The 59604-nt window shown below is 61.4% G+C and overlaps 1 protein-coding gene across 1 annotated transcript; it reads right to left on the bottom strand.

Moving 5' to 3' along the window:
- Window positions 1-7296: 7296 nt before the first annotated feature.
- On the bottom strand, window positions 7297-21922 carry LOC128625839 (uncharacterized). The gene is made up of 3 exons (XM_053655190.1): window positions 21790-21922; window positions 13926-14456; window positions 7297-7695 (listed from the first exon to the last, which is right to left on the bottom strand). Exons 1-3 carry the CDS (start codon window positions 21898-21900, stop codon window positions 7297-7299), a joined length of 1041 nt encoding a protein of 346 aa, XP_053511165.1. The 5' UTR covers window positions 21901-21922.
- Window positions 21923-59604: the final 37682 nt, after the last annotated feature.

Raw genomic sequence — 59604 nt, forward strand, 5'->3', positions numbered from 1 at the left:
CTGAAGGAGACAGGACCCACAGTTACGGCCCCTCCTGGGGTGTCCGTGGGACCAGGAGGCCTGAGCTCAGCCCACCACGGAGCCGATGGTGGGTGGGCACTGAGCAGCTGTGGGGAGAGAGAAGGACACTTGTCCGCAATCCATCCTGACACGGTGTCTGCCTGGAGGCAAGGTAGCCGAGCGGGACAGCTCAGCGCTGGAAAGCTCCCCCCATCCCCGGTGGCTGTCCGTCCCCACGGGACAGAAGTGGCTGTTTGACAGGAGGGCTCCTGCGTCTGCTTCTCTGGGGCGGGGTTGGGGGGCAATGGAGGGGCTGAGCATCCCCGAAGGGGGCCGGCCCTGGACCAGCCTGGCCCCGGAGCAGGGAGCCAGAGACAGGCCCCAGTCCCTTAGCAACTCCTAGCTGCTGGGAAGGAAATGGAGTTCGATTCTCCGCATTTCGCCCCCCCGACCCAGTGCACCCCAGGTGGGATCGCACCCCCAGTATGAATGTTTAACACGCACACCGCACATGCGTGCAGGGGGCCTTCTAAGGGTTTTGCAGCTGCAAATTCTGAAAACAGACGAACAGGTTTCACAACACAAGGTCTGCTCCCACTCACAGCTGGAAGCACCGCAGCAAGGGTCTCCGGGGCGCCGTCTCCGAGCGGGTGTGAACGGGCAGCGAGTGGACTTGGGGGACCCTGGGCACCCACACCCAGGAGGCAGGGAGGGGAGCGCGGGACAGGTTGCTGGGGCCCGCTGAGGCGGCGTCTCAGCGCCCACCACCCACGCGGCCCGCAGTCAGCACCCCGCACTTCCGTACGCACCGGACAAAGAAACGAAGACACCTTTAACATGCGGTGAGGTCACAAGGTACACAAGTCACTCGGAGCAACTGCGACCCTCCCCAAAGGAAGACGGGCGACCGAGTGCTCAATGGAGACATGGACACCCCCTCAAACCGGGAAGGCCGTCCCTTTGTCACGTTCTGGAAGGTTCCTAGGGCTGACCAGGTGTTGAGGTGGTCAGCAACCTGAGGGTGGTGCTGAGCGGGCACAGCTATTCCAGAGGATGCTTCGCTCCAACGCGCAGAGTCCCTTTACGGGTCGCCGAGGACCGGACGTGCTGTTTCTGAGCCGAGCCCTGCCGTCTGTCTCCCGGCCGAGGTCTGTCCTGTGCGAATCACCCTCACTCAGTCCGCTCGGCCTCCTCGTGAAGCCTGTTTCATAAAAAGTTTCTGCAGGTGGTGCCTGCTGGGACGTCCACCCAGGCGGGCGCCGCGGAGCTTACGCACAAATCTGGGGGGAAGTCACCAAAGGAAGCTCCCCACTCGTCCAGCAGCTCCAGCAGCTCTCTCGCCGCCTCCTGCAGAGAACGTTCTGCACGTCTCCATGAGGTCTGTCTGCAGTTTGGAACCCTCCGTCTCTCTCAGTGGCGCTGTGTCGATTTCTGTGTGAAAGTCCCAGGTAAATCCTGTCTGTGTGTTTCTCATGTACAGTTGATTTCTACACACTGATTCCCTACAGGCAAGTTGGCCAAATTCACATATTAATTATAATAGTCCATCTTTAAACTCCTGTAGAGTTATAAGTATGTGAATATTTTTACATTATTATAAGACCAGATTGGTCTTATAACGTTTTTCTCAATGGTTTTTTGGCGTGAAGCTCAGAAAGCCCTTCTTCCCTGCCTCCGAATTGTAAGAAAGGTCTGCTTTTCTCACGGTGCATTTGATGCCTTTCCTGTCCAATGTGGAGCACGCCGGGTCGGCCCCTTTTATCAAACGCTTTTTGACCATTTTCCTGTGTTTTGTTTTTAATCGGCCTGCATTCGAGCATCGTTCTGATAACGTGGACCTTATCGAAGGATCGTGTCTCTTGTGCTCACTCACACTCACTTTCCACGGGCAGTTGCACGGTGTGTGCGTTCACTCGGCTCCGTGGCTCCCTCCTGTGAGCACACGGACCTTCCGTGACGGCGAAGGCGGGAAGAACGGGCGCCGCGTGGGGTCTACACCAGCCCGGGGAAAGGGCTCTGTGAGTCCTCCTGCCGTCTCCTCACTCTGAGTGTCACGGAAAATGTGCACAACCATTAAACACAAAGTCCGTCTCTCTACCCCCTGACTGGCCCCCGCTTCGCACAGAGTCACCAACTCCAGTCTTAAACGTGCACAGCCGTGACACGCTGCTCTCGGTGCACGTGACGCTGGCGTGTGCGCCATCTGCACACGTCGGAGGAGGTGAGGCCAAGGCTGTCCGGACCCTCTGCTCAGCGATTTGCGCAAATGGAACACGAAACCCCTGGTGCTCGTCAACAGTTCATGGTTCCAGAAACACAGAAGTTCGCATCCAACGCGTCTCAGGGACAGCGAGGAGCTCGAAGGGACTCAAGTCCCCTGGAGCTCGAGGGTGCAGCCCGTCGTCCCAGGTCCGAGGCGCGAAGCAGGGGGACCCAGCGGCCTCCCCGCCCAGTCTCGCCTGTACACAGAGGCTCTGCGTCCTCCCAGGCTCTGGGGCTGCTTCGGACAGAGAAACCGAGGTGTGGACTGCACCAGACTCCCACCTCCCGGGACGGCCCAGTGGCATCTGACTACGATGCCGGTGGCTTTGACCCCTCCGTGGGGTCAGCTGTGAGGGGTCCACACCCATCCAGACTTCCCTCCTAATGACACACATTTCCTCAGCGTCCCCAGAGTGGTAGACCGGCAGGCTCCGTCAGCTCCTAATTATGCCTGGCTGTTTCTCTTGCTGTGTGGTCTCACAGTTTTTTAATTTCAGAGTCTGTTTTTTACCACGTAAAGTTTCTATTACGATATCTACTTTTAAAGCATCTGTGAGGTTGAACACACATTGCCGATCGGTACTGAGTTTGCGATGATGGCCGAGGCAGAGTCCTCAGGGGCCTCTCGCCACGTTACTCAGCGTTAAAGACCCACCTTTGCCAGGAGAGGCCCGAAAGGATGGCAACCGGTGACGTGCGTGCCCTGAACACGGAGAGCGGTGCCTGGACTTCTGGGCCCTCCCAGGGCGTGTAAATAACGTCATCTGCAAACAATGGTAATTTAATTTCCACTTTCCTAATACTCTGCTAAAACAAGTTATTTTTAAAAATCTTGTCATTCAAGCCAACGTTCGAGCGCCCCGCGGTCTGCAGAGGAGGGTGCGGACATGTGCCCGGGGTTCGCTGGTTGGGACAAACACCGCCAACGCAGTCGCTCAAACAGCACATGTGACCTCGAGTCCTTGGGGTCAGGAGTCTGACGAGGGTCTCGCAGGGCCAAGACCAGCGTGGGGGGCAGGGCCGCCCCCTTCCGGAGGCTCCGGGGCCGTGTCTGTTTGGGTGCCTTTCACAGACGCCAGCGGTGCCCACACTCTTTGGCTGGCAGGTCCCTCCCCCGTCCCCGAGGCGGCCCCTGACCTGTCCCCTGACCGACAGGGGACTCCCCTTCCTTCCTGCCCCTTCTGTGGAGGGTGCGGTGGTCACCAGGGCCCACCGGGCAGTCCAGGGTAGCCTTCCCACTTAAGGGCCCACTGATCAGCCATCAGGTGAATTCACCTTTGCCATAAGACCTGACGCATTTACGGGGATCCAGGTCAGGGTGTCCTCCAGGGGTGTCCTCCGGCCGCCACCCCACAAGCCAGCACACGAGGAAATGCAGTTTCTTCGTGGTGGCGGGTTCTGCAGCAACAGTTGACTGGGACACTGACAGGAAGCTGGGGGCAGCAGGAACAGGGAAGGGCTGCCGGGGGAGGGGCGCTGGGACGTCCGAGTGACCCGGTAAAGGGGGCAGTGAGGGGGAAAGGCATTTTCATCGGAGAGGAAGAAGTGAAGCGACCTCTGCAGCCGACGACACGATCTTCCACGCAAAAACTGACCCAACGAAACAACTGTTAGAAGGACAGACGAACTCGGCGAGTCGCGGGACACGAGATCAGCACACAGGAATCCGCTGTGTTTGCACAGGCTGACGACGGACCATCTGAAGAGGAAATGGAGAGGGCAACCCCATCTTCAACAGCGGCAGAAGGAACACAACACTTTGGAACAAAAGTAACACCCGTCGTGAAGGAGCTGCACCCTGGACGTCACCACGACCAGAGAAATCAAAGGAGACTCAGAGAAACGGACCCAACACGGTCCGAGCACCCACGTTTCACGGCGGCCGACACAACCCACGGATGCAGCGCAGTCGCCATCCACGGCCCAAAGGCGTGTTCACAGAGGCAGAAAGGCTCATCCTGAAACTCACGGGAACCACAGAGGAGTGGGAACAGCCCCTGCGACCCCGAGAAAGAGGAGCAAAGCGGGAGCGTCGCACTGGCTGATTTCCGATGCACCACGAAGCCACAGGCGTTGGGGGAGGCGCAGCGTCTTCAGCGAACGGTGTCGGATTTCCACGCGCAGAGAGCGAAACAGGGCCCTTGTCTCACCCCGGCCACGCACACACCTCAAGGTGGCCAGAGACAGAGACGCCAGATGTGAAAGTGAACACCCAGCAAGGCGTCGGGGGAGAGCTTTGTGGCGTCCGTCTTGGCAACGACGTCTTGGCCGGGACAGCCACAAGCACAGGCCCCAAGCACAGGAGCAGAAGAGCGGGACCACGTCCGACCGAAAGGCCCCTACCCACGAAGGGGCCGGCCGGCCGCCGAGGGGTCGGGAGGACGCACCAGCAGACTAGAGCCGGAGTTCGTGCAACTCACTGGCAGAAAAAGACACGAGAAAAGAAAACCAACAACAACAGGTTTACAAATGGGCCAAGGACTCGAATAGACACTTCTCCCAAGAAGACGCGAAAATGGTTGAAGACGCATGAAACGGCCTCACTGGTCGTCAGGGACACCCTGTGGAACCCGCAGTGCCTGTTAGGGAGCCGTCGCTCCTCCCCCCACACGCAGGTGCTGGGAGGATGCGGGGAGAGGGGAGCCCCGGGCCCCACTGGTAGGAGAGGAGGTCGGTGCAGCCCCTGTGGGAACAGCACGGCGGGTCCGAGCTGCCCTGTGACCCAGCAGCCCCGCGCCTGGGCCTGGATCCAAAGGAAGTAAAACCAGCCTCCCGAAGGGATCGGCTCCCCCGCGCTCAGGGCGGCGTCGGTCACCATAGCCAACGCCCACTGAGCAGCCATCAGGTGGAGGAGGTGTGGCCGGTCCCCCCAATGGGAGGGACGCTGTCAGCCGGAGAAAGAAGAAAAACCTGTCGTGTGTGAGCACACACGTGGACCTCGTGGTCACCGAAGAACGCGTGCTCCACGGACCCACTTCCCCGCGGCATCTAGACAGCCGTCCTCGCAGACAGACAGCAAGGGTGGCGGCCAGGGCCTGCGGTGGGGACGCGGGAGTGTGGGGCCCAGTCGGTCCGGTTACGCCAGAGGAAGGAGGTCCAGGGCCGTGCGGCGTGACCCTGCACCTGCAGCTGATCAGACTGTGCCACACACCTAAACCTTTGTTCGGAGGACAGAGTCATCATGTAAGTCCTTACCTCACACGAGAGAGGGACGAGCCGGGGCCAGCCCCTCCTGCGGGAAGGGCCCAGGCTGCCTGGAACCGGTGTTCAGGAGCGAGCCGAGGCACGTCGGGGACAGGACCCCCCCTCCCCGTGTGGGCGGGTGACCCGGCCAGGCTGGGCAGGGAGGGGTGTCTGAGCCAGTCCCGTTCTCCCGGGGCTGTGGGCAGAGAGCCGGCCGACAGGGACAGAGGCTCGTCCGTGGGGCCGTGGAAGTTCCTACTGCAGCGCGGACTTGGTCTGGGGGAGGCTGGGAGAGCGGGGCAGAGGCGGCGCCGGCGGATGGAGCCGCGGGGGCGGGGGGCGGCTCCTGGGGGCGGGCAGGGTGCCACGGGCCTGCGGTGGGGAGCGGGCACGCTGGCCGCTGGCCGGGCAGGGGAGAGGAGGCCATGGGGGCAGACAGGAGGGCATGTGGCACAGGCGGGGGGCTCTGTCTGCGGAGGAGGGAGGGCTCTTGGGGAAGAAGCTGAAACCACGAGCTCGGCTTTTCGAGGCCAGGTGGGCCACGGCGCGGAGAGGCGGCCGCGGGTGGGTCTTCGAGGGACATGGACGGGGAGGCGCAGCAGGAGGGAGCGAGCGTGTCAGGGGGTGGGCAGTGGGGGTGAGGAGGACCAGGTGAACGCGAGAGAAACCCGGAACAAAACGAGCCTGATGTGGTGTTGGATACCGTATGTGGAGCGCGTGTGAGTGTGTGTGTGCGTGTGGGAAGGAATAGGGCGCACGGCGGACCCCGAGGCCCACACCTGGGAGGCGTGACCGTGGGGACTCGGCCGGGACACGCAGCTGGAGGGGCTGCGGCGTTCACATGCTGCAGTCCAACCGGGGGCCGGGGCCTGGCGCTCCTGGGAGACGTTTGGACCGGACACAGGACACATGAGTCCCACGCGTGTCAGTGGTGACGGCGCCCTGGGGAGGACGGGTGTGGATGTCCGGGGGGAGGGGCACGAGGAGCTTTACCTCAGCCGCCCCGGGAGGAGGTGAGCCTGGGGAGGGATGCGGAGGGGACCCGCCTCGGGCGGGGCCCGGCGTTGATGACGAGGACTGAGGTGTCTTTGGACTCAGCTATTCGGACACGTGAATGGGCGTGGGGCCGTGGGACCAGAATGAGCTCACGGAGGAAGCAAGCAGGGACGACTCTTCTTAGAAGAGGGACCAGACGGCTGGGCGAGGCTTCGGGGGGGATGTGGGGGCGAGTTTTTCTGGGGAACCTCCACTCCAAAGCCAGGAGAAGGGAGTGGCCGAGCTCGAGGGGTGAGGGGGGCCATCGGGAGGAGCGGAAGCCCCACCACCGCGAGCGAGCCGGCTACCCCGCGGCTCAGAGCGTGGCCGAGTCTGTGCCGGGCTCAGAAACCCGGCCCGCCTGTGGCTTCTCGGGAGGCCTGGTCTCCTCCCGGGGGAGAGCTTTCCGGAAGGGCGTCACCAAGCAAGGTCATTTTGACCATCCTCTCTAGAGTGTGGGTTTGCTTGCTCATGTTTAAAAAGCATTTTCAGCCCTGGCTGGTGTGGCTCAGTGGATTGAGTGCCAGTCTGTGAACCAAAGGGTTGCAGGTTCAGTTCCTAGTCAGGGCACATGCCTGGTTTACGGGCCAGGCCCCTGGTGTGTGTGAGACGCAACCACACAGTGATGTTTCTTTTCCTGTTTCCCCCTCCCTTCCCTTCTCTCTAAAAATAAATAAAATCTTTCCTTAAAAAAATTTTTCAAGTTTCAGACCATGTACCATTTTTCCCTGGTGGAGATTGTTTAACTCCTGTTCCCCCTTCAACCAGACTCTCCGGCAATGAACAGGCGCGGCCTCCACGCCTGTGATGTTTGAATTACCGCTTTCGGTTTCCCTGGTTCCGGACAAACAGTTGACCTTTGCCACACTTACGCACAAGCGCCGTGTCAGCAAAGCAGCAGGTCTCCACGGCGATTAATCTCACGTCCGAGCACTTCCCTGGTGGCACCCGCATCATGCTTACGCGCACACCGAGCCCGAGCCCGGAGAGGTTGGGGGAACGGGTGGGACCTGCCCGGGGGAACCCCAGGGCGCAGCCGCCTCGGTGCCGTGTGAGGTCGAGGACAACCCAGGCCGACGCACCTGGACAGACCAGACGGGCGCTGAGCCCGGGGGAACGGTCCGCGCCGGAGCTGGACTGGAGCCTGGGCCTCTCCGGCCGAGGACAAGGGTCTGAGGACCATGTCCCCACGAGCAGCCTCTGCGGCTCCTGAACCTGGAGGTGGACGGTGGGAGCCGGTCCCTGACCACCATGTCCGCTGCTGGACTCCGGGGTCTGCGTGTGCCCTGCATGTGGCGTGTTCTCAGGCTCACGGAAAACCATCGGGTGAGCAAGGACAGAGTCGGGGGGAAAGGACCGATGCCTGTTTTCCTTACAGTGGATGGACTGTATTTCTAGAACCATCTGCTTAGAGCAAGCAGTCCTTCCAGTGGCCCCTAATCAATGTGCCAAGAACAGCTGGATGATCACCAGGTCCGGAAACTGGGACACGAGCAGACGCACACCCCCCAGGACACCCCGACACCCCGGCTGCTCCCTAGTCTCCTATCAAGGTCACCAATTCATTCAAAGAATCCCAAAGGGCATTCGACCTCAATTTGTATAATTTCCTCACTGAAATTCAAGAGATACGTCCTAGCTGTTCCCTATTATCCCTCTGTTGCTCGGAAAAGTTAAAGTTTAAATGGCAATTCTCTTTAGAATTTAATATCTGTTCCCAGACATTCTGGGTTTAATTGCTAACTGGCTCTTTAGGAAATTGAATCCCTCCATCACACTGGCTTCACGCACCAGCGGCCTGGGAGAGCGGGCGGAGGCCCCGCGCCGAGAGGAGGGCCGCGGCTCCAGCTGCGCGCGCTTTATTGGAAAAGCTCCTAGGTTTTCTTTTTAATTTTTGCTCCTGTTTTATGTTTATGTCCTAGAGCCCCGAATTGGGCCAATATACGGAGAGGCGGGGATGTTGGTGGCCACACTTCCGTTCAGCTCCTTTACAGGAGGCGTTAGCGTGAAGCTGTGGGGGGTGGAAGAGCCCCCGGGCGGGGCCCACGGATTCGGCTGCCCGCCCGCTCCTCCCCAGAGTGGGACGCCCGGCGCGGAGCAGTCACCTGCCCCTGGGGACTCCGTGCCTGCAGGGGAAGGGTGGCACCTGAGGACCCTGAGCACTCACAGTGCGGACCTTCTGCTGGCGTGCCCCTGGGCCAGAAGAACCTCCGGGGACAGGGGTCAGCTGGCTCATGAAAACATGACGTTCCAAACAGAAACTTCCGGGGGCCACCCAGTGTCGGGAGGTCCATATACTCCGTGGTGCGGCACATTGAAAGAACGGCGTCTCTCCCTGTCCTGGCTGTGACACGGTCTCCTGCCTTCGGGAGGCGGAGTTAGCACCATCCCCGAATCAGGCGGCCCTGTGGCCACAGTGGCCACAGAGCAGGGGAGCCCGGCCCTGCGGCGAGAACAAGGCGAGTGAGCCCTCTGGAGGTGGGCGGCACCACCCTCCCCGGCCCACCGGTAGTCGGCCCAGCCAAGGGCAGTGAGGGCCCGGCAGAGATGAGCCGGTGGGGCCCAGCCCCGCAGAGCTGAGGAGGGCGGCAGGAGGCATGGCGGGCAGTCGTCGCAGTGAACAGCCCCCGGGTCCGGGGACGTGCCTTCCACACTCTGCGCCGCACGGGTCCTCCGTGAGCCGGCTCTGGCTTCCGGTTCCTTTCCAGGCCGCGCCCCTGCCCCTGCCCCACTGTGAGGGGTGGACCCTGCATGTGGACAGGACGGCCTCTGCCCAGTCTCTGCTGTGCAAAGAGCCCCCATTTTAAGAGCCCCCTGAGGTGTCCCCTCTCCTTTGAGTGCGTCCAGGAAAGACAGGCAATCCCTCCACTAAGCAAGCGTCCAAACCTCTCTGCACAAAAGTCTCTTCCTGGACCGTGAGCGTCTTGAGGGCAGCAGCTGCCTGCTCTCGCTATGGATCGCACGAGCGTGTCGGGCACGATGGTGCTTCCCGTGTGGGGGACGTCAGGACTCCTGGCCCTCGGCTCCTGTGGCAGCGGACCGGGCCCCCTGGCCCCAAGTGTCCCACTCCAAGTCCCCAGCGGCCCATGTGGAGGGAAGGTCGCCGGCCTGGGCTCTGCTCGGTCCCCTTCGCTCTAGCGCTTCTCTGGGCCTCAGGTTCCCCGTCTTCCCCGTGAGCCCCACACACCTGCCTTCCACGTTCCCGGTCCTCCTTTTTCCTTCAGCTGGGCTGGCCACCACCTGTGCCAGGTACCTGGCCACACCCCTCCTCAGCCCACCGTGCAGCTTCCCCCTGTGTTGGGGGTTGTTTGCTGCTGCCCGCCCCGCTCAGCCACGCTGCACACACCCAGCCGGAGGGATCTGACGCCCACGGGCCACCCCTGCCTGATGGGGTCCCAGGGCCACAGGCCCACCCTCCCCCAGTGCTGACCAGCTCTGTTGTCCCCTGGACCTGCCCCCCCTCGCCTTCCACTCCAATCTTCTCCCGGACCCCCATCCCCTGCAATGGCTCCCCCCACAGACTCCAGGCTGAGGACCCCCAGGAGGAGCGGGCATCGCTACAGAGGAAAGGGGCAGGGGGTCCCCTCCCAAGCTCGGCCACTTCCGGGCGGCCCTTGGCCTCGTCGTATGGGTTCCTGACCAGCCCAAGGCACTGACTGTGAGTATCAGGCTCTCGAGGTGGCACCACTATACCGACGGCTGGCCCTGGGGACCCCAGGATGGGTCTGTCTTGCCCCTTGATGCTCTCACCCAGGCACACAGGGTGGCCCTCCCTTGGGGTTGCAGGGGCAAGGTGACCGTCGCCCATCTCGCTGGCTTCTGAGCACAGCCCCAGAGAGACACTGTCAGATCCCACTGAGCCCCCGGGGGCCTGCATGTGGCCACACAGCGACCTCACTGCCACTCCCAGCTCCGGGCCCAGCGTCACTGACTGACGGTCTGTACGACGGGCAGGAATGTTTCTACCAGGACAGCCTCTCGATGGCGTCTCGCCTTCCCTCCCCCACGACCGATACTTGAGATCTGCTCACCTTGCCTGGGGCCTGCGAACAAAGCGGCAGAGGTGGGAGAGGCGGTGGGCACTGCCTCCCTGCCCCCAATGACCCGAGAATTCTAGAGAATTGAGAAGGGCCTTCTGGCCAAGATGGAGGTGTAGGTAGAAACCCTTCGCTTCCTCGCACAACCAAAAGGAGGGTAACCACCGACCTAAAGTCAATAAACAACCAGAGGTGCCAGAAAAGTCAAACTGCGTGGAGCTCCGACAACCAAGGAATTAAAGAAACAGTCGACCAGAACAACCGGACCATTGAGAACCCGCAGCGAGACAGCAGACCACACGCGCGGGGCTGGCTGAACGGGAAACTGAGACTCGGCTCCCTGTGCACTACGGTGGGGCTGCCACAGTGGGAGAGACTCCCAGTCTCACGCAAGAGTGTGTTGGAGAGTGGGCTGGAGCCGGGCAGGTGAGCCGCATGGCGCCCTCTCTGAACCCTCCCCCAGACAGCACCACAGGCAGCAAGGAGGGTGGTCCCGCCCCTGGCGGACACCTAAGGCCCTGCCCCCTTACAACCTAACAGGTGCCCCAAGACTAAGAAATACGGCCCAAATGAAAGAACAGAGCAAAACTCCAGACAGAGAGCTAAGCGATGAGGAGACAGCCAACCTGCCAGATGGAGAGTTTAAAGCTCTGATCATCAAAATGCTCACAGGACTGACTGAGGTTGGTTGAAAAGTGAAAAAGCAAATGAATGACGCGCAAAATGAAATAAAGCAAAGTGTTCAGGGAACCAACAGTGACAGGAAGGAAACCAGAACTCAAAGCAAAGATTTGGAACAAAAGGAAGAAATAAACACCCAACCAGAACAGAACGAAGAAATGAGAATTCAAGAGAATGAAGAGGGGCTGAGGAATCTCTGGGACAACCTAAAAGGTTCCAACATCCAAATCCTAGGGGTACCAGAAGGAGAAGAACAACAGCGAGAAATTGAAAACCTATTTGAACAAATAATGAAGGAGATCTTCCCCAATCTGGCAAAGGAAATAGACTCCCAGGAAGTCCAGGAAGCTCAGGGAGTCCCAAAGAAGTTGGACCTAAGAAGGAACACACCAAGGCACATTATCATTACACTAACCAAGATTAAAGATAAAGAGAGAATCTTAAAAGCAGCAAGACAAAATGAGAGAGTCACCTACAAAGGAGTTCCCATCAGACTGTCAGCTGATGTCTCAAAAGAGACCTTACAGGCAAGAAGGGGCTGGAAAGAAGTATTCCAAGTCAGGAAAGGCAAATACCTACATCCAATATTGCTCTATCCAGGAAAGCTTTCATTTAGAATGGGAGGGCAGATAAAGTTCTTCCCAGATAAGGTCAAATTCAAGGGGTTCATCATCACCAAGCCCTTATTCTATGAAATGTTCAAGGGGCTTATCTAAGAAAAAGAAGATAAAAATATGAATGGTAAAATGACAACAAACTCATAACTATCAACAACTGAACCTAAAAGAAAAGACAAACAATGAAAACAAAAACTAAGCAAACAACTAGAACAGGAACAGAATGAGAGAAATGGAGGTCACGTGGAGGGTTATCAGCAGGCAGGGGGAAGGTAGGAATAGAGGGGAAAAGGTACAGGGAAGAAGTATAATTGGTAGGTATAAAATAGAAATCGGGAGAAATCGAAAATGGTATAGGAAACAGAGAACTCAAAACCTTATATGTACAACCCGTGGACAGGAACTAAGGGGGCGAATGCTGGAGGGTGGGGGTGTGCAGTGCAAAGGGGGATAAAGGGGGAAATTTGGGAAAACCGTAATAGCATAATCAATAAGATATACTTAAAAACAGAAAATTGAAAAGGGAGAAATTACCTATTCAAAACCTAACTCGGTCTGACAGATTTGGTTAGAGGGGGCGGGGCTGGGTGGGGTAGGCGGGGGGGGGGGGCTTGGGGGCCTGCTCCCCAGGGTTCTGTTCCACGGGCGGGGGGGCGGGGGGGGCACGGACACGACACACGACCTCACAGACCGGGCTGTGTCCCGAGCCCAGCCCAGGGGGTCCCAAGGACCTCCACGTGTGGACTCTCTTTCAGGAAGGCTCTGGTCACCAAAAGCTTTTCTAAAGTTGGTGCTCCGATGTCCGTAGTGAAAAACAGACCACTCTGGGGCGAGCAGCTCGGTGGCACTGAAATGCATTCATGATGTTGTGCCACCATCAGCATGTTCTTGTCACCCCAAACTGACGCCCCTCCCCCAGCCCCCCGCCGCCACCCTCTGCTCTCGGCCTCTGTGAGGACTCTGAGCCTGACGACGCCGAGTCCCCCACGTAAGTGGAATCACACCCCGTTTGTCCTTCTGGGACCCGCTCGCATGTTCATGGGTCACACGTCCCCGAGGGTCCCCCATGTCGTAGTCTGTGTCAGAAAGCCCTTCCTTTCCAGGGCTGCGCCGCACCCCCCACGTGGGGGGCCGAGCTCCGTTACCCCCCCTCAGTCGATGGGCACCCAGGTCACCCCTGCGGTTCAGCTGCAGTGAGTGACGCTGCTGTGAAGTTGGGGTGCAGAGATCCCTCGCCACAAGACTTTGGGGTCTACACCCAGGAGCGGAACTGCTGGGTCGTATGGGCGTTCTCTGTTTATGTTTTTGAGAAATTGTCATACTGTGTTCACAGCTCAAATGTCCTTTTTCAAGGAGAGAGGCACAGCGACGCTCTGCCGTTTGGGGAATTTCAACCAGGCCATGGCCAGCGCGTGCCTGTGCGCTCCTCCACCGAGCGTGCGGGAAACCACGGGGCGTTTTCCTCCCTGCCCCCTTCCTCCCGGGGGAGGGAGAACCTGAGAAAGGAGGCAGGTTTGAGAGTGGGCGACCGTGGAAACTGCGGCTCTGGTCTCATGAGGCTTTACAACCAAACCCCTCGTAGCCATTCTCAAACCCATGGACACAACCATGTAGCCATCAGTAGCCATTCCCCTGGAATGAGATTCGCAGGGATGAAGGGGCTGCAGCAGCGAAAAGCTCTGCCCCCCCCCCGCCCCCCGCCCCCGAAAGGCGGCCGTGCCACCAGAGTCTGCGGCGCGTCGGCTGCACAGGTTCCAGCCCTCACCTCCTGGACTTCCCCCTGAATCGCACACGCGATGCCCGGCCACATACCTGCCCCCCCCCCCCGAGCTCTGAGACTTGTTTACGCGGCTCAGAAAGAGCTGCCGCGCCCGTGCAGCAGCTGCGGAGCGCGCCGCGATTTATGCGTCGCTGTAAAGGGAGGTTATTCTTTAAATATTGCGTTTCTGACTTAAATGAGGGCTCAGGCTGTTTCTGCCGGAAGCCTCTGGGAAGGAGCTGAATGGCTCAAAGCAGGTGCCGGGAAGGCTTCTCGAGGCAGGATTGCCATGAAATGCAGTGTGAAACATGTTTTATTGAAATCTAATTTAATACAGAACAGCACGCGCACCGTGGTGCCGAGCTCTGAACTTCTGCAGCCGGAGTCCACGGTGCGGGCAGCGCTGAGCAGGAGCTCGGGACACGTCGGCAGCCAGTGCGGGGCCGCTGGTCGGGCAGGAGGGGCCTCTGCCCTGCTTGGTGTCTGAAAAAACTGAAGTGTCAACCCCGAGGCGGGCTTGCTGGTTCCCAAGGCATTTGGGGAGACCTCGGTGTGTCCCCACTGGATGGCACTGCCCTGGGACTCCAGGGCCAGCACCCCAGGCAGAGGGCCCCGCCCTCTGCTGACTCCACCTTCCCCGGTGTAGGTTCCACCCCAGCTCCAGGGCTTCGGCCTTGTGACCTCAAGACCGTCACTTAACTGTCCAGCCTCCCTGTTGTCACCACACAATGAGGTGGCCCCGGGGTGTTCAATGGCTGGGTGCAGACGCAGGGTGGTGCTCACCTGGAGGCCTGCCCTGCGCGCATGTCCGGACCAGACCATCTGGTCGTCACTGCCCTTGGTCCTGCACCTCCGACGGCCCCCACCCTGGTGAGGGTGGATCTGCCCACGAAAACAGAGAGAACAGTGGACGGGGTGTTGGTTGTGCCACCAGAGGGCCGGGGTGGCCTGGCTGGGAGCAGGGCCGAGGGGTGCTGGCCTCCTTGGGGTGACCCCGAACAGGCCCAGAGAGGGGAGGCAGGGACGTGTCTCCGGCCCTCGGACCTGTAGCCCGATTCCTCCCAACCCCGACCCCAGGCCCTTCCCCGGGCCCTGATGCTCACAGCAGGCGGGTCGCCTGGTTCCTGCAGGGCTGGACGAGGAGCCGGCGTGGCCGGGGGTTTTAATGAGGACCCGCTCTGAGCCCAGACCTGCAGGGAGTCTGGCCTCTTCCTCACCGTCTTCAGCAGAGTCCCCGTCCCCAGTTTGCCCCCCGCCACAGGCTCCGCCTTGTCCGGACAGCACTGCCCCTATGCAGCTGCCGCTCATGCCCACCCCTCCCGGCCCCAGAAAGCCATTCTTCAGCTCTTTTCTCCTGGGGTGGGCCTGGGAGGCCTGCGACCCCCCAGAGAGAAGCAAAGCAACAGCAGAGCTCACTCTGAGCCCCAGTCAACGCGGGCTGTGCAGCCTTCTGCCCGGTGTAGTGGAACAGAGAGGGTTCGGCCTGGACCGTGCCGGGGGCTCCGGGGGCCGCCTGCCTGGTGCCACTTGGGGCAGACGTGGCCTCGGGGTGTGGCTGACCCATGGGGAGAGGCCCTGCTCACCCACCTGCAGGGCTCAGTGCTGGGTGGGGCCTGTCTGGGATCCAGGGCTAAGGTGGGATGGGCCTTGGGGGAGGAGTCACGGCTAAGACACTCAGACAAATGGTGGGGGTGCAGGCCTCAGCATCAGAGCTGGGGCGGGGTGCTGGGGCCCTGCTCTGCGTACAGGGCTGCCGTGGGCAGGACAGACAGCCGGTGTCTGGCCAGACCCAGCCGTGGAGAGTCTGGGCACTCAGAGTCGCTCCTCAGGTCCCACTTAGCGTCACCAGGGGCTGTGCTGCTGGCCTGTGGCTGGAACCTCAGTGGGGCTACTGGCCAGAACAGCTGCCTGGCTCCGGCATGTGGCCTGGGCCCCCTCAGAGCACGGTGACAATGTGGGGGAGGGGGCGGGAGAGCAGGAAGGGGAGAGCATCGTGATTGGTGGTAATAATGGTTATTGTTTGGGCGTTACATGTCTTAACCTCTGTGCTCTTTTCAGTTGGTTCTGAACTTGGGTGGGGACCAGGGGCTCTTAGTATTAAACCCCTCAAAGACCCTGACACTCAGAGGAGGAGCCTGGAGGAAGAAGAGGTCAGTGGGGGCAGATGCACAAGGGCTTTGAGGGGAGGGCGTGTGGCTCCGGCCCTGGGCTTAGAAGACGCGCAGCCCATTCCGACCTTGGCGGTCTGCGAGGTGGCTGCGGGGCGAGGCTTGGTCTGCTGCTGCCTGGGCAAGGGGCTCCAAGCTCAGGCCATGTTTTCACGCCGATGGCCTTGGCTCCACCCACAGGCGAGGACAGTCCAGAGAGACAGGGTGCACGTACTGCACCCCCAAAGATACGCTGGCCTCTGCAGGGGAGCCCCGGCCGTGGCTCAGCGAGCCCCAAAAAGCCCACCCCCCGCCGCCCTGCAGCCCGGCTCTGCCTTGGGGCCTCTATTCACAGAGTGGGGCCCAGGCTGGGGCTCAGTCTGAGGGGAAGGAGGCTTCCTCATCCTCGGTCTCTGGTCTGCAGGTGGAGAGAACCGTTTGTGGCTTTTACTACATGTTTCCCCGGCAGGTCTGTGGGCAGCTGAGGTCCTCGTGTGGCTCAGGGGAGCAGGCGCGTGCCAGCTGGACTCGGTGGGACCACGAGGGGGACAAGGCCGCCTGCCCCGGGCCCCACGGCCTGTCCCTGGGTCCCCACACCTCGCGGCCGTAGGCTCGCTCTGGACTTGCCGGCGGCACCTGCTGCGTCAGCCCGGCGTCTGCAGCTGCCCCCTCCGTGCTTTTCCTTTCTCTCAGTCGCCTCGGTCACCCACGGTCCGAAATATTAGATGGAAAAACTAGAAATCCACAGCGTATCAGTCTTCAGTTGCGCAGTGTTCCGAGCAGCGTGATAGAACCTCGATGTTCCCCGTCCCTCCCGGGATGGGACTCGGCCTTTGCCCAGTGTGGACGCTGTCCCTTTGGTCACTCCGTCGCTGTCTCGGCCGTCAGATCAGCCGTCGTGGCAGGGCGGTGCCTGCGTTCACGTCACCCTTATTCTACTTCACATTGGCCCCAGAGCTCAGGAGGGGGTGCTGGCGACTCGGATTCACCGGAGAGAAGCCGTGAATTCTTTTGGTAAAGCCGGACGGTGGACGCTCTGACTTAGGGACAACAAATGTCGCACACCGAGGGTTCCCCCAGGAACGAGTGTTCTTCAAAGTGTCAAATCCTGGAGAAGAAAATGAAGTTCACGCTGGCGCTGCTCCAACGGCACCTGCCTCACACCCCGTGGGTGCCCGGCCGGTCGACACACAAGGCTGCGGGCGGGACGGCGAGACATTTGGGGAGAGGAGAGACCACGGCCACACAACTTCTGCGAGAGCCCGTCACTGTGCTGCTTCTATTTTAGTTATTGTCACTCTCTCACGGGGCCCAGTTTGTACATCCAACTTCATTACAGGTGTGTGCGGACCGGAAACCGGGTGCTGTAGGCCTCGGTACTCTCCGTGGTTTGGGCGTCCACTGCGGGTCCTGGAAGGTCTGTCCCGCGGATAAGGAGGGGCGACTCTGGAAAGTGGGTTCATCCGTGGAAGGGAAGAGGCGCCCCACAAGCACATCTCTGCTCTGGTGGGGACCAGAGGCTCGTCACAGGGAGGGGGCGGACCCCCCTCTGCGGAGGGTCCCTGCAGCGCAGCCGGACCCAGGCCAGCCGAGGAAGTCACTCCACGGCCGTGGAGGGCGGCAGATGGTTGTCTGCGGGAAGGAGTGAAAGCCAGCCGCGAGCTGGGAGGGCGTGGCCAGCAGGCCGGGCGGGACACCCAGGGGGACATGGGCAGGGGCAGGAAGTCCCCGGGCAGGCGGGGCTACATCGGACTGAGACGGGAGCCACCTGCCACCTGGGGCTGGAGCTCAGGGGAGAGGCCAGGTGTGGCACCGACTTGTGCATTGTATGAGGAGATGATGCCGGTGTCTCCACCCCGCTCCCAGGGCAGTGTGGGGTGACGGGGCGAAGGTCAAAGGCAGAGCCCTAGTCCCCCCAGATTTAGGGGCAGGCCGGGGAGGAGGGGCCCGTGAAGACAGACTCAGGGGTGCCCTCGGGCGGGGGGAGGAAGGGCGGACTGTTCCCCGCCCCAGTGTCTCCCACGCCGCTCCGGAGGTGGGGCCGCCCTTCTAGAAACTGCACCTTCCAGCCCCTCCTGGCTGACCCCGGGGCCACCGGGAGGAGCCCCTCTCCTCCGAGACGCCTTTTCCAGCATTTTCTCTGCTGGTCCATGACCAGCCCGTGACGGCCCCTCCTGGCCCAGGAGCCCTGCTTTGCCTGTGACCAGCCACAGCTTTTGGTAAAAAAATTCCTATTTCTTTTTGTCAGAAGAAGGCTGACATTCCTTGAGCTCTTGGTAACATCTGAGGGAAGGCTCCCAGCTGCACTCAGCTATAATTAGGTTCTGGGCAGTTCTAGAAAAGAAATAAGCACATTTTCCCAACCCCCTTACAAAATTTCCTGGGAAAATGTGAGCGAGTTTCTTTGGTAGCCAGAGCACCCACCCTAAGTGAGAATCAGCCTTGGGGGTGGGGGGCCTCCCCAGGTCACTTCTGCCTGCAGGTCCCAGCCTGGTGGGCCCGGGAGCGTTCTGGGGCCCGGGCCCTGACCGAGGGCAGGACCGCAGCCAGCCAGGCTCCTGCCCACTGCAGCTGGGTGGCGGGCAGCCCCGAGGGTGGGGCGGGGCTCACCCCACTCTGCCCCTCCTTTCTTGCCTACGTAGTCCAGTTTCTGGGGCTGCTCAGACCCAGCGTATCTGGCCACAGGAGGGGCCCCCATCCTGGCAGTCTCTGGATGGTCAGCTGCCCCCACTTCCGGTACAACCAGCTTCCTAGCCCACCATGCCGGGGGGGGGGGGGGGGGGGGGGGGGGGGGGCTCTCATTCTCCAGGTTGAGGTGGCAGCGGCCATACGCAGCCCCAGGCTCACTGCTGAGACGAACCGTCATGGGAACTCACCCTGCACTCGGACAGCGGGCGTGTCTGAGTGTCCCACCACCTGGGCGGGCCTGGGCCAGACACAGGCTCAGAGGCCCTGCCGTTGGCTTTCCCCACCCAGCCCGGACTCCGCCCCTGGGGCTCCCCGGCTGCTCCGCCTCCTGCGGCCCCAGCCAGCGCTGTCCTGGTGCAGGGCGTGGGGGGTCGCGAGTGCCTCAAGGGGAGACGGGACTGGCTCCAGCTTGCCGGGTCGGGTGCCATGTCCGTGCGCCGGAGCCCTACGAGGCAGGGAGCCTGCCTGCCTTTCTCCAGAAGCTCGAGCGCTCTGTGCGGCAGACGGATTCCCGGCGTGGCGCTGTCCTCAGGCTGACGAAGACCAAAGGTGGCCGTCCTGGGAGCCCGTGGCCCGGTGGCCCTGCTCCCCGCACGGCCTCGGGTGCACGCAACACAGCTTCCTGGGGCGGCAGGACGGGCGCCCGCAGAGCGCCCCCTCCTGGGAAGTGCGCGCGTCCCTCCCCCAGGTGTCTGCCGTGCTTCTGCTGTTTGTCCGGAGGCCACCGTGGTGGTCCCACGTTGCTGAGTTTCCAGCACAGGCTGCGTGTAGTTCGCCGTTTGTACGGTCAGTCACCTTGCACACTTGCACACGGACATTCAAACACAGACACACTCACATACTCACACATGGACACACACACACACTGGCACACACAAACACACTCTCAGCCCTGAACGGGAGCCCAGGCCTTCATCACTCACCAAGGGGTTTTCCGGGGTCGGGAGACTGAGTCCCCTTAGATGGAACGGAAGTAAAGCTGTTCACAGACCCAGTCATCCACGCATCCACCTGTCCATCGCCTGTCCGTCTGTCCTCAAGGGTGAATGAGACGCCCGCTGTGCCCCACCCGCCCCACGAAGCAGCACTGAGCGCTGCGGACGGAGCTGCTGTCCTGCTCACGTCGATTCCCCACAACGGCAGTTGGTGCCACCCGGGGAAGCGCAGTGCCAGGCGGGGGTGGGGCCGGGGTGCCGCTGCACACAGGGTCCCTGGGGCTGCAGCTGAGACAGTGGCTCCCTGTGGCCCCCGAGTGGGAGAAGGTGGAGCCCAGACCGTGAAGGGACAGTGTGCACCATGCGGAGGCCTGGGCCTGGCGGACGGCCGGGGCAGAGGCCCTCGGGCAGGGACCAGCTTGCTGGGCGGATGGCGCCGGCGGGCGGGCTGTCTGGTCAGTGGGACTGGGCGGGCAGTGCAGCTGCGGCAGACGGCGGTGCCGAGAGGAGGAGGCTTCTGGTCACGGCCAGACCCAGAGCCCGGCGTCCTGGGAGGAGAGCCGAGAAGTCGCTCTGCGTGAAGGACAGTGCCCAGGGCGGTGCGGGGAGCGCGGCCGGCCGGACGACGTCGCACAGAGACCTGCTGGCCGCCATGCGGGCACAGACTGTGGCCGGTCTGGGGCCCCGCCCAGCCAGGCTTTCCACTGCTGCCTCCGTCAGACCCCGCCGGCCTTTCCCGCTGTGAGGGCGTCGGAAATGCCAGAGCCGTGGGCCAGAGAAGCGCGGGCGGCCCGGTCCGGTCTGACGGTGTGGGCGTGAGAGTGGGCTCAGGGCCCCGGGAGGTCCACCGCGTGTGAACGTTCTGCACAGAACCCCCTCCTTCGCCGCGTCTTGCAGCAGCCACAGACACAAATGTGTGTGACCCGCGTGCTACGTAGTGTCGCAGAGACTGTCTGCAGTGGTGACGCGTCAGCTCAAGGCGCGGCCGTCCCAGCGGAGGGGCCCTGCAGCCCGGCAGCCGAGCTTCCCCAGGGGTCCTGGGTCCTCACGGGCCAGAACCGGGGAACACCGTGGGAAGACCCTCTTCTGGTCTCTCTCCCGGGGCCCAGGCCCGCTGCTGCCGCCTGGCCGCTTCCGAGGGGCGTCCCGTCCGCTTCCCGACTGTCACCTCATGCCAGCCCCCTGCCGTCCTGGACCACACTGGTCCGAGCTCACTCAACTCTCGTACTCGGCTCCTTCCAAGTCACAGGGAAAGTGACTTTTCCTCCCCGGAACATCTTGGCACATGTAAAATAGCAGAGCGGTTTTTAAACCCGCTCTGCAGAGTCTGAGTCACACTCCATGTTTGCCTCGCAACGCTCAAGGGAAGCTTCACGTGGAGAGACTGAGGTCATCTGCCACCAGCAGGGACACAGATGGGACAGGAGAGGCCGACCTCAGCTCCTGGGAGGCAGGTGTCCCTGAAGGCCAGCCGGGACCCTGCCGCAGAGCCCGTGGCCAGGAGCCAAGGGGAGCGGGACCCTGAGGCTTGGTCTCTGGCTGTGCCAGCACCGGGGACTCGGCTGAGAGAAGCCACCCACAGCCAAAGCAGCGAGCACCCCAGCTCCACGCGGTTGAGCAGATGTGACACTATTTTTATAGAGCACTTATTCTACTTGAACATTAAAAAAAGATCTCCCTTTTGTATTGCGTATTTTTAAAACTTCCGATTTTCCTGCTGCCTCAACATCCCACCGTCTGTGAGCACCCCGCCCAGGGGACTGGGTGCGCCTGCGCGGTGAGGCCGTCCGCCCACAAGTCCCCTTCTCACCCCACCTGACTGTGACCAGAGAAGTCCCTCACGTCTGCTGTGCCCCCCAACCCCAGCGGAGGCCCCTGCCTGGTCCTTGCTCTCTCTGCCCCCAGCTGCCAGGGTGAGCCCACTCCTCGGGCACCTCCCCCACGTGACTCCACCCCTGGGACCTGTGAGCTGAAGAAGCCCCTCGATTCCTTCCGCTTCTCTGGGTGCGAGTGTCTGCAGCTGTGTCGGACTTTTCCTCGGACACCTGCCCCCCAGCCCACAGGGGGACATGCTCCCGAATCACGTGCCGTGGTGGAGAGACTTGACACCTGCCTGTATTTTTTTTTTTAATCTCCTGCCACACGGCTCACCCACGGGGTGCACTCGGAAAAGCTACGCCGTGGCTGCGGCAGGCCGGCCCCTCCAGCCCCTTGGCACCCGACCAGCGTCTTCTCTGAGTTCTCCGACCTGCAGGGCCCAGACGGGGCTCCCGGGGGCCCCTCGTGGGGTGCTGATGCCCCCGGGCCCCCCAGCAGGTGTGTCGGGCAGACACAAGCGCCGGTTCTGTCTCCCGACACCTGTGGCCGGGCGTCTCGTGTCCCGTCACCAGCATCCTGGACGCCACTGGAGGTACGGGTGCCACCTCAGCCCCTTGTTGCCTGTACCTCTTCTGTCGAGGGCTCCCTTCTGCTTTGCAGTGCAGAACGGCTTCCTGCTGGATGCAGACCCTTGTGTGCAGGGGGCCTGCAGATCGGCAGCCCCCCACCTTCCTGCATCCGTGCAGACGGATGTGAACGCTTCGGCTCTGGGCGGATGGCTGGCAGTCACCGGCGCCCAGTGCTTTCCCCTCGCTGGAGTTATTCCGGATACGGCATTTCCGGTTGCACATGCTTACAGTAAAATAACATCCCCGAATCTCTGCGTGTGGAGAATGGTGTAAGGACCACCCACACTTGGACAGCTGGAGTCCCTCCCCAGATTCCCCCCAGGAGCATGCAGGGTCATTCATGACCTGGGACCGGGAGGGTCAGGTGCTGGGAGCAGAGAGGACAGGGACAGGCCCCGGACATCCAGGAGGGCGGGACACAATGAGGACGCCACGTCCCCGAGGAAGGGAAGGAAGCCTCCCCCCGAGGCAGGCCTCACTCTCTGGAGCTGGAGACCCACCAGCGTCCCCCAGCCCTGGCGGGCACCCCGGGGTCCTCCCTGTGCCGCCCGCCACTGGCCCCAGGGTGCCATCACTCAGAGCCCCCTCGCCAATCTCTGATTTGTGGACTCCTGAACCCCAGACCAACAGAGCAGAGCCACCGGGCAGTCCCCGGACAGAACCAGTCTCTGCTTTTGCGTCCGGAGGTTCACAGGCCTGCACAGCGCGTCCGCTGGGCGGCTGAGAATCTCCTGGAGACGCGGCCGCTGTCTCGAGCGGTCCGGCTTCCCGGCCCTCCCCAGCTCCCCAACCAGCGGGCAGCTCCGCTCGGAACCTGCTTCTCTCTGCTGTCCCTTAATCAAGCCGCAGCTGCACCCCGAGTGAGACAGTGGAGAGGTGGGTGCAGGCTTGAATCACTTTTTTTGTGGAGCCTTAATTAGATTTGTCACTCGGAGCTCCTTCCTCCCGAATGTTTGCTTAGAGTTAATGAGACCTGTTACGGAGACGCAGAGAATTGCGATTCTCCCATTAACTCAACAATGGTCCGTACTGCAGAACTGAGCATGAATCAGTGACAAAAGACGCTCCTGACACAGCAGGGTGGCCCATCTCTCCTGATCGCTGGGCTCTCTCCGCCTGGTCCCCCGGGAAGACCCCTCCCCCGTTACAGTGTCTTCATGGGAGTTCCATGGTTTGTGGCCCCGCCTGTGCAAGGGCTGTGGCCGCACAGCGGGCAGCTGGGGGGGGGTCCACGCTGGGGGGGGTGGTCCTCAGCTCACAGGCCATGTCTTTGGATGTCTCCAGTGCTCAGGGGACTCGAAGTTGGCAGCAGCACCCAGCGTCACCCAGACCCGTCCTCTCTGGCTCTGGGTCTCTGGGTGCGTCACTCAGGGCCGAGAGCCCACCCCTCCCCCACCGGGCCCGCTCCTGCCCGCTGCTCCGCCCTGGACCCACAGGTCCCCGGGCTGCCCTCCGCTTCCGGCTCCAATTGACTTCAACACGCCCCTGGTGGGGGGGGGGCGCCGCAGAGGGCCTGTCACAGCTGGGCACCCCAGAAGTCGAGCCCAGAGAGGACTCACAGGCAGCTGGTCTGGGTGGGGTGGGGGGCAGGGGGTGGGGCATGGCAGGCAGTGGGGAGGGACTGCCACCCGAGGGCGACTGGCCAGATCCCGTGGGGAGCCTGGGAACCGAGCGCACTGGCCGAGGGGTGAGAGGCCCCGCACTGGCAGGCAGGTCTGACCAGCCTGGTGAGACCCAGAGCGGGGCCGAGACCTGGCGCAGGAGCAGCGTCCCGACCCGCCGGTGCGCAGTGGCGCCTTGCCCACGCCCTGCAGACCTGGGGAGGCTCTGTCCACAGGGGCTTGTCTCTCTGGCAGTGCCAGCTTTTCCCGTCTGTGGAATGGGCACAAGGACACCGCCTGAGGCGGGGGTGGTGAGAGAACATCGTCTGCGACACAGGGATGGCTCCTTGGGGCCTTCGAGCGGTGGCCACACTCGCCCTCTGCCGGACGGTGGAGTCCCCAGGGTCAGGGGTCTGGGCACGGCCACTCTTCCGAGTTAGGAGCAAAGCCCGAGACTCGTCAGGGGACTCGGAGGGCCAGCAGAGGGGTGGGGGTCCGCGGCCAGGGTCAAGGGTGGCCCAGGTCATGAGGGTCTCAGCTCTCGCTTCCCTGCCTTCTGGGCCAGATGGGTCCTTCCCTCCTCAACACTGGTGCCAGCAGGCCCGAGGGGACACAGGTGACAGACACGGCTCTGTCCTCTCTTGGTTCCCAGGGCGTCTGTGTCCTCCTTCCTGGAAATTAAATGCCCAGAAGACTCGCTGGAGAAGCCACGGCAGCCGGATGAGGCAATTACATCTTCCAGGCCGTGGAAGTCACTGAATTGCCTGTAAATGTTCAAGACAGGCTGCTAGGAAAGTCGGTACCAGCGCTGTGATCAAAATGATTACACGGCGCAGCGAGAGACGCAGGGGGAGCAGACACTGAGGACGTTAAACAAAGATGCAAACACCTCGCCCGTGGGCGCCCACGGCGGCCCCAAGTCTCTGTCTCAGCAGCTGGGGCCTGGGAAGAGCTGCTGGGATTCCGGTGAGAAGAAGGGCTTGTCGCCAGAAGGCCCTTCGCCCCAGGGAAGCTGACATTTGCTCTGCTCGGATCCGGGGCGGGGCGCTGCGCGAGGGCTCATGGGTCTGCCGGTGGTGCCGGCCCAGCCGCCCTGGAACAGGCGCAGCGCAGGCCGGCAGGTCACCACCTGCAGCCGTGGGCACCAGCCCGGGGCGTGGCTGGTCCTCGCCCCACTGGCTAATGAATAGGTGGGGGACCCCCAGCCCTCATTAGGAGCTCGGATGGTGTCCCTGTGCCCCGAGATCTCGGCCAGGCCGCCGCCCTGCTGGGCCTGGAGTCTGTGTCCTCCAGCCAAGGGGCCGTCCTCTCCATTAGCTCTGTCCTGCCCCTCCCCACGTCCCAGAACCCGGCACCCGAGGGCGCCTCCTGGGCTGGACCACCCAGCGTGAGTTTCCTCTGAGCTCCACCGTTGCTTCCAGAACACCCCATGCCCTCCCTTGGTGGAATGGAAGTGACGTCAGCCTTGCGCGCTCCGGAGAAACACTTTTTTTTCTGTCCCCCCGAACTGCAGACCTGATCGTCCTTCCCCAATCCACCAGGAGACGCTCCCCTTAGGCCATCACCTGAAACCCTGTGATTTAACTGCCTCCATGGCAACCCTGGGGGTCAGGACAAGGAAAGACGCAGCCAAGGAGGTGAGGCTGGTGACGTCCATCTGTCCAGGGCCCAGGAAGGGCAGGGCCTAGGGAGGCTCCGGGCCAGGTGGCAGCTGGTGGCACAGGCACCAGTGGGCGCTCACAGGGCACTTTCAGCTGCAGACCTTCCCTGCCAGGAGCCGGCCCTCCGCCCCGGCCCTCAGCTCTGGCCCTGCACCTGCTTCTGGAACCTCCTGCGGGCCATCCTGGGCCTGGACGCACGTCCGGGAGCCTTGGCTGAGTTCTGAGGGGAGACCCGAGTGGCAGCACCTGTTCGAGGGGTACCGGTGAGGGATGTGGGCAGTGACGGAGCCGCGTGCTGGGCTCAAGTGGTGGCCCAGCAGCGTCTGACCCTGCGGGAAGCCTGGCTGAAACCGAGTGTGTCCTCAAGGTCAGGGTGCTGGCTCCGCCCCCGCCAGGCAGCCAGATCTGGTGAAAGCTTGCCGACAGGGCCCCAGAGCCGAGCGCAGCCACTGAGAAGGTCCCGGGAGAAAACACTGGAAGGGCACGACCCCCAAACCAGCCAATGGGATGCGAGGCACCCAGGGCGTAAGAACAGCAGCCTCTACCTGGGGTCTCCCCTGGGCTGGACACAGCTCTGTCCACAGTGGGACTCCTCCTCCCACGTCCTCTCCGCCCCCCCCCCGCCCCCCTGGCCACCGAGGCCCCAGCAGCAGCCCCGAGATGGGAGAAGGGCAAACTGGTCGTGTGAGCTGCCCCGAAAGTCCCGAGATCACTCTGCCGTCCTTCCCACCCACGCAAACAGCTAAATGTGAGCCCCACCCCGCACGGCCCAGCGACGCCTGCATTTGTCAGTCTTGCAAACCAAACCGTTCATCTGACTGGTCCTGACGTGACGGCGGGGGTGCATTGCAGGGACCAGTTCTGGGGTGATGCCGGCTTTCTCTCAAATGCCACCACCTCAGGGAGGCGGCGTCCCTGCCGGAAGCCGTTTCGGGGTTGACGGCTCCCGGTGGAGAGTCAGCCAGCGGAGGAAGCCGGCTTCTCCGGATTCGACACCAGCAGAGTAAGACCTCAGACCCCAGCCACGACCGGGTTTGCGGACCCGAATACGCGTCCCTTCAACTTGTTTGGTTAAAAACAAAATCATCTAACGACATGCAGTGCGGAGCTGGGTCGCGGGAGGACTTGGGCGCTGGGAGCACAGGCAGCTGGGCAGGGCCTCCCTCCTGTAGCCTGACACCGTCCCCCTGCCACCTGTCCCGAGCCGGACCCCCTCCCACCTCACCCTGCAGTCCGGGTGCGCTGGTCTCCCAACCCCCACCATGTCCTCTCCTGGTTCATCCCCTCCATTGTCTCTCGGCCAGTTTCTGAACCGTCGTAATGGTCGTGGACATTCTGCACGTGCCCTGCGCGGGCCCGTGTCCGGAAGCGACGCCCACCTGCTCCTCATGGGCATCGCGGGGCCACCCCTCTGCTGGCCGCAGGCTTTGGCCCTCACCCATGCGTGCGGGAAGCCTCTCTGTGTGGCCGTGGGACCTTCCTGGGCTTGTGCGGAGGGAGCGGCAGCCTCTGCAGCAAGGACAGAGTGTGGCCAGCTGGCCTCCCTGGTGAGCAACGCGGACACTGCCCAGCTGCAGGGCCGGGGCGTCCCGAGTCCCTGGGCACCGGCTCCCCCTGCGCCTGCCGGGGCCCCTGGGGTGTGGGCTCCTCTCTCCTACGAGGTCCGGTCAGATCCGGAAAGTTCATCTGTCTGAGCCGTCAGGATGCAACGTGGCAACCCTCCAACACGTGTGCACACGTCACGTACATGCATACACACCACACACACACGTCACGCACACACTGTAGTGCGCACATACACACACAGGCCCCGGAATCATGCCGTGTTTGGACCTTCCACCTGTGTTCAGCGTGGTGTTCCTGTTTGCAGACTGCAGGCAGGTCCGCGGTCTGGCTCTGCTCCCGCCCGAGCCCCGAGCCCCAAGTCCTGAGTCCCGAGTCCCGTTCCCCACGCACGGACGGCGCCTCCCGAAAACCATTGCCTGACCTGGGACTTGGGGACTTCCTTGCTCACTCTCAGCGTTACATTAAGGAGGCTTCTCAGCCCACAGGCCACCGACACTCGAGTAAGATGCACCGGACAACCCGGGTGGTCCTGAAGCCATCGAAGGGTTAATTTGTCATTTAAAAAGCAGACACATGATTATTAACAAAGGCACAGAGGCAGCTTGGCGGGAGACAGGGGCCACCGGGCACGGCAGGCAAACCCACCAAGGCGAGCGGAAGCCTCCGCCCAGCCTCAGACCCCACACGAAAACCATTGCACGTCGGTCATGGACTTGAACATAAAATCCCACAACAGTTACAAAAAACCGATAAACTCCTCAGGGCCTGGCACTGGGTGCAGAGTTCTCAGATTTGACAGGAGAGTCGGAAAAAGGAGGGTGTGGTGCATCAGGCGTCTGCGCAACGAGAAACTTTGCTCTGTGAAGACGGAGAACAGCCACATGCAGCGTCAGGGGGAATGCGCACCAGCCACGCATCCGACCGCGGACTCGGGGCCGGAGGACTCGGCGGTGAAGGAAAGCCTGCCGTGCTCTGATTGGAAATCGGGCACAGACTGGACGCTGCAGACCGCGGGTCCGCACAGGACGACGAGGTGCCCGGGGTCATCGGCTGCGCAGGAAACCACTCCACCAGCCACGAACACAGGCTCTCAGCCTGGTGGACACAGGGCAGCCCTGACACTGACCACGTGGCGGAGACACAGGCTCCCTCCTACGCCAAGGCCCGGTCGTTACAGCTGCCCACCCACAGGGTCACTGCGCAGTCACCGGCAGCTGCGCCAGCCTGGGGTGTATCCCGCTGTTTCTCATGGGGTGTTCCCAGCTGTGGGGCAGTGCCAGGACCCCGGCCCCTGCCCCCTTCCCCGTCCCCCACCTGCAGAGGAGGGGACGAGTGGGTGGCCGCCAGCACGCCCTGCGCAGCGGCCACTGCATCCCTCACCACTGGGGCCCTCGGGCTTGGGCACCTTCCTGTACTTGGCTGTCTGCCGGGCTGAGCTCTGCTCAGCAGACCGGTCCAGGAGGAGGCCCCGGACGAGGTCATGGGATGGAGGTGGTTTCCTGGCACAGGAAAAGCCCGGTCCCCTCGCACGCCCTGCCCGTGGGCGCCCGTTGGCGCCGGGCACAAGCAGACACAGGCCATGTGCGTAGGCAATTTCCGTAAACCCCGGGTGTGGGGAAGACAAGACCGGGCAGCACTGCTGTGCCGGGGCCACCTGCACACCCACAGGGGGTGGCCCCTCCACACGGCTTTCTCACACGCATGTGCACCCGAGTGCACACGCTGTCACACACACACTTCACCCGGGGAAGGAGTTTCACCAACCTAGTGGCTCAGAAAAGCCTCAGGCTCCTCACTGCAGCCTGGCGGGTGCAGAGGGGCCCCGCACCCCCAAACGTGCACCCTGGTTCCTGGTTCCCTGTGCTGGGGGGGAGGGGCAGTCTGAGCTCTTCAATGGCCACAGAGCCATGAAGCACCCAGCACCTTCCCTGCCGGACGCCACGGCCGCAGAGCCCTGGGGACAGCGTTTGCTGTGAGCTCAAAGCCACCCACAACCCTTCCCTGGAGACGGGCCCCCGTCCCAGCCTGTCCCCTCCCGGAAGGCGAGACCCCAGACTCCGGAGAGGTGACACCCACTGACGAGGATGCCACCTTCCGAAGGGCCTCTGCTGGACGGAGACCACGCGGGAAGGCCTCCGGTCCCCCGGTCACCTCTCCAGCGATGCACGGGCAGTCCCGGGTGGACTCAGCAGGCTCTGTGCCCCCATGGGAACCCCCGGCAGATGAGGGGACCTGCCAGGAGGGGGATGAGTCTGTGGGCAACAGCGGGTGGGGGCACCACAGGGTGACAGGGGCCCGAGGCAGGAGGTGGCTGCTGGGAGACCTCCCCTCCTCAGCCTCCGGGGCTGGTCGTGAGCATCGTGCGGTCGGGGTCTGCGGGAAGCTCGGGAGTGGCGGACAGTGACTGGACCCCCGGAAATGCCAGGGGGCCCACGGCCTTTCAGGGGTCTCCTCTCTGTGCCCTCCCTGAGTGGAGGGCCCCCAGGGGCTGCCCACAGCCTGCAGCTCCAGGGCACGGTGGGTCTCCCCGGTCCCTGTCCCACCAGGCCCAGCTGCCTCATCCTCCCCTCTGCCGCCCAGCCTGCCACCCAGCGAGCCCCACAGGCCCTGCTGGCCGAGACCCTGCCCTTGTGCCCAGCCACGTGGCCTCCGGGCAAATGTGGACAGCGTGACCTTTGGTGGGCGGTGTCTCCAGTCCCCCAGGCCCTACGGGACCGAGTCCTAGGCCCCAGGCTGGGCCGGTCTAGACACCCATGTTTCTGCCTCACGGGCACCTCAGGCTGACACGCCTGCGAACCCTGAGGGGGAAAATACCCACGAAGAAGGGCTTCCGGGGGCTCACGGGGCTCACATTTATAAAAAATTGAGTCTAGAGGCCATTTCGCGGGGAGGACCCCCGACCCCAGGGCTCCGCACAGCCAGGAGCCGCGCAGCCGGGCCTTCCCGGGGCCGCGCTGCCAGACGCCCTCCAGCTGTGGGCGCGGAACCAAGCCTCCTCCCTCGCCACCCTCCAGACGGGGGTTCTTGGTGGTGATGGAACCGGCACCACCGGCCGGGCCTCCGGTTGGCACTGGCAGCTCTTCCGCCCTGGCTTGTGGGAGGCCCCGCCCCACGCCCCGCCCCCTGGCGGCCTTCGGAGGGGGCGCCTGCGCATCCCGCCCGCCCAGCTGCGGCCATGGGGCGCCCGGGACAGGGGCCACGCCCGGGACGGGGGGCCACAGAGCAAGAGTGTGGGGTCGTGGAGCACGAGATGTTCACTCAATTATTTGACTAACAAATTAACTCAGTCATGAAAAAACTGAATTAATTTTTTTAATTGGGTGCACGAGAGTCAAAGCAAACCCACTTTTGAAATGCATGTAACGTGACAGCGACTATTTCTGGCACAATAAAGCCAATTATTTTTAAACAGAAAATCTAGCGCTGGGGAGACGACATCTATAGCGACAGTTGAGGAAGTTATTCTTGTCCAGTTTTGAGCAATGAACAACCAGAGCTTTCAAACGGCTCTACACCCAGGTTGACCACAAAACGCCCGGCCGTCCCCGTCCGGGCTGGAGGCCCTGGCCATGAGGGGCTGGCATCTGGCAGGAGGATGGGCCTGCTGCCGCCGGACCTGGGCGCAGACGGTGGGGCAGGGTCACCTTCTCGGCTGAGCGCACCTTGGGGGTCACTCTTCTCTGCTTTCATCCCACACGTGGCTGATCACTGAATCGGGCCACCTGTGTGTCCCCTCCTGGCTCATGGCCAGTCTGCGGGCCAAGCCAGCCCACTTCTCCGTCCCCCTCCTGTCCCCGCGTCTGCCACCAGAATCCCCGTTCAGAGCACCAGCTCCTGCCTCTCAGGAGGAGACGCCCCTGGGGCTCCTCCCTGCCTGCCAGGTGACACCTGCCTCCCGATGGTCCCTGGTCCTCCCAGAGCCATCCCTGCTCCTCGTCCACGTGGCCCGTGGGCTGGCTGCCCTCCTGGTCTCCCCACGGAGGGCTCTGTGCCCCCTCACCAGACGGGCAGCTCATCCACGTCCCCCAGTCCCAGGTTTTTCACCTGCCCCTCCACCCCGGGGAGTCGCGCCCTCACTTCCATCGCCCTGGTCCTCTGACTCATGGGCCCTCCAAGGCCCCCTGTCGGAGTCTCCCGAGAAGCCCCTCTGGCTGCAGAGACCCTGCTGGCCTCGCAAGCAAAGTAATAAGGAGGCCAGGCACAGCCCCAAAAGCACGCCCGCCACACGCTTGCTCCTCTTCAGAAGAATTACTCGGACCCGGCAGTTACCGGAGGCCAGCAGCAGCCAGTGGAGGCTCTGCAGTCAGCACTGTCCACTGGTGGTCACCTGTCCTCCCAGCCCATCCCGCCAGCGCGGCTGGCTACTTCCAGCGAAGCCGCGTTGCCGTGGGGAAGCCGGGGTCCAGGAGAACGCTCGCACACAGCTACCGGGTTCCCGGGGGCGGACCAGAGTCTTTCTGGCCCCTGTGCCTCCCTCTTGACCACGGTGGGTGCCTGAGACCTGTATCCCCGTGACGCAGCCTCGGTTCCTGAGGACACGGTGTCTGAGCTGTGCGGTGGCGTGTGCAGCTGTCAGGGGTTCCAGGGGACGCCAGTGCTGTGGGCCTGGCTACGAGGGTGCGGCTGCCCGCCCCCCTGAGAGCGCCCCTCCACTCGCCGCCCGCCGGAGACGCAGCCCAGGTTTGCAGTTCCGAACCCGGACGTTCAGGGAGCGACTCCAGGCCACAGCTGCCCCGGGGCCACCTGGACAGCCAGGCTTCTGCCGCCATCAACGCCTGCCGCCGGTTCTCACACAGGGACCCCCTCTGCGTGCCCCACTGCACAAACCCTCTTCTCGGGGCAGCCAGAGTGACTTCCTCCCCAAGCCTGGGGTCCCCTCAAAGATGGAATCCTCAGAGCCCTTCACGGAGGCCAGTTCCTCAGTGGTCAGCACGCGACTCACCACAGGACGCGGGACGGGGACTGGGAATAAGGACTAATAAGGACAAGCAACGTAATTATTATTATTGGTTGTAAATTAATAAGTATCAACATATTGATTGTTATAATTAATGTTATTGATAATGCAGCCATTACTATAATTACACTGACTATTAATATTAATGTGTTATTCACAACAATGCTCATTCTCCCCATCCATTTCTCAGTTATCATTCTCTCTTCTCCACAAACAACGCAGGTACCAGAGGCCCCCATCACCTGGACGCTCCCGTCTGGCCCCTCCCCCGACGTGAGCTCCACGCAGAGCCCTGGCTGCACTTCCCCAGGTGCGCCCGCTTGGTTTGCTCCATCTGAGTCCTTGTGTTAGTGGGGGAACCGGTCACCCACTGCCCAGGACTCTGGAGCTCTTTTCTTGCTATAGACTGTTACCAAAATGTCTCCCAAGAATCTTTATGCAACAGAGTTGCTGAGGTCTTGTGTTTCTGAAAATACCCTATTTTGCCTTGTGTGTGAATGATAGCATAGCTGGGTATCAAATCCTGAGTTTAAAGGTCGCTGTCCCTCTGCATGGAAGTCGTGTTCCCGAGTTCCGGACCTTCACGGACAGATGTGATGTGACCTGACCGGTGCTCCTGGGGAAAACTACCGACTTTTTCCCCCACACCTGGGGAGGCCCTGGTCCGGGGCGGCTGTAGTGTCGGCAGCCATGAGTGCAGCTCCCACCCCGGCGCCCCCTCCGCGGCGTTCAGCTTCCCCGCAGGGGGGAGCGCCCCCCACCCTGCTCCCCCATTCCTCCACATCGGTGTGGACACCGGGCGCCTGCATGTTCTGTGGGTGACCTGATATCAGTCCCTGTCGTTACTGATGTCGGTGCTCCAGATGTCCCACCTTCGGCCATCAAGGGGCTCTCTGAGTAAGCACCCCCTGCGTGACATCTGTGGAAGGCCACGCACGCTCAGGGGACGGTGGGAAACAAGTGGCTGGTCAGTGGCCGTCCTCGTGGGACCCCAGGGGCTCAGGGGCACCCCCGGTGCCAGCCCTCCGGGTCCGCCTGCCTGTCCTGTGAGGGACGGGCCAGGCCCCCCGCTGTTGCTCAGCCCGACTCGCACGCACACCTGCCAGGCAGCTCCTCCTCACGGGCGTGCAGACCGCCCGGCCCGGTGCTCCACCTGCCCATTGCGCATCCCGAGCGCTGGGAGTAAGACACGCTGTTTGGAAGAGCGTTTGGCACCACCTGACCAGAATCATGAAGCTGTTTGTTCCAGCTGACCTCGTGGTAACATTTCTGGGAAATCATTCTAAAAGAAAACTCCAAAAATGAACAAAAGCCCGGGCATGAAGAGGTTTGCTGTGGAATTATGCAACTCGCGGAGTCAATTGGATGCCTGTCAGGCGGGGAATGGAAGGTAATTTATGGTGCACGGAATGGACTGAATATTGTATTGCCCCTAAAAATCCTCAAGATAATTAGGCGGCAAGAAAACGGCGCATCATTAAACCGGAGAAGGTGCACCCAGAGGCCTGTGCACACCACCGACGGGGTGAAGGGTAGCGGTGTCCACGGCGACACGGGGCCAAAGCTGTGCCCTGGGCGGCTGATGTCGGAGCCCTTGTGGGCAGGGAGTGTGAGGGGCGGAGGCTCCTGGGGGCTGAGGGTCCTCACTGTAAGTGGAGGTGGGGGGGCCACACAGTGAGCACAGTCCAGCGTGGGTGACACCAGGGCCGTCTGCTGCCTCAGGCCCCGCCCGGGCCGGCAGGCCTGGAAGTGACCATGGGGACGGACTGTGGAGACCAGCGGGAGGTGGTAAGGAGACCGGCCGAGGCCGTTCCCAAGGACGGAGGCCCCCGCCTCCGGCTGCATCTGGGCCCAGACCCGCACCGCACCCTCTCGGTGCCCCAGTCTCACCGTTGAGGTTTCAGCCTGGGGGGTTCCCGGGCCTCCCCTTTTTTTATGTGATTTTGCTTTAGCAGAAAAACACCAATGTCACTTTAAAACACTCGTTTGCCGATGAAAAGAATCAGGTCTCCACGTGCAGCGTGACCACAGGATGCCGGCAGCGGCGTGGCCGTGGGTCTGTGAGTCCGTGGGTCCTGAGGCTGCGGGGGGGACGCGGACGCCAGGTCCCAGGCTTGGCAGACGCAGATCAATGACATTCTCTGACCTGTGGCTGTCCCTTCGTGGGGAGTGGGACAATCTGGGTGACCGGCATGCGAGACAGCCCGGGGCTCCTGTGCTGTCCCCGGGCCCAGAGTTAAATTCGGTCCTCGCCTGCCAGGACCAGGACACGCTTCCTCTCACGGGGGCTGCACGGGGGGGGGGGGGCGCGCGGGCCCAGCATCCACGGCAGCCGGGGGAGGGGCGGGGAGGCAGGTCTCGGTGGGCAGATAGCACCTGCCTCAGAAGCCAAGTGGCGGCCCAGGGGTGTTATCTGAGCCGGCCATCAGCAGCGGATCGAATGCTCCTCCGGTCTCCTCCGCAAAGGCAGTGACCTGCAGCGACCGTGTGCAGGCAGGGTGGGGCGAGGCCGGGAGGAGGTCACGGGAGGTCTCCAGGGAGGACGGAGCTGCCAGAAGCAACCTGAGTGCAGGAGCACGCAGTCCCACCTGGGGCTGCCGCTGCTGCAGGCCTGGACCCGGCTCGGGCCTCGGGCTCCAGGGCCTCACGGGGGTGGGCTGCACGGGCAAGGCTGGGGGGCGGGCACCGCACGTCCCAGTGCCTTAGGGTCTGAAGACTGTCTCCTCTGGTTCACAGGCCCTGCCCAGGCCCCTGGGCTGGGTGCACTCCCTCCTCTGATGAGAAGACGGGGCTCCCACAGGACAAGTGGCCTCCAAGGTGGCCCAGCAGTGGGGACCCAGCCCCCAAGGCCCCCGGAGTCCCGGACCCTCCGGTCACCAGCACAGCCACCCTGCCTCCGGCTGCAGGCTCCGGACCTGCCCCAGTTGCCCTCTCGGCCCAGACGGGCGGCCCCTGTACCAGCAACACAGGCAGCACCAGCCACAGGCAGCAGGTGCTGCTCCCAGGGGAGCCCTCGTGTCCTCCAGGGGTGGGGGGTCCACCCAGGAGAGAACTTCCAGCCTCTGACCCCAACTCTGTGGGACACGGAGCCAGACCCAGAGCCTGAGGGGCCCAGGTATCACGAGGTATTTGCTGTGCACACCAGGCTTATCACTTCTGCCATCCGTCCTGATTCTGGAGGGCCACACGCAGCTCCAGTGTCCCCTGTGTCTCCAGGCAGGAGGTCCCAAGCGGGGCAGGGTCCTGCCTTCAGGGACAACTACCTTCAGCTGCCCCACTCTGTGCCCGACGACATATCCCACCCCAGACTTTAAACCCAAGCTCCCAACCCCCCACTCCCACGGCACACGAGGCCCCCCACGGCACACTGCGTCACAAACCGACGACTCACGGCCGGTCCTCGAACAACGTCGCCTTGCTCACCGTCGTCTGGCTGTAAAAAAATCGATCCCCGCCAGGGCCACTTGTCCCCGTGGAGTGTGCACAGTGTCCCGTGTCCACGAGGGTTCCTCCAGGGAGCCAGTGAGTGACCGCTCAGCGGGAATTCAAACACGGACCTGCAGGACCGAGCGGGGGCTGTCATTCTCTTCTCGCCCCCACACACCCCAGATCAGTGCTGAGCACCTCACACTGGCGCAGACGAGGAAACTGAGGCCTGGAGGGGCCAAATCGCTGCCGGGACAACCAGCTGCCCGCACGCCACCCAGAGGCAGGGCAGGGCCTCGCCTCGGGGGACCGGCCATCCAAGCCCACACCACCGCCTTGGGACTCGACAGACACACGATCCCCACAGAACCGGGGAACGGGTCAGAAAGCCCCTTCACACGTGGTGCAGTTTTATGTGAACTTAATAGGAATCAACTCTTCCATGGAATTTAGGGGTTTGGCAAAGGTCTCCATTGGCTTTTAAGAGCTTGTGGCTTGGCCGACCATATGCACCAGCTCCCTCACTTCCAGACCCAGCAAGAAAGAGGGTCGAGTTGCTGTGTGATCTTCACTCCTCCGGTTAAAATGTCAGTCTTTGCCAAGCAGGGTGGGGGGGCTTGCAGCCCCCTCCCGGCACCAGCACCTGACGAGGCTGAGACGGCTCTAGGCCGTCGTCACCCAGGGCACGTCAGCTGGGAACGTGGACGGAGCTGGGCTGTCAGATGCCTTCTGGGCGGCGCTGAAGGGGGAGTGGCTGGCGGCCACCTGCGCTGCGCAGTGTCTGGAGTCGCGGTTCACGCTCCCGGCCCTCCCTGCACCCGGCACATGCAGGGTCGTCCAGGCTGAGCCCTGAGAGCTTGGGGACAGTGGGGCTGCACACAGTGGGGCTGCAGACCGTGAGGGGTGGCCATGAGCCTGAGAGGTGGGCACCTCCAGTTCTGTGAGCCCCAGCACAGCACAAGCTTCCAGCCACAGACTGAAGTCCGGGGCCCGTGGGCTGATCTAGAATGTTCCTTCACAGTCTTGCTCACTCCGCTCTCCAGTGTCCTGCGGGCTCTCCACGGGGACTGTGAGGTCCCCCGACGCATCCCAGGGGACAGGGACAGTCGCAGACTCACGGGCGGTTGTAAGTAACAACACCCTTCACCCAGGGCCCCCAAAGGCACCAGAGACAGGCAACTGCAGCCCAGGATCAGAACCGTGAACTTGACATTGACATGACCCACCCACCTTGTTCAGAGGCAGCAACTCCCGTGCCCTCGCCTGGCTGTGCTGTTAGTTCCATACAGTGGCTCCCACGTGTGGGCGGCCAAATCCACCCCCACAATGACACAGGACCCCTCCGCTGCCTGTCGTGGCCACGGCCCCCGTCCCTGCTCCCTCACCCATCACCAGGAAACGCTCCCTGTCCCCACAGCTTCAGGCGACAAGGAGGTCACACACAATGCAACCTCCCGAGACTGGCTTCTTGGTGGCTCACGACACACGCTGTCCTGTGGGAATGGCTCCTTCCTCCGTCTCACCACACGGCCCGCAGGTGTCTGAGTCTGTTTACATGCTCCGTGGGGGCACGTGGGGCACCAGAAGGCCACCCAGGCTCTGTGTCCACCCTGTGAGCCTGTGTCCCAACACACGGCCTGGCATGGCACGTGCGCCTCCAGCTGCTCACCCACCCAGACGGAGTGCTTGGTGCAGAGGCTGAAGTAAGAGGCTCAAGAGAGCCCCTGGGAGGTCAAGGTCAAGGCCACGGGCGTGGTCCTGGCTCACTCAGCACCGCCTACCCTTGCCTCCTGAGGCCCCGCTGTTGCCAAACCTGACCAGTAGGGGGTGTCCTACTGCTCACTGCCTACGAGGTCAACCTCCAAGCGGAGTTCGGAGTTTGGTGGAAAAGAAAGGAGTCTTTTATTTAATAGCAAGTTTCTGCCTAAAATATCTGGGTAGCAAAAGTAAGGGGAGAGGAAAAATCAGAGTATGACATGAATATTTGTCATTACAACCACCACGCAGGTTGAAGAACCGAAAACAACGCAAGAACACAAATTCGTTCACAGTGCTATGATTACCAAGGTCTTGGAAATGGCAAGTTTCTGCCTCGAAGTTGTTCCAAGAACACCCCCCCAAAAAATCGCCCTCACCCAGCTCAGTTCAAGGTTGTGCCGGGAACGTGTCTTCCCACCCAAAAGCATAATGAACATGAGTGGCTGAGCTGGTCCCCAGACGCTGTCCCAGGAATCTTTCAGAGTCTGTCCGGACCTCGGCACCCCGGCCTCAGGCGCAACGTGGACACGCCCCCGCTGGGGGAGGGGAAGCTCCCGCCGTTTTTGCACTCGCCGGCAGGTGTGCACTGTTTCAAAAGTCCTCTCCCAGAACCCCACGCACGCTGAGAGCCAGGGGACTCTTCTGGTTTCCAACCTGGGAGGACGAGGGTCGGTCACGTGCGGTCTTCTGGCCACCTGCTCAGCAAAGGGGCAGCGCAAACCCCGCCCCCATTTCCGGGGGGGGGTCCCCCATTACCTCCTTGCTTCCAGGGAAAGTGCGCGATCCCTTTTCTCTCCCCCTCAGGGCTTAGTGAGGACAGGCTGCATGGCAGCTGGTGTTTCCAACCTAAATATTTCAAGTAAATGGAAATACCAGCATGATTTTTCCCCCTTACCTACCACAAAGAAAACTGGCTGTTCAACACACTCCCTTTAAAACTTATTATCTGAACTTCATTCCACACAGTTAAGCTTCTCTACACCCACACGCCCAGGGCCTGGAATCCAGTGTGGGCGTGTTTATCTAAAACATACGTTTCCCTCGCTGTGTTCTCAGGGGCATTCGTCTGTTTGCCTCGTGTTCTCAGTTCTAAAGCATGCGACACAGTCATTGCTCTTTGTCCCCAAGGCCGGCAGCTGTTGTGGTCTCCTGGCCTCTTCATACTCAGAAAAATTACTGAGGACCCTGAAGGCCTTTTCTTCACAGGGTTGTATGAATCACATTTATCATATCAGAAATTAACACCACAGCTTCAAAACATCTTATTCACAAAAATAAATCAGGGACCTGTCGATGTAGAAACCAAGCTTGTGAAAACATACCCTCACTAAAACCCTTATGGAAACTGCTCTGCAATTTCACGGATCCTACCAAGTCGGACTCCCCACTGCGGGCTGTGGCAGCTGCGCTCACACCTGTTTCTGCCGCCATCAGCTGGCAACGCCGTTTGGCGGAACTACGTAACAACCCTGGCAGATGGGTTGTCCAGAAAAACTTCTCACTAGTTCCTTTACGCAAGCGCAGCTATTCTTGGAACTGCAGCGAGCTGGTCAACCCCTTGCAGACAGGCTGCAATACAGAACCCGAAACTCTGGATGAAGTTTTGTTTTACATTGAAATCCATCAGTGTATTTTTCACTTGCAATGGATCTCTCTCCTTTCCAACTTATGGTCCTCGGTGCCAGCTCAACACCAACAGAACCCCCAATTTGAAGTGCAGTGAAGGGCACTTATTCAGCACCTAATAGCGCAGCTGTGACACAGCACATTTGTAGGACAACACAACCGCGAGGCTGCCCTGGGGCTGGGCCCCTCCCTCAGCCACACAGCTCTGCTCTGCTCCCCGTTCATCTGGGTGCTCCAGCCTGCCCAGGTCCGCTTTAGGTGGAAAGCAACAATGTTTCAAGGCAGCCAGGAACCACCGACCCCAGCATACAACCACAAAATAACAACAACAATAAGGAAAGCACCGCCCCGCCAGCTGCGGAGAGCTGACTTATATAAGCAGAAGACCCTGCCCCTGGTCCTTGATTGGTCCTCCCTCATGCTAATGAGGACTACAAATTCTCAGAGTTTGATTGGTCCAAAAGGCACTATGCTAATTGGTCACAATAGAGCCACTCTGTTTGGTCGGAGCACCATATCTCCAATTGGACTAGGGGGAGTCTCAGTCCTATTGGTTGACACAGGATCCCAGGCGCTCCTTTATGAGGGCAGCTCAGCGTGGGTGTTCCCTGACAGGGATGAGCAGCACCTGCGCAGAAATGGGTGGGAGGCTAATTTTTTAAAAAATTAGAACCCGGTTAGCCACCAGAACCCTTTCTGGTAGATGTCTTCTTTCTCAGGGTCCACACTTGCATGATTTGATAACATCGTGTCTTGGTCACTCAGAAACTGCTGGTTCACTGTCACACATAGAGTTTGAAATGTGGACACGGTTTATTACATATCAAAAAACACACTCTCTAAAATCACACATCTTATCAGAAAAATTTCTTTTAAACATTTTACTTTTTTTTTTTAAGGATTTTATTTATTTTCAGACAGCAGGTAAGGGAGGGAGAAAGGGAGGGAGAGAAACATCAATGTTTTGGTGCCTCTCATGCGCCTCCTACTGGGGTCCTAGCCCAAAACCCAGGCATGTGCCCTGACTGGGAATCAAACCTGCAACCCTTTGATTTGAAGGCAGGCACTCAATCCACTGAGCCACACCAGCCAGGGCCGGAAAATTCTTTTTTTAATGTATATTTTATTGATTATACTATTACAGTTGTTCTGTTTTTTCCTCCCCTTTATTCCCCTCCGCCCTGTATTCCCTTCCCACCAGCATTCCCAACATTAGTTCATGTCCATGGGTCATACATGTAAGTTCTTTGGCTTCTCCATTTCCTATACTATTCTTAGCCTCCCCTTCTCTATTTTGTACCAACCATTTATGCTACTTATTCCCTGTGCCTTTTCCCCCATTCTCCCCTCCCCCTACCCAATGATAACCCTCCATGTGGTCTCCATTTCTCTGATTCTGTTCCTGTTCTAGTTGTTTCATTAGTTCACTTTTGGTTTTGTTTTTGTTTATTTAGCTTCAGTTGTTGATAGTTGTGAGTTTGTTATCATTTTAGTGTTCATAGTTTTGGTCTTCTTTTTCTTATTTAAGTCCCTTTAACATTTCACAGAATAAGAACTTGGTGATGATGAACTTCTTTAACTTGACCTTATTTGAGAAGCACTTTATCCTGACCTTCATTCTAAATGAAAGCTCTGCTGGATAGAGCAATCTTGGATGTAGGTCCTTGCCTTTCACAACTTGGAAAACTTCTTTCCAGTCCCTTCTTGCCTTAAAGGTTTCTTTTGAGAAATCAGCTGACAGTCTTATGGGAACTCCTTCATAGGTAATGTCTCCTTTTCTCTTGCTGCTTTTAAGATTCTCTCCTTATCTTTCATCTTGGGTAATGTAATGATAATGTGCCTTGGTGTGTGCTTCCTTGAGTCCAACTTCTTTGGGATTGTCTGAGCTTCCTGGACTTCCTGGAAGTCTATTTCCTTTGCCAGATTAGGGAAGTTTTCCTTCATTATCTTTTCAAATAAGTTTTCAAATTTTTGCTCTTCCTCATCTCCTTCTGGCATCCCTATGATTTGGATGTTGGAATGTTTAAAGTTGTCCTGGATGTTCCTAAGCCTCTCCTCATTTTTTTTTTTTTGAATTCTTGTTTATTCATTCTTTTCTGACTGAATGTTTATTTCTTCCTTTTGTTACAAATTTATTTGAATCCTGATTTCCTTCCCTTCACTGTTGGTTCCCTGTACATTTTCCTTTACTTCACTTTTCATAGCCTTCACTTTTTCCTCTATTTTGCATCCATACTCAACCAATTCTGTGAGCATCCTGATTACCAATGTTTTGAACTGTGCATCTGATAGGTTGGCTATTTCTTCATCATTTAGTTGTATTTTTTCTGGAGCTTTGATCTGTTCTTTCATTTGGGCCATGTTTTTTTTTTTTTTTTTTTTTTTTTGGTCCCAGCCTGTGTGTTACATAGTAAGGGGTGGAGCCTTAGATGTTCATCAGGGTGGGGCAGCCCATGTCACTTTGCTGTGGTGCTGTCTGTGGGGGAGGGGTCTGAGAGGGCACAATGTTGCTTGCTCCGCTCTCTGATGGCTTTCAGTCACTTTCACCACTTCTCACAAGCAAGCTGGGACCTTCTGTTGCTGATTCCCAGGTTTGGGTACATTCTAGGACCCCTGGGTCTCTCCAGTGAACTCTCCTGTGAGGCTGGGAGTTTCTCCCGCCACTGCAACCTCTGCAGATTTTTACAGTCAGAGGTTTTGAGGCTTTATTTCCCTGCACTGGAGCCTGGGTTGTGCAGTCTGCCTCGCTCCCCAGTTGTTCCTCCTGGTTTATCTGCATGCAAATGTGGGGCTGCTGGGCCCGCCGTCCCGCTGCGCCTCACCACGAGTCCTCTCTGCACTGACTGTCCATCTCCACCCCTCCTGCCAGTCTGGATGGATTTTCTTCTTTAACTCCTTGGTTGTCGGACTTCCATACAGTTCAGTTCTGGAAGTTCTGGTTGTTTTCTGTTTTTTAATTTTTTGTCATCCTTCTTTTGGTTGTGCGAGGAGGCAAAGTGTATCCACCTACACCTCCATCATGGCCAGAAGTCTGGAAAATTCTCTAAGTCATGGAAGCTATGAAGGTTTCGAGGGTGGATACCCATTTTCCAAAATTCTAATTTTCACTGGAAAGTTTTATTACTGACAATAAATACTGAGGGGTTTCCTTCTCGATGGCCAGTTCACCTCATCCACTTTCACGAGAGCACCTGTGCAGTCTTCCGATCCCGGTTTATCTGCAGGTCATTCTCTCAGGCAGCAGGGGAAACATGCCCATCCGGCCGGCTGCCCCGGCCCCCACCCCGCGCTCTCTCCCAGGCGCCTGCGCACTGTTGGCAGTGGACGGGCTCGGCAAACATTTCCGTCATTGTGAGAGTATTAGCAAGTGGTGCCCCACAAGCATCAGGACTTCACCCCATCAGATTTGCTGTCTCACCGAGAACGTTATCAAATGGGGCTGACGTCTCCCCCCGGAGGGTGGGACCGTGAAGGGCGCGTGGCCGCCTTGCCAGTCGGAGCAACGGCTCCAGCAGTTCCGTGCGTGATCTGGGCGCCAAGCTGGGGAGAGTGATCTGAGTTTTTGTGCTCGTGGCTGTGACCTCGCAGACGCCTGAGGAGGTCAGGGACCCCGAGGGCCGCAGGTCACACTTTGAGAAATCCTGTTTTTTCCAAAAGATCATGGAAGGAGCCACATTTCTTTCTCCTGTCTTTTTTTAGTGTGTAAAAATGTAGACACAGTACACATTCAAAGGACATTTAATGAGCTTGTTGCTAAATCTTTTACAACAAGTGTTCTCGTTTAAAAACCAGTGGTTTTCTACATTAACAATACTTTTAGAACAAATGTGTTATTCTTACCTGCACACAGTTTCAAAAGTATTTAAGGTGACTAAAATGCATACAAATTTTCAGACTTCGAAAGTAAAGAATAATATAATATACACCCATGAAACCAACACTCAGCTTAAGAAGAGAAGTCCTAAATATATAGTTAAGCAACCTTGACACCCCTCAGCACGAAGACCACCAAGCGGATGCGCACGCGCACCGTGAACTGAACTTGGGCGGTGCCCTTCTGTGTCCACCCCTGAGCAAAAGGAAACCCGTCAGGGACAAACATTCCGTAAAGCTCCTCTGTGTGCTTCACGTGTGTCGGAGTCAGTCACCCACACCCCTGTTGTTAATCTGTCTCTACCCTCATGTCGCTCACTCTACACGTGTGTGTGTCTCTCTCCCACAAGGTGGGACTGGAAGTGTCCCACCCCTGTGTACACGCATGTTCAAGTCCACTGGATATGAACAATTCACCGTCCGAAGGGTTGTATCAATTTGTGCTACAAACATCAAAGCCCAAGTTTTCTCCTCTCTACTTCCTCTGCAGCATTTGGAAGATTGAGAAGTTTAAGTTTTGTGGATCTCGTGGTTGCAAAACGGAATTTAATCTAATTTGCATGTGTCTGATTATTGGCAGAATAATCCATTTTCGAACTCATTTGCCACTGGAGAGTCTTCTTCCGTGCGTCACCGTCTCGGCCCCCCATCCTGTCTGCCGTCCGTGTGGTGCCACGGCTCCTCGCACTCGGCTGTTCCTGTGGCCCAGGTGTCACTGCGGGCCGTGGTGTTTCCTTGAGTATGAACTGTCCTTTCACGCACAGCTGGCACTTTCGATGCCATTGAGTTGACCATTTTGTCCTTTCTGGGCTGTGTTTTGGGGGACGTCTTTCATAAGCCCTTCCCTGCTGCAAAGTCACAAACCCGCTCCACATGTTTCCTTACACAAGCTTTGAAGACCGACTTTCCGTGGTTCCATTTCGCTGCCCTAGATTTTACCTTTGGGGGTCACGTGAGTTGGGAGCTAATTTTATTGTACTTTTTTACATCAATAGCAGACTTCCTTCGGTCCTGCTGCTCCCGTGGGCCTCACTCACCATGTCGTGGGCTCACACACGTGGTCGAGGGGCCGTCGTCTGCAGACTCCCGGTCCCCACCCTCTGCTCCACTGACGGGAGAGCGGCAGGAAGCCTCCGCAGCCGGCGTTTGCCAGTTGTCCGACCTCGGTCCCTCCGGTGTTTGCTTTCTCTGTTTGGCGCTGTTCCGGCCTCTCGCTGAACTCACCCTTCTGCCGCGACCAGTCGTCCCGGTGCTGATGTCGGCTCCAGTGGCGACGCCCCCATCGACCTTTCCTCTCGCTCAGTCCCAGGGCCCCTCTTCGCTCCGTTGCTTTGATCCAGCTCGTTCCAGCGTTTAAAGCACATTTCTTGTAGATGAGTGAAACCTGGCTCTTTTTTCTGGCAGGGGGTTTGGAGGGTTTTTTGTTTTTGCTTTGTAAAAAGTCCTTAGACTGTTTATATTTTTTGTAATTATTAAATGTAATTCTGTCTGTTTTAACTCCCATGATACTTTTATTTTTGCAAACAGTTAATTTTCTTTGAAGAATTTGAAGCACAGTGCTTCGTATGATCCCCAGGCGCTGGTGGGACGGGCGGAGGTGAGGAGGGTCCCCAGAGTGTCCGCAGTGCCCCCGGGCCTGGCCCGAAGGGTCTGCAGGGCAGAGGGAGCAGGACAGGAGGCGCAGGAACAAAGGGGGCGGGCTCAGCAGTCCACACGTCCAGCGCTGGAGAAGCCCCTCCCGGGGCAGGCCCTCAGCCAGGCCCTGTCCTCCGCTTTGCCCTGGGCGGAGCCGCTCTCTGCAGGGCGGTGTGGGACACTGGCTGGGATGCAGACACTGCCACCCACCTGCCCACCTGCCCCCTCCGGGCCCAGGGCTCCCCTCCCCGCACCCCTTCCTCCTTTCTCCCCCTGGAGAGGCGCCGTGGCTGTTTCTGTCTCGGGGAACTGCTGAGCGTGGACCTCAGGGAGCCCCCAAACAGGGGTGATGCAGACTGAAAGGCAGTCCCTCCGGGGACAGCTGTGGGGGTCTGCGGCGACTCCCCTCCACCTCTGGGAGCACCCCTCACCTCGGTGTGAGGACACAGACAACAGTAGAACCCACCCGAGGCCGGGCCTATGTACGGACGCAGCGCCCACTCAGGTCCTCCTACGGTCACTTCCAATACGGCAGTGGGTGGGGCTAGATGTGCTTTTAGCCCCTGTTTTTGAGGCAGCGAGAAGCGACGTGACCTGAGGGTGTCACCCAGACCCAGAGGGGACAGTTGTCACTTCATCAGGCTTTCAGGGAAGAAATTAGCAGACGTATCACCTGGTGGCCGGGAGGACGGGACGGAGCAAGTAGGGAGAGGAGGGTCACACCCCTGACCCTGCGCACGGCTCCTAAGGCCACTCCCGTGGGGGCGGGGCGGGGGCGGGCCGCTGGTGGGAGTCTGTGGGCTTCCGGGGAGGTGTGACCACGTCAGCCGCTCGGGGACGGCCTTGGGCAAGCGGAGCAGCGCCCTGGGGACCCACGTGGTGAGGACCCGGGTTTCCCTTTTGGGGTGAGCTCGGGGTGCAGCCGAGTCCCCTGGGGGCAGGTCAGAGGGCAGGGCTCTGAGGGTGGGGACAGGTGTAGGAGCAGCTGTTTGGTTTGCTGGGGCAAACCTCGGTCTGAAGGCCGGGGGTGGGGGGGCAGGTGGTGATGGGTCCCACAGGCAACTGTCCTGAAACGCACAGCCCGGCCCCCGTCCGGCCCCCTGAGCGGCCCAGAGACTGGGCCAGGCAAGAGCGGTGTCCCCACCCACCCACTGCCCTTGGCCTACTCTGCTGTTTGTTTGCCTTTCCCTGGAGCTGCAGGTGTGGCCGGGCCTCCTCACCTCGGAGGTCCTGGAGCCCGCCCCGCCCCGCCCCGGCCGTCAGTGGCAGCCCCTCCTCCACAGCCTCACCTGAGGCCTGGCTCTGTTTCTTGGTTTGGACATGGCAGTGCTCTGGGGACACCCTGGCAGCCGTCCCCGAGTGGGACGCAGCTGGACCTGCTCTGGGCGCAGCACCAGGAGCTAACCTACCGCAGAACGCATGGCGCCAGCTGCTGCCCCCCCCCCCCCCCCCGTCTTTCTCCCTGAGCCCCACCCACCCGCCCCACCGCCCCGACACCCACTCAGCCCTGCAGTCTCCTCACTTCTGATGTGGATTTCAAAGTGCGCCGTTCCCCTCGCCTGCTGGGAGGGCCAGTGCCTCTCATCTGTCGCCACTTCTGCCGCTGCCAGCCAGTTCCACCACGGTGCCAAGAGTAGCCTGCGCTGCCCTGGGCCGCCGCCATCCACAACAGCCCGCTGGCAAGAGGCGCGGCACAAGGTGCGGTTTCGTGATGTTCCCGCCGCACACCAGGGCGAGCTGGGGGGCGGGGGCGGAGCCCACACCACACCCCTCCAGCCACAGTGGGGAGGGAGCAGAACCTTCTCCACAGGGACAGCACAGCTGCTCCTGCGCAATCGACCCAGGGGCCGCACCGGCCCCCACGCCTCGGTGGCCGCAGAGCCTTTGACACTGCCACTGGGGGTCAGAGGCCCAGCCTGGGGGCCCTGCGATCTCTGGGGTCCCAGGGTTCTCAGAGTCAAACCCAGAGGCCCTCCCTCCAGCGGGCGACTGGGAACCTCAGACCGGCCCGCCCACCCCCGTGTTGTCTGGACAGAGCGGAGCTCAGTGTGCAGCTGTCAGCGCCATCCGACAGTCCTGGTCCTTCCGTGGGGTCCGGGCTGGAGACGCGGTCTCCCCCAAAACCTCGTCGGCTCTGAGGACGCGAGCTCCGTCCCCTGCCCACGCCCACCCGGCACCTCCTGGTTCTCCCAGATGGTGTGTCAGTGACAGGACCACAGCTGTGCCGATGGGACCTGGGCAAGGAGGCTGGAGGGCACAGCGCCCTGGGGACCTGGGGCTGGAGCCTGAGAGGGAGGAGGCCAGAGTCTTGGGTGGGGCCGTGGGTGGCCCCAGAGCGGGAAGAGGTGGCAGTCGGAGGAGGGAGGGGAGGGCCCAGGTGGCCGACTTCCTGCCGCTCAGTCAGTGGCAGGTCCCAGGTCCCAGTGAGGCTTCTACTGGGTTTAGAAGGCGACCTGAAAGGGGTGGCCAGTCTCGGGGCTGCATTCCCCAGCCCACTATGGGTGCATCCGTGGGTGCTGCGAGCCGGCTGTCTCTCTGGGCAACGAGGGCCCACACACCGAGGCCCCGATCCCCGGAGCTCCTGCCCCCTCCCACCCTGGGACTGCCGGCCGCCTGTTTGGCTGGTGACCACTTGGCTCTAGTCTCTACCTTCGTGGCCACGTGGCCTCCTCCTCTTCTGACGTCCAGACGGGACCCCTGTGACGACCCTGAACTTGCCCAGATAACCCAGAATGGTCTCCCTGGAAGACCCTTCCCCCAGTGCCCTCAGCTGCGCCCCTTTCGCCCTGTCCCAGGGACCGGGATGCCAGCGTCCTGGGCACTGTGACACGTCCAAGCCCAGCGCCCCACCAGGGCCTGGCAGTGCCGCGGAGGCCGCACACAGGGCCGGGGCGGGGGGGGGGGGCGGGGGGCTGGGCGGGGCCTCGAAAGGACGCTGACGTGCGAGCGAACCTACGGCCGCGGCCGTGACGCACTGCGTCGGACTCCGGTCACCAGAGCGTGACCGTGGGGTCCTCATCCTATGGCGTGGGACGGGAAGAGGGGCCGGGGAAGCGGGTCACCGCTCGGCTCTTCAGTCTGGACCTCGTGTCCGCCGTCTGTCCCTCCCGACGGCCCCGCCCTCCATGCGGAGACCAGCTGTCTCCTTTCCCCACGGTCCCCCCAGGCCTGGCACATTCGTTCGGTTAAATAAATATTTGTAGGATAAGTAAACCGCCTTCTCTCTGGCAGTCGGAGCTGAAACTAACATGAAATTAGGTTTTGGCAAAATTGCCAAATCATTGTTTAACCATCCTTGTAAATTTCCGATATCCTGAGGCCAGTACGCTGAGAAAAAGAAAGCCGTGGAGGTCTGTTCTTGACCTCGTGACCCTTGCCTGGTCCGGCAACTGCTGCAGAAACGCCGGCCCCCTCACTGCTCCCCTCCCCCGCCAACCCCTCCCCCGCCAACCCACCGCCTGGCACAGGCCAGTTCACCTGGGGCCTCCGGTCCCCGGACTTGATTAGCACCAGGTGTACTGGGCCCGACCGGGGTCTCCCCAGAGGCCCGCCCACCCGGACTCCATGGTGTGACCTCATCCGAGATGAGAGTCCTCACAGACACGATTAAGGTACAGATCTGAGATGAGACCATCCAGCGTTATCTGGGCGGGTCCCGAAGCTGGGGCTGGGGGTCCTGATGGGGACGGTGGCAGGAGACACAGAGAAGCCTCTGAGGACAGAGGCGGGCACGGCAGAGACGCAGCTGCCGGCCCAGGAAAGTCGGGGAGAAGCTGGAGGCTCGAGGCAGAGCCTCCGGCGGCATTGGCAGGAGCGTGGCTTCACGTGCATCACAGACTTCCAGCCTCACGAGTCCTAAGAAAGCCCGTGTCCGCGGTGTCGGCCGCAGGCCTGCACTGTGCGTGGCAGCGTCCCCACAACGGGGGAGCCGGCACGGAGCGTGCCCACTCTGCACCCACGTTGGAGCGAGGGACGCATGCTCGCCCAGTCCAGGAGTGGGCAGCAGTGGGGCAGTGCGGACACGTGCCCCGCAGCCAGTAAACCGGCTCCCACTGCCCTCAGGCCCAGGGCCCGGCCCCTCCTCTGGGGGCTGCCGGCCGCGCTCCGATGCCCGGGTTATTTCGTGTTTATTTGGATTCTGGTGAGGTTAACGCAGTTTTGTGTGTTCACCATTCGTTCACGTCCTCTGCGCCTCCTTTGGCAGCCTTTCCTCCCGCATCCCTTTAGCAACGGTGGTCAGCACACTCTCTGGGAGACACCGGGTTACCCGGGCTCCGGGTTCAAATGCGTGAAAACAAAGACGTCGGTCTATGAGAGGAGGCGGGGGGCCGTGCGCGAGACTCCGCCGCGGGCTGCGCCCCCAGAACCAGCCCGGCCAGTCCCAGAGTCTGGTGGGAACAAAGGAAAGGAGGACACGTGCCATAGAAACCAAGACTGGCGGTGGCCTCGACACCTGTCTCACACGCGGTGGGGTCAACGCAGAGGGGCTGGCATTGGTGACGGAGCCCAGGCTGCTCCCACGCTCGTGGGGACGGTCGGTCCCCCCGACTTGCCATCTGCTGAGGCCACGGCTTATAAAAACTCGGCAGGACCCTGGCCTCCCGGCTCAGCGGGTTGGAGCACCGTTCCACGCACAGGAGGGCTGCCCGCTCCATCCCAGTCAGGGCACGTGCCTAGGTTGCAGGTTCGATTCCCAGTTGGGGCTTGAACTCAAGGCAACCAATCCATGTTTCTCTCTCTGTCCCTCCCCAGCACCGTGCTTCCTCTTGCTCTAAAAATCAATGGAAAACATGTCCTCAGGCAGGGACTCATAAGTAAATAAAATAACAACACAAACGTACATGTGTGTGTATCTATGTGCATATGTTCCGTATGTGTGCACATAGGTTGCACGTGGGGTATGCACACGAGTGGGTATGTGTTGTGTGGCATGTGCGCACATGTGTTTCCATGTGTGCTGTGTGTACAGGTGTGTGAGCGGGTTGCTGTGTGCGGGCGTGTGCCTGTGCGTGGTGAGCCTTTCTAAAGTAATTGACAGAAGCCATTCGAGAAGTGGGGGTGTCACGGCGTAGAAATGTCCGCCTAAGTCAAGGCCAGCCTAAAGGCCACAGCCAGGAGAGCGCACACTTGGAGGGTCACGCCAACACGGGGTCTGCACGGGGCATCTGGGGACCTGCGGTGCCCCTGCCCCGCTACTGCCCCCGTGACACAGAGCCGGGCGTGGGAACTGGCCTCACCGAGGGGGACGCTGCCCGCAGATGAAACACGGTCTCGGGCGGACAGGACGCCCCTGTGGGCCCCCGGGGGCCTGGAACAGCTCTGGGCTTAGCCCTGGCACACCTGGAAGTCACCCCAAAGACCCATAACTGGCCATCTTTGAAGCACCACAGTCTTGTAAGCAAGGTGACATTTGCCGGCTGGGTGTTCACTGTCGTCCTCACCAGGAAATGTCAGCCCAGTCCCGAGATGCTTCGAAGAAGAGGTCAGCTCCAGGACGGGGCACACTTGGGGAAGGGGCGCTGTCCCTGCGTCTCCCCACAGGGGCGACCAGACCCAGCGCCGCGGCCCCTTGCCTGGTAGCCGTGTTTGCAGGGATCTCATGTGACTTCCAGGTGACCTCAGCTACAGCTGCGAGGGAGCGTGTCTTGCCCCCGGCCATCCCCAGGCTGCACCTGGGTTACTCTCTCAAAGCCACGGGTGTGTTGGATCAAAGCTGCCTGTCTGGCTGCCAGGAAGTGGGTCCAGAGATAATTGTTTTGTTTTTCCGGATGTCACCAGGCAGGTGGCCTTCTCCTGGCAAGGCAGACTCAGCCCCTCGGGAGCATGACCAGGTCGGCAGGGACACCTATGGACTTGACCTTGGTGGGCCCAGGGCCTGCCTTCTCAGACGGCTCTCCTCTGCCAGAGGGAGGAGACATGGGCACAGCCCGCGTCCCCATGGCCACGCCCCTCCGCGGCGGGCGCTGGGCTTGCCTCTGGGAAGTCCAACACACACCCCAGTTCTGCCCGGGCCAGATGAGGGAGCGGTGTCTGGAGGTCGGCGTCCAGTGTGGGGGGAGGGCTCTGCAGCCAGACTGCCCGGGCTCCCTGGCTGCCCCCGCAACTAGATACCCCGTAATGGTCTGAACCTCATTTTCTGCACCTGGAAAAGCAGGGGGACGTTATGAGTGCCCTCGGGTCACACGCTCTCGGATCAGCCACTAATAATATTGATGGTAACAGAAGCAACTGGCGACTCCATGTGACTTGATGTGGCCGAGACGGTTTCTCCTATGTCATCTCCGAGCACCAGCGCTGGAGCGGGTCAGGGAGGCTTTCTGCTCCCCCAGGAACCGAGCTGGGCCTGGGTGGCCCGAGGCCACAGTGAAAGAGAGGGGTCATTACGGGGCCTCCACCAGCCGGGCTGGGCTCAGCCTGCCGGCTCCCAGGCTAACTGCACACCTGTCCCCCAGGCGGGGGCTGAGGTGAGGGCCCAGGGGGGCTGTCGAAGGGGTGTGGGCCCAGGACGCGAAGGGCCTGCGAGATCCGGCACCAGGTGTGGGGCAGGGCGCCAAGAACCGTCCTGAGCACGAAGGGACTGTCCCCTCAGGCAGGACAGCTCTCACGGTGACATTGTGTTTGTTTTCCACATAAATCAACAGTGTTGACAGCGGGGGTGTTGAGCAAGAGGAGACGGTTTGTGCGGTCACGGTCAGCACCCAGCAGGGCCAGGCTCAAACACGGCCCTTCCCAGGCCTCCAGCACCCGGCGGACACTCCAACACGCTCTCAGCTAGAAGACGTGTCCCCGAGGGTTTTCAGGAGAAGGTTTGCCAGGACAGAGACACCACTGCACCCACTGCACACACCGGTGTCAGGGCACAAAGGTTGGGGTGTGGAGAGGAAGATGTGCCTCGGACGGGGCGGGTGTGCGCCAGACGGACCAGGAGCACTGCGCTCCTCCGGTCCGGAGCCCTGGCTCTCCGCCTAGGCCATCACACTGATGAGAGTCTTCCCCGGGGCAGGTGAGGCCTGGAGGAAGGGCCTTGAACTTGGAAAGCAAGGGATCGGGCGGAACAGCCCAGCCTACACACACTGCATCAAGGTTAGGAAAAAACAAGCAAAAACAAGACTGGCGCCGTGGAACCGGCCACCTGGGAGGCCAGGCGGAGGCACGTCTGCAAAGTGGAGAGACTAACAAGGGGCCTCCACTGACCGCCGCCTCCCTTGCCCCGCCCATTCCCTCCCTGGCCCTGGCACCACCCCGGCGATGGCCTCACCCCCGCCTGGCCCACAGCCCCCGGGCAAGTCGGGATCCCCCGCGTACATCTCCTTTGTGTCCATTATAAGCACTTTCAAGCGGTTCCAGCGTTGGATTCCAGCCGGGAAGCCAAGCTGACCCAACACCGGGCCCCCACCGCCAACGCCAGGGCACTTGGACGGGAAACGGCACCGACCCGTTCAGGTTTTCCGTTCGTATTGGACCCCTGCCCTGGCCTCAGTCCCAATCCAGACTTGGGGAGACTCTGACCCAGTGACCTGCCTGGGCCGGGGAGGCTCCCCGCGTGGACGAGCCATGGCGTGACCGCCCGGCCCTGTTCCGGACCGAGCTCGCGTGGCTGCCTTGGCTCCAGGAGCTCCGAGCGTCCCAGGGCGAGCGCGGGGTCACGGGCCATGAGCCGGGCTCCGCTGCCAGGGAACTGTTTGCAGAGAGGCAAGGCTGGAGGCCAGCTCGGAGGAGGCTGCCACCTGCCTGAGGGAAGAGAGCGGAGGCGGCCGCAACCCAGGCTTGATTAACGTCTCCTCTGCCGGTATGGACCTGTCGTTCTGGGTTTTTCTCCTTCACTCGGAGACAGGGAAAGAGCAGACAATGGCGGAAGCATCCCAGGAAAACGGCTCCTCCCAGTCTCACTAGGCGGTCCTTCCTCCGGAGGCGAGCTCTCCAGCCCAGGGCTCCCCTTCCAAGGCGGCTCAGCCCCCGCCGGCCGCTCTGAGCCTAAGTCTGTTTGTGCCCCTGAGTGAGAGATGGGGCGCCCAGTCACCCCTGGGGGTGAGGCCCCGGGGCCCCCTGCTGCCCGGAACTGCCTGCTAACCTGTGCGGAATTGCCCTTGGATTCCCCAAACGCCTTTTCTTCTTGGAGGTTATGGTCCCCCCACCCCGTCAGGGGCTGTGGTCACTGATGGACCGAGGAGACGCAAAGGCCCTGGCACCGCCACTTCTGCTGGGGCAACCCTGAAGAGCGACTCCGGCTTTGGAGCTGGGTGGGGTTGGTGGGACGCTGTGGCCACTACACTTGGCCCAGCACCCCTGCCCCAAATAATGAATAACCCCCCCAAGTCCGAACGACCTCATCCTGCCTGTGTTTACATTAATTTCCAAAGACTGGAGTAGTATCCAAAGCGCGTCTGGACCGTGAGGTACGATCTCTCCGAGGGCACTGCCGCCCTCGAATAAGCAGCAGAGAGAGGCTTTCGACTCCAGGAGGGCCTAGCAGGTAACCAAGGCCACCTCCCTGGTGTTGCAGTGGGGAAACTGAGGCCGGGACACAGGTGGGAGCTCCGAGGGCTCCTGCATGTGGGGACCCAAGCCCGGCGTGCTGCTCTGCAAGGTCAAGGGTGTGGCCTGGGGGTGTGCGGGGCATAGAGGGCTGGGGACCCTGGACCGGAACCTCGAGGCATCGTGCCCAGCCAGTGCCCCACCAGCAGTGTGGAGGACACCCTCGGCGGACAACAGCCCTTCCAGCGCCTGAGCCAACCAGGTCACCTGCCCAGGCCCTAGGGCAGGGGACAGGGCTGCGATGGGGTGGGGGGCTGGCTGCCCCAGCTCAGGACCTCCGCTCGGGCGGCGAAGGCCACGGAGAGCTGGAACAGGGGGGCGGTGAGCCCCTCTCAGGTTTAAATTGGCCAAGAGGAGGTGCTGGGTGCCGCTCCAAAGAGGAGATCCGAGCCCAGGCCTGGCCCCGCCCCCAGGAGCCAGGCCTTCTGGGCCACCGGCGGCTTTGGGCCTTTGCAGGAGCCCTCCTGCAAAGGAGGAAGATGAGGAAGGCGCTGGGGCCTCCCGTTCGGGGCAGCTGTGGGCAGCCTCCAGCGGCCCCCTGGTGGGACTCCAGGAATTCCCTCAGGCCAGCTGTGGGGAGGCCATCTCTCCTGGGCCACGACGCCTTTGGGGTCAACATGCCCCTGTGCCAGGACATTGGATGGGTGGGTGGGTGGGTGTAGGGGAAGGGGTGGATAAATGGATGGATAGACGGGTGGGTGGGTGGGTGGGTGGGTGGATGGATGGATGGACGGAAGCAGGCATGTCCAGGTGTTCACGCTCATGCTGTCTTCTCAATCCTTTGGGCGGAATCAGGGATCTAAGTGTCTGTGAGCACAGCCGGCGGCCACCAACGGAGAGTGAGCCTTTCCCAGCTGCATTCAGAGAGACACGGCCACGGACGCGACGAGGCCACTCCTCTGGCCCTCAGGACCGAGGAAGGGGCCACGCGCCAAGGAGTGCAGGGAGCTTCGAGAGGCTGAGAAAGATGATGAGTCCAGGGGTCTCCGTGCCGCTGGTCTCCCCTCAGCTGAACTCTCTGCCCCTGAAAACAGCGCTGCTCCCGGGGCCCCGGGGTCACTGACGCTTCGTCCTGGCTGCAGCCATATCCTCGGCGCCCCAGAAGTGAGGGGCGCCCCTGTCCACAGGGCAGCGCAGACAGAGCAGCGGCTCTACCGAACAGAGCCGCATCTGGTCGCCACAACGACCACGCTCTAAAATTAGAGCCACCGTGTACCCTGGGTCATCGCAGTGGAAAGGGTGGCTCCGTGGGTCCCAGCCCTTCTGGGGTCTGCACTGGTGCCCCTGTGCTGGCAGCTGTCGTCACAGGCAGCACCGGCCGTGCTCCCACGTCCCCGGGCCGAGTCCCTGCTGGCGGCAGTCCGCAGTCTGTGCCCTGGGCTCCCTCGGGGCTCCCTCCCAGGAGGCCGACCAGCACTCAGCACTCAGGAAGCCGAAACAGAAGCATCAGCCGCAGAGGCAGCTGGAGCCCATGGCCAGGGGACCCTGCAGTCACCTCTCAGAGTGCCCCCACTTTCAGAGCAGCCATACGGCCCACCAGGCCCGGCCGCCCCACACGGGACACTGATCACAGCTCCACGCACACCGGGCAGCCCGGGGTCACCTGGTTCCCCTCAGGCTCACACGGCTCCCTCTCCCCCGGGCCCCACGGGCTCCTCCTCACTGAAGCCTCCCGTCCTTCGGATGACTGACCCTGTCCCCTAACGAGGTGGCCCCATCGGGGGCCCTCCAGTGTCCACCCCACCGCTGGACATTTCTAGAGGGAGTGCCCCTGAGAAGTCTGACTCCACTCTGCGCGTCACCTCTGCCCTTTCCCCTGCCGGTCGGCGTGGAGGGGGCCTGGACACCAGGCCCCAGGAGCTTCCCTCTTGGCCCTTCAAACAGTGACGCAGTCTATGGATTGTCACAGATGCACAGGTCTGCGTCACCCCGTCACAGGCGGGACACAGATGGCACCCCTAGAACCGCCCGAGGCTGCCCTGCAGCCCCGCCACCCCTGCCCCGACCCTGGACACGCCACGCCGCCGGCCGTCACCGCAGCCGCGTCTCTGTGGGACTGGCCTCCTGCCCTGCCACAACCCTCAGACACCCCCCCCCTCGGCCGGGAGCCTCAGGCACCGGCTCTTGGCGCTGCTGAGCCCTGCTGTAGACTCAGCACCCCCTGTCTCACCGGGGTCAGAGCTCGGCTCCTCGTGGGCCTGTCAGCTGGTCCACGCAAGTAAACGAGGACATGAGGCCTCGGGCGCGGGGCCCCGGCACGCGGCACTGGGGTCCGGGACTGTGCTCGCCGCCCGGCTGCCGGCCCTGATCAGCGGGCTCCTGGGCACGAGCGGGGCCCCTCCTCCCGGTGCCCCACGGCTGCCACGGCTGGTGGGCCCGGCCGTGGTGAAGGCCGTGGGGGTCTGGAGCTGCCCACCCACCCCCCAGGGCCCAGGCCCTGTGTTATGTTTCTGTAACAGGCCCTCTCATCTGCCCATCTGTCTGTCTGTCTCTCTGGCAGCTGCCCACCCCGCGCTGGGCCGCCAAGTTACCCACCTGCTCCGAGGGCTGCGTTCTCCTGGAGATTCCGTCTAGACCGAGCTCCGAACCACCAGTTTCCTGAGGTACCTTCCTGTGCCGACCCCCAGGACTGTGTTGGCCTCTTATTTTAAATTTGCTCCCCGATTGAAGTTGAACTTCCAGGTGGAAAAGTGTGGAATCAGAAGCGTGTGGCCCGCGGGAGATTTCGCAGAGTGAACACACCTGTGGCACACACCCCCCACCCCCCCACCCCCCGCACCAGGAAGTCACTGCCTGCCCCTGCCTTACATCCGACGTGAATGCCGCCCAAAGTGTAACGATCGGGGACCGAGGGACGGGGCTCGCCACTCCACGCCAGGCGGTGTCAGGACAGTGGGGCAGTCCACGCACTGCGCCCGCCTCCTCCCGCCACCCACCTCCCAGCCACCCTGGGCTGCCCGGTCCCTGTAAGAACTGGTGGGGACCAGCGTCCGCCGTCCGCACTCCATATCCGTAGGTCCCCCACCACGGACCCGCATCGCAGGTGACAGGGGCCTGTGCGGCTCCCAAGGGTGTCACATGAGGGTCAAGTGTGCAGGGTGACAGTGACCAGTGGCCCTTCTCCCTCTGGCCCCTGAGCTGCCGGTGGGCAGGTGACTCTGAGGGGCGTTGATGCCGTTCGCCCGTGAGGCCGACTTCCCAGGACACAGGGTCCCCGAGCCTGGGCTGCCCTTCACTGCATTGTCACTCTGCTCTTTTGCTGATGGGGCCCCGCAGCCTGGCTGCGGAGCAGCAGACCTCCCTGCTGGTCTCGGAGCCCCGGTTCCACCCAAGGGTCCCTGCGGGCCGGTGGGGACCTCCGACCTTTCACCTGGGCCGCAGCCTGCAGCGAACGCACAGCCCCAGAGGGGGACCGTCCCTCTTAAATCACGACTTTGTTGGGGGGTGGCGCTGAGACAGCTCTCAGCTCGGGGTCCTCCTCATGTCCAGGGGGATGCTGGACCACATTATAGGGGCACTTGGGAGAGGCTCAGACCTCCGTCTCTCAAGGGGGAGCGGAGGGTGAGCCAGGCAGGGGTCAAGGCCGTGGAGGGTGTGACAGCCAAAGGCAGAGAGCTGTTCAGAGGCCAAGCGTCCTGACCCCTCAGCCTCCCTGTCCCTGTGTCCAAGGGAACTCAGCCACTGGGCACTTGGCAGGGACAGGACCGAGCCCGGGGCCAGGCCGAGCTCCAGAGGTGGTGGGGGTGGGGTGTGCAGGGGAGGCTCTGCCTCCAGCCCAGGCCGCCCCTCTCGCCAGCCCAGGGGCAGCTGTGTCCATCCTTGCTCTCGGTAGGACCGGCACAGAGAGGATGAAGAGAAGCCACCACAAACACCTCCGCATCCCAGTGGGTAGAGGGGGCGCGAGAAGGGGCCGGCTGGGGGCCAGCATCCCCGCCTCCTGGAGGGTGTGTCTCATGGCCGCCCTGCAGGCGCCTTGGAGGATCTCAGGGCAGTAGGGGCGAGATCGAGACAAGGACGGGAGGCTTTGAAAGCCAGAGCACCGGAGGAGGATCAGGCCTGTGACGTGAAGGCTGGCAGCTCCCCACGGCCAGGCACAGCTTTATAACCCCCCTGGGGCCTGACGGGCGGCTGGACTTCCTCAAAGGCACAGCCGGCGGAATGCGGGCCTCCCCACCCCGCGAGGGCTTATCTCCGAACTTCATTCCGGGTTTCTGTACGAAGCCAGACACGCCCAAGTGAAAGAAACCGAAGTACCCAGAAAACAGAGACAGCTGACCCCTCCCGAATGGCCTCCTGTGGGCACCAGGGAGGGACACGTGAGGGGGACGGGAAGGGACCAGAGAGCCCTTCTTTCCCAAACACCCCAGGGGAGCTGGTGCTTCTGGGCGACAGGAAACCAGTTCTGGTCCACAAAACACAATGGGGATTTCACACAAACCGGGTCCCTACAGCCACATTGTCCTGACTTTTCTATTCTTGCGGATGACATGTATGGAAAGAGCTCGGTGTCGACACTCACTCCCCCGTGGGAGCCATTTGCTTATTGGTTTGTTTTCTCTCTTCACTTCCGTTTTATAAACAACATCACAAGGGCCTGTCTGAACCCCCCCTTCCAACCGCGTGGAATCGTCTCCTTTGCAACAAACAACGACTTGAACGTCGAGGCATCTGCCCCTGACGCCCGTTTGTCTGAGGCTTTTGGGGAATTCTGGCTGAAGACGCCCAGGGACCCACCTGGGACCCCTGGCCACACCTCGGACCACCACGGGGCTAGTCCCACTCTCACCGGTGTCCGTCTCTTTTCCTCATCCCTTCGTGTCTGTGCAGCTTGTGGGCAGCCTTCGGCCACTTCTTTCATGGGGACAACCATCTCCTAATTTATTCTCAAAGGCCCTGCCCTCTCAGGTGAAAACTGCCCCCCCCCACCCGGCTCCGGCCTGGCCTGTCGACTCGCGGGGGCACAGTCACCCACGTGTTCTGTCATAGTTTCTGCAGCTGGGGACCTGGTCGGCACTGCTGTACTCTGAAACAGGGGCAGTTCGGTCTTTACTGTTAAGTCTTTGACGGGTACAGACAAAATCGCCTTCATGGGCACAGGGCACAAGCTCCTTCCTGCACGTGCCGGCCACTTGTCCCAGAGGCCTTACCGAGTAATAGCATCAGCCTCTCCCACGGGGTCTGAGAGCCGCCCTGTGGTCGGGGGTCCTCCGTCCACCCAGCCGGCCCCGCCCCCACGGTGCCCTCTTCCCGCGGCCCCTCCGCAGCCCCGTCCCCCACGCCTGTTTGCAGACGGCCCCTCGGCAGGGCCTTCTCCCGTTTGCTGAAGGGGCCCTGGCGTCTGAAGTGCCTGATGGAGCATCTCAAGTCCGAGCCGACCCCCGGAAGCCGCCTGCGGAGCTGGGGCCTCACAGCGGAGAGAGAGGACATTTGGCAGACGGGTGTTACAATTCTCCAAACAAACTTATTAGTTCATGCGGCCGGTATCCATGACAACCGGCGGCGCAAAAACAAGCTATCAGCACAGATTTATTACTGGGGAAGGGTTAGCTAATACCATTCCAGAGGTATATTATTTTCCACTTTCGGTTTCAATAAAAGAAAAAATCTAATTTAAAATCCAGCGTGAGAGCACAGCGTGGCACGAAGCCCCCCGTGCGGGAGCAAAGCCCAGGGGCCAGCGGGCGCCGGTGTCCGTGGGCAGCGGCCAGCAGACCCACGACCCGTGGACTCGGGCCACGGCGCAGACGCAGCAGACGTGGGCCCCGAGGCAAAGCCGCTCAGGGGCGTGACGGGCGCAGGTGCGCCCACGGCAGCCGGCTGCCCCCCGGCGCCGGCGACAGAAGGTGTGGGTTGTGAACCACGTCCTAGACAAGAGACGCCAGCTGGACGCCAGGCTTCTATTTAAACCTGCCCTCGGACGGGCTACAAGGACTTTCCCCAAGTGCACAGGAGAAGGGGACGGGCACGGCCCGGCCGGGGGGTGGGGGGGAGGCTGTTGCTGCAGCTCCGGCCCCGCTGCCGCCGCCCCGGCCGTCCCGACGCTTTTCTCCTGGAGGGCACCCTGCCTGCAGCTGCTCGGGCAGGGCTCCTGGAGCCAGGACCGGCCTCCCCGTGTGCCCTCGTCACCCACTGTCACCCTGCCCCGCACACGCTCTTGCGTGCTCTGTCCCTCCACCTAGACACCCCTCCCCGTGGGCCCACTCTGCCCTCCCCCACAAGTCACAGCTCAGTGTGGGCGCCCCCCTGGGTGGTGGCCCTCATCCCAACAGGAGCCCCAGGGTATCGCACTGCAGCTTTGCTCAGTGGCCGTCCCCATGGTGAAACGGCCGTTCCCGGCTTTCCCGATGGTTTTCACACTGAACGCAGGGCCCAGGCCTCAGCCGTCTCCACTGGAGGGGCAAATGGACTCCCACCCATCGATCGAGCATCCAACCACCAGGCGGGGCCTCGCGGAGGGCGGAGGATGCCCGCAGGGATGGAGTCTGGACTGGACAGCCCAGCTGGACACGCCGTCACCTCCTCCCCCTCCAATTTCAGGCCTCGGCTGTGCGGGCTCAAACCACGCACAGTCCACACTGTGCCCAGGAAAGGTCTCTGTTGACACTTTTACAAGCCTGGGTCTCACCTGCGAGTGGGCGGGGGGGTGGGGGGGTGGGACGGCCTCCTCAAGGAGTAGGGGCGCAGGAGCTCACTCCAGACCCCACACCCATGGAGGGCAGGGCTGCTGGGCCCCAGCACCAGCCTGGTGAAGGCCACCCTCCTGGGTCACAGGGCGGGAAGAGGCGGCGGGGTTGAACCTCGGCCCTGGACACGGAGCCCAGCTCTGACCAAGGAGGGGCACCGGGACCGGGCAGCAGCCCACGGAAGGGGCCGTCTCACTCCCAAACCCTCTGCACCTCCACCCTTCCTGTGGGAGCAGCGCCCCCTTCTCCGGGCCGTCCAGGGAGGCTTTGACCTTGGCGCATGTCTGCAGGCGCTCTGACGGCAGCAAACAGTTTGTCCTGCCCTAGAACAGGTGCTCTGCCCGGTTCCCAGAGTCATTGTAAAGCCCTGGCGGCTGGAAGGAGCCGGAACACAGCAGACCAGGCCGGGGGCGGCTCCCGGGGGTCCAGCCCTCGCCATTCCCTCAGGACCAGCCGCGGAAGGCAAAGTACTGGGGTTTTGTCCAACTCCAA

This window comes from Artibeus jamaicensis, unplaced genomic scaffold (assembly GCF_021234435.1).
Source record: "Artibeus jamaicensis isolate MK-2021 breed Jamaican fruit bat unplaced genomic scaffold, CSHL_Jam_final contig_944, whole genome shotgun sequence".
NCBI classification, from domain to species: Eukaryota; Metazoa; Chordata; class Mammalia; order Chiroptera; family Phyllostomidae; genus Artibeus; species Artibeus jamaicensis.

What these genes read in the sequence shown, in the direction of transcription:
- LOC128625839 (XM_053655190.1), bottom strand. Translation starts at nt 21,900, where the DNA reads ATGCAGGAAGGTGGGGGGCTGCCGATCTGCAGGCCCCCTGCACACAAG. An exon ending in GGGAGCCCTCGACAGAAGAG is followed by an intron (nt 14,457 to 21,789) that starts GTACAGGCAACA and finishes TTTCGTGGGCAG; the next exon opens with ATCCACCCTCACCAGGGTGG. An exon ending in GTTCAGAGCTCGGCACCACG is followed by an intron (nt 7,696 to 13,925) that starts GTGCGCGTGCTG and finishes GTCCACCTCCAG; the next exon opens with GTTCAGGAGCCGCAGAGGCT.